At 37.9% G+C, this 72,089-nt stretch overlaps 1 protein-coding gene across 3 annotated transcripts; it reads right to left on the bottom strand.

Moving 5' to 3' along the window:
• Window positions 1-43,320: 43,320 nt before the first annotated feature.
• VSTM2A (V-set and transmembrane domain containing 2A) lies at window positions 43,321-67,996 on the bottom strand. Of its 3 annotated transcripts, none has more exons than XM_062610934.1 (5): window positions 67,330-67,995; window positions 64,979-65,145; window positions 64,092-64,142; window positions 60,431-60,767; window positions 43,321-43,625 (listed from the first exon to the last, which is right to left on the bottom strand). In XM_062610934.1, exons 1-5 carry the CDS (start codon window positions 67,406-67,408, stop codon window positions 43,549-43,551), a joined length of 711 nt encoding a protein of 236 aa, XP_062466918.1. In that variant the 5' UTR covers window positions 67,409-67,995; the 3' UTR covers window positions 43,321-43,548. The 3 variants fall into 3 exon arrangements, with proteins under 3 accessions (XP_062466918.1, XP_062466917.1, XP_062466919.1); XM_062610933.1 differs by having other exon boundaries at window positions 43,321-43,503; window positions 67,330-67,992; XM_062610935.1 differs by lacking the exon at window positions 43,321-43,625 and adding an exon at window positions 43,626-43,763 and having other exon boundaries at window positions 67,330-67,996.
• Between the last annotated feature and the right edge of the window lie 4,093 nt (window positions 67,997-72,089).

The following is a 72,089-nucleotide window of genomic DNA, read 5'->3' as shown; positions in this document are numbered from 1 at the left end:
AATAGACACTGGCCAAAGCATTATTTATAGCGAATGACTGTTTCAATGTTTGCAATTGTCAGAGACTTTGCAAGGCTATTGACAACAACATATGATGCTTTGAAGTAAACCCACTGTTAAATATACAGCTGTTGTGAGCAATTGTTAATGAATAGTTTGTTACCCACATATTAAGCCTAAATGAAGGAGAAATTAAAATAACAGGATGAACAAGAGGAAGCAGGATGCTACACTGAGAAAGGATTTCTGCCTAAACTGAAATCATTAAAATCTGAAACCTACTTTTTCAAGGTCCTTCATTGTAATCCATTATCGTTCATTCCCCTTTGGTACCACAAAGTTGTCAGTTTGGTGATATATTACACATAACAATGTCATTGCATTGGCATAACATGACAACTGGGACTCGTTTGAACTTTTAGAAACTTCTAATTCCTGAAATAAATTAGGAACTGAAGATATTTCAGACATAGAAAATAAGTCATTTGTTAGAAAGAATTGGGTTCTCCATACATTTTGGAGAATTACACTTTTCTGAGCCTTTTTCTCTCTCCTTTTTTTTTTTTCCTGGTGCATATAATATACTTAGTAGGAAATATAGTCCACAGGTGTCCTTAAGCTTCTTTTCCTTAGGCTTACTTAAGTACTAAGTCCCACTGTAGATGACAACGCGACTACAGATTTTCATGAAATTTCTCAATTTCTGAACAACCAAAACAAAGACTTTGCTACAGTTTTGAGTAGGAAAAAAAAATCTTATTTGGCCTCCTAACTTTTCTTACCTAAATTTTTTTTCTTACCTTAAAACTTTTTTTTGGCCACTCTTTCTCTCTTCCTTATCTGTAGAACTGTTTTGATTCATTCCTTGAAAGACTGGAAGTCTGATTTCAGGCAGTTCAAATCTTGGACATTTTTTTTTTTCCCTAATGTACAGATAAACAAGCATATAAAACATTGCAATGTTTAAAATTAAAAGCATATTATGGTGTTGTTTCTATATAATGACAATCCACTTGTGGAAGGCATAATACATTTTGAAACCTTGAATGGCAGATATTTAGGGTATGGTTGGCTTTTGTCTGTCTTAGTAGAAATCTAACTGTTCTCTCAAACTACTCCTTACACTGTTTTATCTGTTCCAGTGTTTCCTAATGGCTATTTTGAGTATAGAGACATATCAGGCACGAAATAGCAGTCTAAGAGATCTGAGATTATTTGAGAAGAGATGCATCTGGCCTCTTTGTTTCCACCTCTTGAATTTGGAAACACAACCTTTGAAATGTTGAAGAGTGTAACCACGTGCCTTCTGGCCAGTCACCACTCTGGGACCAACCATCTGCAGGAATGGAAAATGCTTATCTCAAGTCTTCTAGGCATGTTTCACTACTGAAACAGAACCTCTTCAGAAAAAAATATTTTCCTTTGCCCAAGAAGAAAAGGCAAGGAAGGTTGATCTGCTTGCACAGTTAGTAGGGGACTCTTTGTGTTAGCTTCTGGTACAAGACAGGTTAAGCTCCTGCTCTGAATTACTTTCTGCACCAGTATATTCAATAAGGATATCTTGACTTTGGAGCATGCCAGGATGCTGTCTGTGATTTAAAAGGCAGAGGGTGTTTATCACTTGTCCCTGTGTTTTAGAAGCTGCAGAACTTTTGAGCTTCTAACTGCATGTGGTAGTATGTTTTTGGACAGCACTTGAATATGTCTGTGGAGCTTCTGTTGTGTTTATGACAAAGGAGCTTGTTGATGTACATCAGAATTGTGGCCAGCTGCGTGTTAACATTTAGGCATTTTGGATATTAGGGGATTGAAAACTGAATATGAAGCTGGAAGTTCAAATGCAGAGATTTTTTTCTGTCCTCTGCAGCTGGAATTCTGATGCAGACGGGGTGCATATTTCTCTTACTTGCCATTTATTAGTGAAGCATCCTATGCATATGTCTTGTACTGGAATATAAACGTACTTAACAGCCTATCAGGAAATGTATGCCATCTCTACACTTTATGAGATAAAATTAAAAGGCAGTTCTATTCCAAGTAGTTGTGACTGTACCACATACTAGGGCTTTTTTTTAATTCTTAATATTTGATTTCTTGCTCTGTAGTGTATTGTAAAGTTCAGCAGATTTCAGGAAGATCCAGATTTTTAGTCTCTTAGCTTTATGAATAGATATAAAATGTGTATTCAATTTGCAGCTAGTATTTTAAAGCTTCTTACAGATTTGCATGATGATTCAGCTCAGTTTTACCATTTTGCTGAATTAACATAGTCAGTAAGGAAATAACACTTGTTTCAATCAAAACCTATAGTCTTTTACATTTCAAGATTTGCTTGAAGTAACTGTAACGTGTGTGCACATTATTTCCATGGGGAAGCTATATTCTATGTAGTCTTTTTTAATGTTTTCACTTATATGTGACTGTCACTTAGCAACCCATATGCTTTAGCAGTGCATGGGGTAGGTATTTCCATTATTTTACATTTCTTGGAAAGGACATCTGCTAAAGGTTGGCTAGAGGTGTTCATTTTCACCTGAGGTAGGATGATCATAGAAGCACACTGATATTTTAGTATGCAGTTTGTAGTGATGCATTGCCCAATTCCCAGTTTAAAGGGTATGTTCTCTATGTGAAAGATGCTCCAGGTATCCTTGAAGTAAAAGGAAGCCTTAACAGAGTAGGTTCTTCTAGAAGCAACTGAATTATAGGAAACCTCTTTATCATTCTATGTTCTTTGAAACATAATAAAAAGTGTTATCCAAACAATATTCAGTTAGGATTAAATATATTAAAAAGTAGACATCAGAGCATAAAACTATTTTTATTTCGATACTTGCACAGAGATACAGACCCCTGTGAATTCTTTTTAAATGTAAATCTTAGCACATGCAAGACAGAGAGGAACGGTATGTAGAAAACAAAACAGTTTGCGAAAGCTTATGGGGGAAACTGTTCCAAACAAACATCAGGGTGCATAGGTTTGTCTGAACTGGAAGTTTGCTTTGTAGTGGTGAGACACTAAGGTATCTTTTAATAAAATTTTACAGGGGTGTAACCTGAAGCTTCTGTTACACTCAATGTCTTCTTAAGGGCAAGAAGTAAACAAATCTTATATATGTAAAGCAAAAACTTCTTTGTTTAATTGAAAACTGACTAATCAAAGCATATCCACGGCTTCAAATTTGTTACAGAAAATAAAGAAAAAAAACAAACAAAAAAACACACACAAAAAAAAGCCCCATGTATTGTTGGAAAAAAAACAATTGATAATAGTAATACAGCAAAATCATTAAACATGGACTTCTTAGTATCTACCCCTTTCTTTGCTGTTCTGTTCACCCTTCCACTGCCCCCTGGGTTCTTACAGTTGACAGCCTCAGCTGGGCATGCAATTTGTTGGGAACCTGGGTCCATTATGTGGAACAATATGATGTTAATGATAATTACCTCCTCCTCACTACAGAATATGCTTAGGTTCAGTTTTGTATATTTCCTAACACATATTGCAAAGTTTGTTCCTTCATTTTGAGTCCGTAATTCCATAGAATCATAGAATCATAGAATAGTTAGGGTTGGAAAGGACCTTAAGATCATCTAGTTCCAACCCCCCTGCCATGGGCACGGACACCTCACACTAAACCATATCATGCAAGGTCTTGTCCAACCTGGTCTTGAACACTGCCAGGGATGGAGCATTCACAACCTCCCTGGGCAACCCATTCCAGTGCCTCACCACCCTAACAGGAAAGAATTTCTTCCTTATATCCAAATTAAACTTCCTCTGTTTAAGTTTAAACCCATGACCCCTTGTCTTATCACCACAGTCCCTAATGAAAAGTCCCTCCCCAGCATCCCTGTAGCCCCCCTTCAGATACTGGAAGGCTGCTGTGAGGTCTCCACGCAGCCTTCTCTTCTCCAGGCTGAACAGCCCCAACTTCCTCAGCCTGTCTTCATACGGGAAGTGCTCCAGTCCCCTGATCATCCTCGTGGCCCTTCTCTGGGCTTGTTCCAACAGTTCCATGCCCTTTTTATGTTGAGGACACCAGAACTGCACACAATACTCCAAGTGAGGCCTCACAAGAGCAGAGTAGAGGGGCAGGATCACCTCCTTCAACCTGCTGGTCACGCTCCTTTTGATGCAGCCCAGGATACGGTTGGCTTTCTGGGCTGCGAGCACACACTGCTGGCTCATGTTCATTTTCTCATCAACCAACACCCCCAAGTCCTTCTTTGCAGGGCTGCTCTGAATCTTTTCTCTGCCCAACCTGGAGCTGTGCCTGGGATTGCTCCAACCCAGGTGTAGGACCTTGCACTTGGCACAGTTGAACTTCATGAGGTTGGCATCAGCCCACCTCACAAGCTTGTCGAGGTCCCTCTGGATGGCATTCCTTCCCTCCAGGGTATCAACCAAACCACACAGCTTAGTGTCATTGGCAAACTTGCTGAGGGCGCACTCAATCCCTGAATTTATTATGTAGGAAGTATGTTATATACTCTGAATGCTTCTTGTTCTTCTTCCCTGTCCTGGGTTCCGCAGTAGCAGTCATGTTTTTCCTTTGTGTTAACTGGTACAGTGCTGTGTTTTGACTTCCAGTTTGAGAACAGTGTTGGTGAAGCCGATGTTCTCGGTTGTTGCTAAGTGATGTTTACCCTGACCAAGGACTCTGTGAGGCTCATGCTCTGCCAGGGAGGAGGGGAGGCTGTGAGGAAGCAGAGACGGGGCGCCTGACCCGGGCTAGCCGGGGAGGTATTCCATACCACAGCACGTCATGCCCGGGGTGAGGGGTAACTGGGAGTGACCCGGAAGGACAGGGGTTTCCGGGTGGAGCTCGTTTCTCTTGGCCGGTGGTATCGTATTCTCTTCCCTTGTTATTTTCCCTTATCATTGTTGTAGCTGATAGTAGCGGTGGTGATTTGTTGCTGGACTGTTTTTGTCTCAACCCGTAGGAGTTGCACTCTCTCGATCCTCCTCCCCGTTCCTCCGGGAGCGGGGAAGGGGAGAGCCCCGGTGCGGGGAGGCAGGGGGGGGAGACGGACACGGACCTCGATTGTTGTCAGCTCGGCACCACTCACTGGGAGTGAGTGAACAAGCTACCTGACTGGGTTTAAACCACGACAGTTCTTTTTGGCGCCCAACGTGGGGCACGAAGGGTTGAGATAAGAACAGATCTGACTGGATTGATAGTCACTCGTCACAATGCTGATTTATTGGCTCTCAAGGTTGTTCCTCTTGATCTCACAGTTTCAGTATATGATATCTTACGTCCATCCGGTACTTGCTGTATTAGTGTTTTTCAAGTATGGGGCTTGGGCTAAGGTTTTTATCCCATTGTACTTTATGGTAATGACTTGTAATACAATAGAATCATTGATCATGAAATTGATCTGGCTTATGTTCCCAGTGTGGTCACCACCTTTATACTTTGGGAGGTATATGATGGAGGTGCTTAGCAATTACACATCTTTTTTCTCCTTCTCAGGTGCTCAACCTGGGAAGGAGACATCCTTTTACCCTCCTAGTCGTCCCCCCAGACCATTTACATTTGAGAGTTTTGAATTTTTTGAATGGCCTTTTAATGCTGTTGAGACTTGTTTGCTGATGGTGATGGGAATCACCATGCTAACACGCATACAGAGTGTGTTTTACCCACTACTGATTTCAAGAGTTAAGCAGATTCAGGTTTGGGTCTTGTCTGGGGTCAAACGACGATGTAGGAGGACCGAGAGATTTTCCCTGAGGCTGGACAGCCATGAGTGGCAGGGTGTGTGGGATAGTATGGGCAAGTATCTAGGTCAGTGGGCCCCTCCAGTACTTTGGAATTTCACTACTGAACAACTGCAAAATCCAGAAGAATTAGTAAAACACTTAAATGAGGTGTGTGGTCATTCTGGCCATACCAGAGATGGACAAATCATGGCAACGTGCTGGGGCTTGGCCTATGCTTACAGGGCCTTGTTCAACACTATCCAGCACCTTCAAAAGGAAAAGAATGTCATCGGATCTGAGGGCAAAGCAACAGTCGCTACTCAAACTTTGGCTGCAATGAACAGCACAGCTGTCCCAGTGGCAAGTACAGCAGCTGCTCAAACTTCAACTGCAACAGACAGCGCGGTTACCCCAGCTCCAAGCACAGTAGCTACACCACCCCCAGTAACAAGTACAGTTGCTACTCAAACCACAGTGATAATCACTGCAGCCAAACCAGAGGACCAATTCGTACCAATATCAGTTGCCCCTGTACGCAAGAGAACAAGCAAAAAGGAGGCAAAAAGGGTGAAGCGAGATGAAGAACCAATGAATTCACCACCCGGTCCAGAATCTGATCAGGAGTCATCATCACATGACGAAGAAGAAGAAGAAGAGGTAACTTCTCGACCTCGGACCTCAACCGAGCTGCGGAATATGCGAAAAGATTTTACCCGTCAACCAGGGGAGCACATCATCACCTGGTTACTCCGATGCTGGGACAATGGGGCTGATGGTCACGAACTAGAAGGTACAGAAGCCAAGCAGCTGGGATCACTTGCTAGAGAAGGGGGAATTGACAAAGCAATTGCAAGAGAGAAAAAGTCCCTCAGCCTTTGGAGGAGGCTCTTGGCAGCTGTGAAAGAAAGGTTTCCGTACAAGGACGATGTTACGAGTCGTTCGGCCAAGTGGAATACTATAGACAAAGGCATCCAGTCTCTGAGGGAATCGGCCATCGTAGAGATGCTCTATCACATCAAGCCGAATAACGGGGATACACCTATAGATCCAGATGAAGTTGAATGTACACGACCCATGTGGCGAAAACTTACACGGAATGCACCGTCATCATATGCCCATTCATTGGCAACAGTAACCTGGAATGACATAGTACCACTAACAGTGGATGAAATGGTTCATAAACTCCGAGAGTTCGAAGACAATCTCACCCCTTCCATCATCTCAGCTGTGAAAAAACTGTCCCAGGACATCGAACAATTGAAGAACAACAAGTGCCAATTGCGACCACAACAGTGCACCGGCGGCAATATCGCACCAACCGAGACTCCCTGATTCCCATCCATCAGCTGATCCGTAGACTGGAGAGTCAGGGGGTGATCAGCAGGACCCGCTCACCCTTCAATAGCCCCATATGGCCAGTGCGAAAGTCTAATGGAGAATGGAGACTAACAGTAGACTATCGTGGCCTGAATGAAGTCACACCACCATTGAGTGCTGCCGTACCGGACATGCTAGAACTTCAGTATGAACTAGAGTCAAAGGCAGCCAAGTGGTATGCCACGATTGATATTGCCAATGCATTTTTCTCAATCCCTTTGGCAGCAGAGTGCAGGCCACAGTTTGCTTTTACTTGGAGGGGTGTCCAGTTCACTTGGAACCGACTGCCCCAGGGGTGGAAACACAGCCCTACCATCTGCCATGGACTGATCCAGAATGCACTGGAACAGGGGCAAGCTCCAGAACACCTGCAATACATTGATGACATTATTGTGTGGGGCGATACCGCGGAAGAAGTCTTTGAGAAAGGGAGGAAAATAATCCAAATCCTGCTGAAAGCCGGTTTTGCCATAAAACGGAGTAAGGTCAAGGGACCTGCACAGGAGATTCAATTTTTGGGAATAAAATGGCAAGATGGACGTAGACAGATCCCCACAGATGTGATCAACAAGATAACAGCAATGTCTCCGCCAACTAATAAGAAAGAAACGCAAGCTTTCTTGGGTGCAGTGGGGTTCTGGAGAATGCACATCCCAAATTACAGTTCGATTGTAAGCCCTCTCTATCATGTGACCCGGAAGAAGAATGATTTTAAATGGGGCCCTGAGCAGCAACAAGCCTTTGAGCAAATTAAACGCGAGATAGTTCATGCAGTAGCCCTTGGACCAGTCCGGACCGGACCAGATGTAAAAAATGTACTGTACACTGCAGCTGGGGAGAACGGTCCTACCTGGAGCCTCTGGCAGAAAGCTCCAGGGGAGACTCGAGGTCGACCCCTCGGCTTTTGGAGTCGGGGATATAAAGGATCTGAGGCCAGCTATACCCCAACTGAGAAAGAAATACTGGCAGCCTATGAAGGGGTTCGAGCTGCTTCGGAAGTGATTGGCACTGAAGCACAGCTCCTTCTGGCACCCCGGCTGCCCGTGCTGGGCTGGATGTTCAAAGGCAGGGTCTCCTCTACACATCATGCAACCGATGCTACATGGAGTAAATGGGCTGCACTAATTACACAACGAACTCGAATAGGAAATCCCAGTCGTCCAGGCATTCTAGAAGTCATCATGGACTGGCCAGAGGGCAAAGATTTCGGAATGTCACCAGAGGAGGAGGTGATGCGCGCTGAAGAGGCCCCACCATATAATAAACTGTCAGAAAGTGAAAAGCAGTATGCCTTGTTTACTGATGGCTCTTGCCGTATTGTGGGAAAACATCGGAGATGGAAGGCAGCTGTATGGAGTCCTGGACGACAAGTTGCAGAAACTGCTGACGGAGAGGGTGAATCGAGTCAGTTTGCCGAGGTGAAAGCCATCCAGCTGGCCCTGGACATTGCTGAACGAGAAAAGTGGCCAGTACTTTATCTCTATACTGACTCATGGATGGTGGCAAATGCCCTGTGGGGGTGGTTGAAGCAGTGGAAGCAGAGCAACTGGCAACGCAGAGGTAAACCCATCTGGGCTGCTGCACTGTGGAAAGATATTGCTGCCAGGGTGCAGAACCTGGTGGTGAAGGTACGTCATGTAGATGCCCATGTACCCAAGAGTCGGGCCACTGAGGAACACCAGAACAACCAACAAGTGGATAAAGCGGCTAAGATTGAAGTGGCTCAGATGGACTTAGATTGGCAACGTAAAGGTGAATTATTTTTGGCCCGGTGGGCCCATGACACTTCAGGCCATCAGGGCAGAGATGCAACATATAGATGGGCCCGTGACCGAGGGGTGGACTTAACAATGGACACTATTGCCCAGGTTATTCATGAGTGTGAAACATGTGCTGCAATTAAACAAGCCAAGCGGTTAAAGCCTCTTTGGTATGGAGGACGATGGTTGAAGTATAAATATGGGGAGGCCTGGCAGATTGACTATATCACACTGCCACCAACCCGCCAAGGCAAGCGCCATGTGCTTGCCATGGTGGAAGCAACCACCGGGTGGCTGGAAACATACGCCGTGCCCCATGCCACTGCCCGGAACACCATCCTGGGCCTTGAGAAACAAATTTTGTGGCGACACGGCACCCCAGAGAGAATTGAGTCAGACAATGGGACTCATTTCCGGAATAACCTTATAGATATTTGGGCCAAAGAGCATGGCATTGAGTGGGTATATCACATCCCCTACCACGCACCAGCCTCTGGGAAAATCGAACGGTACAATGGACTGTTAAAAACTACACTGAGAGCGATGGGTGGGGGAACTTTCAAGCATTGGGATACACACTTACCAAAGGCCACCTGGTTGGTCAACACCAGAGGATCTGCCAACAGGGCTGGCCCAGCCCAGTCAGAACTTTTACATATTGTAGAGGGGGACAAAGTTCCCGTGGTGCATATGAAGAATTTGCTGGGGAAGACAGTCTGGGTAATTCCTGCTTCAGGTAAAGGCAAACCCACTCGTGGGATTGCTTTTGCTCAGGGACCTGGATATACTTGGTGGGTAATGCGGGAAGATGGGGAAGTCCGATGTATACCTCAAGGGGATTTGATTTTAGGGGAAAACAGCCAGTGAACTCAATTGTATGCTGTTGCCTGCTGTGTAATGCTTTTATAGCCCATCAACTAGATGTCTCCAGGTCACCAGCGACTGGCCCTGACTTCCCTCCAGCCATCATTCCAACAGAGAATGAACTTTGAACATCATGGACCGAATGGACTCGGCAGCATTATAGGGATTGGTCCATGCACTAAGAAAATGATTTTTCCTCTTGGTCTGTATGTATATGGATGTATATATGTGGGAGAGCGATGGTGTATTGAAAATGTGGGATCTGAGCACAACGTGAATGGTATGGAATAAGGGGTGGATAATGTCCTGGGTTCCGCAGTAGCAGTCATGTTTTTCCTTTGTGTTAACTGGTACAGTGCTGTGTTTTGACTTCCAGTTTGAGAACAGTGTTGGTGAAGCCGATGTTCTCGGTTGTTGCTAAGTGATGTTTACCCTGACCAAGGACTCTGTGAGGCTCATGCTCTGCCAGGGAGGAGGGGAGGCTGTGAGGAAGCAGAGACGGGGCGCCTGACCCGGGCTAGCCGGGGAGGTATTCCATACCACAGCACGTCATGCCCGGGGTGAGGGGTAACTGGGAGTGACCCGGAAGGACAGGGGTTTCCGGGTGGAGCTCGTTTCTCTTGGCCGGTGGTATCGTATTCTCTTCCCTTGTTATTTTCCCTTATCATTGTTGTAGCTGATAGTAGCGGTGGTGATTTGTTGCTGGACTGTTTTTGTCTCAACCCGTAGGAGTTGCACTCTCTCGATCCTCCTCCCCGTTCCTCCGGGAGCGGGGAAGGGGAGAGCCCCGGTGCGGGGAGGCAGGGGGGGGGAGACGGACACGGACCTCGATTGTTGTCAGCTCGGCACCACTCACTGGGAGTGAGTGAACAAGCTACCTGACTGGGTTTAAACCACGACATTCCCCTTAACTGGTTTAGCCCAGTTCCATGTCTGAATTTCTTTAATCCACCTTAGTTGAACTGCTTATAGCTCTGGGCTCTCTAGATCCACCCTGTGTTGCTTCTTACCATTCCATACTTGTGCTCCTGTACATTGCATCTGCAGTCCCTGCTTTCAAAGACTCCTTTGTCATACCAGGTCTGGTTTTCTCTGCATTACACCATTGTTGTTACAACCATGAATATTTTCTTCTGCACAGAATAACTAGCTACTTGCTATAATGGTATGTATAAGGTTATGGTTATACAATGCAAAGATATGCAAAAATAAAACAAACTAGGCATAGCCATCTAGTCACTGGGGAAAAAAAAAAACAACCCAGATTGAAAGAGCTGTTATAGCTCAACAAACTAAAAGTTTCAGGCAGGTCAAGAAAAGTTTGAAGTAATCCTGGCAAAATTCAGTTCTGAGAGCTTGCAGCATCAGTACAAAGCTCATGGCCAGCTCTTAGCAAGACTGGGTTATTTTGCCTTCTCAGTATCTGGGCTGGAGGAAAGAATGTAGTTTCTAAATTCCAACAAAGGATTCTTAGGTTACTTTTTTTAAATATCCTGAAGAGACAGAAATTTAAAGTCTGGATTGTTGGGCTTGTTTTGGGTTTGTGTTGTTGTTTTATTTTGTATGGGTGATTTGTTTTGGGGTTTGGTGTTTGCTGTTGTTGTTGGTTTTGGTGTGGTTTTTTTTTTGTTTGTTTTTTTTCCTGAAGCGTAAACTTTTCCTGAACTCGTTTTCCTGGGGTTAAATAAACTCAGTACCAGGCAGGTTTTGTTTTTGCAACAGTGTCATTTACATACTTTATTTGCTTTCTGATCAGAATGTCTCTTGAGTTTATAAAACTTGTCATTTCTTGATACATTCATTGTTCACAGTCCTCTGTGAAATATTTTATACATCACACAAGCTGCAGTAATTAATGTTTTTGTAAAATGTTCCTTATCTAATACATCTTAGAAAATAAGTAAGACAAAATCACAGTTTTTATTTTAAAGCATGTAATGGACCTATCTGTATTTACAAGCATGTATAATTACTTTTACAGAAGTTTTAGTTAATCTTTGAATGACTGAAAAGCAGACGCTATTTGGGATTCCTTTAATTAACATGAATTTTTTTTGCAGTGTATGCACAAAACATCACAATCATAATATTCTCAAAGCATCATAAATTTAAAAAAAATGCATGTGTTTTTTCTTTTATTTGGTAATGATTCATGCAAAGCTGTAGTGATTTACAGCTGAAAGGATGTATTACAATTTTCTGATTCACTCAATAATGAGTATTGAAATACACACTCTTTAATAAGTATTGAAAATTCACTGTTTTGGTTCTAATTCCACCCATAAGTTGCAGACAGTTGCAAATCAATTTTAGTGCTTTTGGTCATCTATCTCTGTAACAGCAGGGTTTAGCCAGAATATTTGCTGTAAGGTGAGACTGTTCTCAGCCCCCAGCAGAAGAGCTGGATTTTTAGCTTTCAAGATAGAATTAGTTAATGATTTATACTTTCAGATTTATCTCAAAGCATATGGTATACTTATATAAAGACTCTATTACTTACTTTGAAGTACCTCAAGCAGGACATGAGCTGTCTTGTTGGGAGGAAAAGTGCCTCATTCTTGCAAACTCATCTAGATTGCAGTAGGGTGATGTGTAATCTGCTGATGCACACATTCTGTACTCATCTAAGTCCTTGAATTGGTTTAAGTCTCTGAACTGGGGTTTGGGGTGAAAAAAATAAAACAACTTAGAAATATTTATATATACTTAGTTAGCAAGTATGTATTTCCTTTGATCTTTCTGTTACCTTGCAGTAGACAGATGATTTACATGTCTTTCACAAAAAAAGAATAAATACATAGTTAAATGTCTGAGAAGCCTCACTGACTGAGGGAAATAAATTTGATTTTGTAAAATTTCCATAAATGCACCATCAGAATGTACAGGCCTTAAGGTTTAAAATCAAATCAGAAGAAACAGCATATACTCTTATTTAGAGCTACTACTTTCCCTCAAAGATAATAATTTAAAATATTAAATATTTATATGGTGGAATACCTCACTACCCCTATTTTTTCTGTGAATATACCTTTTTAAAATGAAGTTTGAAAGTTAATGTTTAAAATATTTTTAAATGGCATCTAATTTTGCACACTCTAGTGAATAATTTATTACTGTTCAACCCCCTTTAACTAATTTCAAATTAGACACAACGAAGACACTTGTGTTTTTTAAAGAACTAAAGGGTCCATCATTTCTCCTCCAGTTTCCCCTTGAAGTCTTGCTTTTTAAGCTGAAAACAAGGTGGACGATTATGCTATTAAGTACTAAACAATATTTGAATTTTAAAACAGTTTTAGAAAACACATTCAGTTTGCTGTTGTATACCAGCAACCACCTGCAGGAAATAAACATAATAAATTTTAAATAAATCTTAAAAATAGCATATGTTGGAGAACTGTTGTAACCACTTATTTACTTTGACTTTGAAAAGACTTCGGGTAGGTGGTTCATATAACTGATTCTGTTTGCCAGTTCTGCCAGATGAGCTGAAGGCAAACATACATTAAAAACTGAGACTTTAGATGGTAAAACCTTATCTAGTGTTCAAACTAACATAGAATAAATGCAGTAACATCTTGTCTGAAGACCTAGATTTTTCCTTAATTCTTCTTTTATGGCAAAGTACAAATCGCCATGTTTACTCTGCATGTAATGAATTCAAATTTGAACTGAATGCTTGTGGCCTTCTTACTGAGGTTTTTCTAAATTTTGCTAGCACTCCTTAGATATTGACATTATTCACATTTATTCCCCTTCCCCACCTTTTTCTTTCTTCTTCTGTCTTAAAAAAAACCTCTTGCAATCCTGCTTTGGAGGGAAGAAGCATGAAGGTTTTTCTTTTTTCTTTCTTTTTTCCCTGGAGTGCACAAAAAACAGTAGTTTGCAGCCAGTCAGACTACATTTTATAACACAGTTATCCTGAGAGTCTTAAGTGCCCACTGGGGACCTAAGAGCACTTAATGAAAGAATCATGTTGGGATCTGCTGTGGCAGAAAAACGGAATAAAAGATGCTTTGGATGCTGTGAAGTTAAATTGGTCTTCACAGTGACAAGTGACAGCAACAGGTAAGGTTAGTGAAAATTTTACCTTATTTAGAGGTGAGTGTCCTGAAGGCATATATAAGTATGGAATTTAGCACTATGTCTTTGACCCAAGGCAACTAATCATCCTCCCTCACTATGCAAACTATTGACACAAAGCTAAATCTTATCTGGAGTAATGGAGACTCCAGCACACACATTGTTACAGAGACAAGTTTTTTCACCTTTCTACACATTTACTTCTTAGTCAGTATTCGCTTAAAGTTGCGTATTCTTCTGCAAATAACTTATTTTTAAGTTACATCCAAAGCATACTAAAATTTCCCAGGTAAGCATGTGTGAATATCAGTCAAAATCCGTACTCATTTTAAAGAAGAAAGAAGGGCTTTATGGACTTCATCAAAACTCACCAGTGAAATATAAGAAGTGCAAGTATTTTATAAATATTTTTACAAGGAAATCAGTGCCATAGTTTGTAATTTATATTGTAAAAAAAAATCAAGTAACAGTCTTCAGGAACTAATGTTTGACCCCTATTTTGATTATAACTGACATCTTGAATACTTGCAATTTCTCATAGACTACCTTACAGGATGGAAACCAAAGCATGGAGATAAATGTTAAAATAGTTTTGTTGCCTATTTAATAGCTAAAAGTGTTGTGAGCAAAGAAATACAATTCAGAAAGTCTACATCATAAAAAAATGTGTGTGATAGAAATTTTATTAACTTCATGCAAAAAATACATTTGAAAGCTAAAAAGCATTCTTAATTTTCAGTTAATTCTTCATTATGGGCCATACTTGATAAAATATTTTATAGCTAAACTTTATGCATATATTTAAGACCTCATTAGAAAAGGACTCAGGCTTTGCTGATTTGGTATTTTTGGTACCCTGTAGTAAATTCTGTGTCCCCAAATCTGAAAGATATTTCAATTTTTAATGTTTGTTCATGTCATTGAAGGCCATTCTGTTCCTACAGAATGTTTTCAGTCTTCTTACAGAAAGCAACGCAAGTAAAGTAAAACTGCACTTCCCTACATCTTTATTTATAAGAAGTATATGCAAATCTTTATGTCCAGTTTAATGAGTCCGGAGATGGTTTATGCAATCCACAGCTGCTCATTAGCAGTCGGATTGCTTCATTTGTTAGCGTATTTAGGGTAGAACTAAAAGTATAGGTAAACAGGCACATTTGGTATTTTTGCTCTTCATCATTCTGTATAAACATGTATTCTACTCTAAGCAAGTGCATTTGCATTTTATGCATTTAAGGAGCCTATCTGCCTGTATGTCGAAATGTCATGTATTGCACAATTTTAACATTGTGAAATCTGCTTGAAAAACTAAATGACTATATCAATATTTTATGCTTCGCATTATGATTTTCAAATCTTTATTTAAAAGTAGTCTACTGAACCTTCATTTTATTGTAGTGGAGCATATGATACATAAACTTCAGAAAGAATGCTTACAAAACCCTCTCATTTTTTACCAGGCACAACTTTCTTCCTCTGCTCTTTTCATGGCTCTGTAAATTCTGCAATTTAACACAGTGGTTTCAACTAGGAAATTGAGTAAACCAAAGTTAATTTTTCATCTGATATAAAATGAACAGTTTATTTTCCAACATGGGTATGCATTCTAGTGAAAAGTACCACTAATAAGCATCGTGTTTTAATCATATATAAGTTTCCTAGTATTCACATTGATGGAGTTTCTTACTGTTTACATCGATTTACATTGAATCTAGGTTTGGGTTTTTTTTACCTTTGCTGTCATGAACATTTAAAAAATTCCATATTTTGTGTTTCAATATGTAAGTAAATCATTAATATGTTTAAATAATTGTAAGTTTCAGAACTGAACATAAAGCTTCAAAAATGTAAAAAAAAATTTATATGTTTTCATGTTAATGATGGCTTTAATAATGGGCTAGTCTGAGCACTGTTAAGAATAATTGCAATAGTTTGCAGAATTGTTTAAGATTATGGAGAGAATGAAAGTATTGCATACACGTATGATACATGGCAAATACCAAATCCTGGTACTTAGTCTGTGTTTTCTTCACACACGTAAAATCTGTCTTATCTACAAAGAATAATTTTCTTTCTTTTCTTTTTTTTCCTTTATTCAGTATTATGACTATAGTTCTGTTTAGTACTTTTTGACTAAGTAGATGAACTATATAGTAGAAAACCAAAATGGCCCTATTTACAAGTTTATATTACTCTATTAGACAGAAAGGATTTACAAGTAAACAAACATAGTAAAGGATTTTGATAATGGTTTAGATTATAGAATTTGATAAACAAAAATCCCTTGCTTATATGCAATAGCACAAATGTCAGCCTTTACTTTGGCTTTTCAGAGAGGGGAAGCTCAGAACTGATGCAGAAATCAAGAAAATTTTTTATTTGTTAGGATAGGTCATATGACATGTCAGCTGAAGGAAATTGTCATTTCATCACAAGGTTGATTAAATGTATATATAATGTTTTCCAGACAGATGTTTTACAAATGTTGTAAATTAAAACTGAGCTTCTGATTTGTGTATGACAAATTATATGAATTGAAATAATTCAATTTTGATGCACCTGTGTTTAGGAAGTGGCCTAAATTAATGATGCAATCTAAGGGAAGATCACTTTGTACTATTTAAGTAGTGGAAAAGAGAAAGCCTGATACAAATTAAGCAATGTGTTGTTTAGAGAATATTGTTAAATCACATACTAGGACTATTGTTTAGCTGCAACAAGAATCCTTAATAAATGATGTTTAGAAGGATAAGATAGAAAAAAATAATAAAGACCACTAGCAGGAAGACTGTACTTAAGCTTTAACTATCTTTTTTTCAGTTGCTTCCCAAACCTGCACTTCATTCATGTGCTGACTCTTCCTTCTATGTCTCCTTTGTCTCTCCCCGGTACATCCTCTGAAATACCTCAGCCTTGTCCGTCTCGAGGTTCACATAGTCCTTTTTTCTGATTAACTTCTGTTCTCACTGATGAAAGACAAATCCTTGGCAGTCATCGGTACAGATGATCAATAAGAGGATTTTTATCACATAGCAAGTGTTGAGAGTTTGGTGCATTCTTTTGGCATCTATCTGCTCAAAAGTGAAAACAGAAATCCTCCCATTTTTTTGAGGGAAAACTGTTTCAAAATATATTAGTATACATCAGAATATTTTGCTTAATTATATTGTATTGTAATATTTGCATTAAACTGTATGTTTGCCAGAGATACTTCTGGTGACTGTTAAAGGCACTGGGTCTTTATCTCTTTTATCCTATTCTCCTTTATAGTTCCTCACTTCTTTTGCCTCAGCTAAATGGCTAGACTATATTGAACACATACCAATTTTTCATTTCAAAATATTCTGCAGAAATCCCCTTCCAGAAACCTCTTTCTCATAGGGTTTGGATGAAACCATTTTTTATTTAAGGGGAACATTTCATGAATGCAGTGTAGTTACCATATTCAGAAATTCCTGTGAGGATTAAAAAAGAAAATAGATTCTCAATTCTGGTTATAGCCCCTTGGCTCCACTGAGATTCTGTAAATGACTTTATCCAACCATAAATAACCAGAAGAACATTTTCCTGCAGGCACATCTGGGCCACTGATGAGCCGTTAGTTTTTCCCTTCGGGCTTCTGTGCTGGTAGGATGAGTGTTAAGAGTAATGTAGCTGACCTTCATCACTCCAGATGAGTCCTGTACTGGTATTGTCCTCATTAAGGACCCAGTGTCATTAACGTGGCCATGTACCAGATTGTCAGATGAGGAATATCTGCTCTCTAAAGCTCATCGTCATTTGCACTGAGTAGAAACTGTGTAGTTCTACTGTAGCTTAATTCTGAATCCTTATATATGTAAGAGTTTCTGGCCTAGTCTGTAAAGTATAGCTAATTTAATACTTACTTGTTCAGGACACTCTCAGTAAGAAAATCTGCTCCTTCAATATTACTCCATGAATACTTCAACATTACCAGTCACATTTATTAGCAAAGACTGCTGCTTAATGGGGAGGATCAGTTCTTTTAATGAAGAAATCTTCTGATGAAAATGGCAGTTAGGTCTTTGGTTGCCTTGTAGGAGATTGATTCTGACCACTTGCTTTTCTAAAAGCTTTCTGTCTTTCCATCACTGTGATGTAGAGCAGTGTGCTGAACCACTGTGCCAACTGGCTCATAGCTGATTTCACGGATATTCCTTGCTCCTCTACAATACTGAAACAGCCCTTTCCCACACAAATGAAATCATCTATCAGCATGATTGATTTTGAAGCTTCAAATAATAATTCTTTTGAAATGTTTTTTGTTTGTTTGTTTTGTTTGTTGGTGGTTTGTTTTTTTTTTTTGTTAACCAAGAAGTCCTCTTGATAGAATTCTAGGCTAATCTGAAGGATTCCACCATTAAATTTTACAAAGCCGTCTTAATGCGGTTCTGAGCAACCTGATCTATTGAAGATGTCCATGCTCATTGCAGGGAGCTGGACTAGATGACCTTTGAAGGTCCCTTCCAACCTAGACTATTCTATGGTTGTCCATCCTTCCTGAACCATGTCAGCTGTACATCTTGCTATGGTATTCCCATTTCTAAAAATCAGCAATTTCTGGAGTTTGTGTTGGGTAAATTTAGGTGAGATCAGAAACTGGGCACTTAAGCCATCTTCCCTTGGTTCAAAGAGATCTTTTCAGGAACAAAGCATGTAGTGAATAGTTTAGTTTTGTAAGCTGGATTCCATAGGATCACCTTGTCTATGAGTCATCCATCCATTGGTTATTGGAGGAGTGTTTCCAAGACTTCTTCTGGCTGAACTGAGGTTTTTTCATCCGGGTTGTCGCTGTAGACTACACCTACAGCAATACCTACTCAGCGATAGTGTAGTAATATATTTTTTTTTTCCCAAAGAAGAAAGATTCCGTTGTTCAAAATGTTGGCTTTGAGAGTAAGTGACTTAAGAACTCAAGCTCTGCAACTATATGATTTTTTACACTTTTCTTGGAGAAAAGGGCTAATCAGCCTCATAACATTCTGCAAATCCATTTCTGTTTGAAGAGGAACAAAATATAAAAAAACAGATGAGTCAAAGTAGCTGTGAGAAATTGTTCTGCACTGGGGCAAGGAAAGTGTGTGAGAATGAAAGGGAGATGGTGTAGCGTTTTTTTCTGGTTCTCAATAGGAAAGGTCTGACAGTAAATGTCTTAAAATAACTGTTTTAATAAGACAAAGCAAAAAGAGGACTACAGATAGTGGGTGTTGGGACAGCAGGTAAATCTTGTGTCCCTCTAAATGCTGGGAAGCCCACTTTCATGCAACATTGAATGGACCCCAAAAGGGGTTTTTGCATGGCATGCTGTGCGGATCTTGCCTGTGTCATCCTTTTTTTGGTAATTCAAGCAGTTATATAGATAGCTACATAATTATATGGACCACTAGCTCATCAATGTAAAATGGTTTGTCAGTCAGGATCACTGCAGAGATACTTTGATAAGAGATAGTACTGTCAAGAGCAAACTAAAAGCACTGAAAAAAAAATGTGTAATTCAATGCAAGCTGGTGCAATTGTTGCTTCTGAAACACAAGTATTCAAGTCAAAAGGCTGCAGTATAGAGGAAAAGAGTGTTTTACAGATTACTGAAAATTTTATGCATGAGGACAAAAGAAGTTTTTCATTCTCTATGGCCTAATAACTAAGAGGTTGTTAAAGTAGGATATGATTTTAGTTCTTTTAAAGACATCAACAAAACTCCCATTGAATTATATAAGTGAAGTAAATTTTTTTGCAGAAAAGGAAATAAATAGTACCTCCAACAAAACATATTTCTTAAGTTTTAATTTAATTCTTAAGTTTAAATGCTCCTAGCATTTCTCAATAAAATCAGATTACAGATGGATTCTTTGCTAAGTCCTGTTCCATTAGCAAATATACAAAAGAAAGCAGGCAGACCCTTAATTTCACACTGTGGTTGTGGTTTTAATATTTATTATATAAGCAACAGCAAACTATTTCACATTACCTGGGAACAACTTGCAATCATAGTATGTGACAAGGCTCAAGGTTTCATGACTGCAGTGTACGCTGTACACTGGGGAACTTGCACAATGACTTTCCATTCCTTGGGATTGTGTGGCCATGTATAAATTAGACAGTGGGAGCAATATAACACATATTCAGATGACAGGAACTACTTAAAAGGGAAGAGGTACATTGACAATAAGCAGTTGTTTGCTGACCCAGACTACCCTCTAACTGATATTAGTATTTTCTAACTGAATTTTGTTTTGAACAGTGCTACTGAAACCACAAATGAGATTTTTTTTTATAACTTTTTTTTTTTTTTTAATGAGGGTACTTGGGTTGAGGTAGCATATTTTAATAAGAACTGCATAAAAACCTTAATTTCTGAGCCAAAACCTCCCCCCCCCCCCTTTTTTTTTCCTATAACTTAATAGTTACCCATGTTTGTGTTTTATGATGTTTTGCTCCACAACTGGTTCTTCTGACTTTGGAGAAGCTGTCATGAGTATTGCGCTCCTTCTCAATATCAGCAACAGTATATTGACACTACAGGCTGTACTTGCTTGTTGACTGATTGCATGGCATCACATCTTCCATCTTTCCCACACAGCTCTAAAAACTGGTTTTACCATGTTATGAAACAATGATCTTGAAAGCCTGCAAACTCTTTTTTACTGCCAGATCATATATGTTAGTCAGAACACGGAATTATTAGATAGGCTAGTTGTGGGACAATAATAAAGCAGTCAAAGAAGCTTTAGAGGATGTTTTAGATCTTTCCACCTTATGGAAATCTGCTGAACTCTTGAGACAAATGCAGTATATTAATTAAAATTTGGGCTGATGTAATAAGTGAAGCATTACTACTTATATGCATTTGAACAGCAGCTTCTGGAATTGCAGAACTAGCATAAATGTGTGGGGTCTTTCCAACTTGCATATAAGTAATGCCTATTGATTGTTACAGAACTGAATGGGAAAGCAAAGCATGATGAGGGGTCCTGCAATTTAGCCCATACCTGTGCAGAAGCAGTTCACTAATTACCATATGAAAGCAGGCTCTGCTAAACATTACATGGCTTTTTTCATTGGGTTAGTGCTTGTAATTCATACTCTGGCAGATATTACTAATCACAGCATCACAGTATCACAGTATGCTAGAGATTGGAAGGGACCTCGAAAGATCATCTAGTCCAATCCCCCTGCTGGAGCAGGAACACCTAGATAATGTTACACAGGAATGTGTCCAGGCAGGTTTTGAATGTCTCCAGGGAAGGAGAGTCCACAACCTCCCTGGGCAGCCTGTTCCACCACAATCATTTGTGTTGTTAAAGGGAACCATGTAAGAGTAGAAAGAAAACCTATTAAAATTAATTATTATTAGTTTTAGTACTATTTACATTACAAAAATAATTTTTAATTATTATTAATTATTATTACTATCTTAATTATTAAGCTGATAGTAGAACATCAACATAGACTTTTCTTCCTAGAGAAACAGGCAAAATTGTCAACCACAAAAGAAATTAGTCCTTCTGTTCTACAGAACTAAGCGGACCAGTTACGTATGTTGATGAACACAAGGGAAGAATAGGACCTAAGAAGTAAATACTCATTTAGCTACTTACCAGTGAAAAAATGCTGATAATGTCCAAGAAAGCTTTTAGTGGACTGTGGGTAAGATGGTGCTGCCTGCAAAACTTGTGAGATACCAGTAGCTGCATTCATACTGAGAATAAATTGTGAATCTTCTCTCTAAAATATTACAAATTCTTCCAAAAAAAGAGAGTTGCTAGAATAAGAATCAGAGTTTGGGCAACCTAACTGTTGAGGAGGAGATCCCTTTCTTGAGAATTTGTACTCAAATGCAGAAGGTTAATTGCAGAAGTTAGAAGTGGATGTTTAAAAGTACATCCAAAAGTACAAAAGGGAGCATCCTACAAATAGATTATCAGGAAAGTGCCAGACCTTCTTGTCTCTAGAGTTAAGAATGTTGCCACATTTAATAGAATGTGGCAGAACTGTTATTCATAGTCAAATCTTCTGCAGCACAGAAAGAGGAAATGTTATGTGTGGGTGAAACTGATTGATTAGCAGAAGAGCAATTTTAAGTATTTAATATATGAATATATAAATTACATGGGAAAAAATGTATAAATTACATAAAAAAATATGAAAACACTTTGTGCTTCTAGGTCTAAACTTTTTCTTTGCTTGTAGTTACTTAAGTGTCTTTAAATGTCTAAGATCATGAAGAACTTGGGGAAGTGGAAAATGCGATCCATGGAACTGTTCTATACCCAGTTTTGCTTAAAGCTGGATACACATTGGGTATTCACTTCAACTGTACTGGAAATATTACAGTCAGATACTACTTTTGAGTTACTAGAGTGACTGCTCTTGATTTTGCTTATGATATCAACAGTAGAAGAATGGACTTTATGAGATGGAGTTGGAACCATACTCAAAAGGCCAGCTAGCATCTTTTAAACCCCTGCACAGCTGAAACATATACTGGACAGTTCTGACCTGAACCTTGTGATTTTTTTTTTTTTTTTTTTTGCACAAATTGTGCCCAGTAATACATGTCTTTCATACCTTTTTTTTTAAATCCATCGTGGAGTATGCTTTTAAGTAAAGCTTGATAAAAAGCAGCTTACATTTTAACTGATACAGAATGAAGCTATCACTTAACAGTTCTCTCAAAGTGGTGAGATAGTTCGTTTTCTATTATGAATAGATAACTTTGCTAATATAACTGGGAGATGATTTATATTATTTATTTATTAATTCTTAATGTCTTGGACCTTTTAGGCTTCCTCAATTTCTTCTTTCCAGTCAGATCCTCAAAACTGAGATAATCTGCAAGGAGATACAATGCTTGTAAAAATAAAATTTGATACCTTTATCTTGGAAATAATATGCATGATGTTTTAGACTGTGGATTGTGACTTTTTGAAACACTAGGGCAGTTTAGCAGAGCAATGATCATATGATCACATGATCACTAGCTATTTGATTTTTTTTTCCCAAGAAGATATATTTTAGTTACAAAAAAAAAAAAAAAATAATTTAAGGAAGTTGTCCAAATTAAAATTAAACTAAATTATCACAAAAATGCTATTCAGTCTTCAAAAATAAATAGCTTCTGTGTTATCTAAAACCGTTTTTTAATACTAAGGTTCACCACACCATAGTTGTCTAACAAAACTTTGATTTTATGCCCTTCATAGTTTTCACTGTTCTGCTCAAATGGATAGCATAGGTATGTTAAAATTATAAACTAGTTATATGTTTTTTCAGATTGGATGCAAATTGATACTTTTTTCCCCTTTTTGAAATTGTTAATATCTTCTAGAACTTGATTTCCATGCGTAAATTCCATGCTAATATCAAATAACCAAATTACTGCCTTCAATATTATTACTTTTCACCATCCGCTACCTGTAAGAAGTGAAAATCATCCCCAGAGACTCATGTAAGAGAGTCAATACATGAACATAATTTAAAATTCTTTAGTGTGTCTTACTCCCAGCCAGGTTCTCAAATGGCAGCTCAATTGCATCTCCCAAGCCCTGCTCCAAAATGACAGATGCTGTAGCTTATGGAAGGTGCCGTTCTTACAGAAGTATGACCTGGTTAAGCATTTCTGTAGAAAATACTCACTATATCTGATTATTATTAGTTAAACTCATAAATTTAAAGTTCAGCTATAGCTAAGCAATTCTCCTGCCTGTCCTGTTTATGCTTCTGTTCAGGAAACACCACACTGATTTTTATAGCCCACTTGGACTTCATTTCCGCAGAAAGTAGAAGGCAATAAAAGAAGAATTAGTGGCATCCCACTACTATAATGTCTCTAAGCAGTTGCTTCAAATAAATAATTATTGTATTTTACCTATGGTTCATGGCACTTCCTTTTTCATAAAACAGCACAGAAGAGCTCTTCAGTTTCAGGAAGAGGCAGGAAGCTTTTTTGAGTACACAGTGGATTTTTTGTCTTAAGTGCCTGTTGGGTAAAAATCCTGAAACGCTAGCAAATTATCAAAAGGCAGAAAGAGGAGCATACCAGCTAATTGCTGCAGTAAGACTTGTTGAACTTCAAGAACCCCAGGGAAGAAATGAGTATCGTTCTTGCTGTGCTTGATTGTAACGTTCAGATTTAGCTGAAAAATATCAATTTAACTAATTGAGTTAAACTTAAAATATGCAAATGCAAAAGGGTAGAACTATTTTGTCTTTGAGCATTATGTAAATGAGAGAAAAAAAGATGTGAAAGGGATGATTGGAAAGAATGTGCTCTAGATCTACCAGCAGAACATGCAAGATGCAGAGCACTACTAAGGGTTAGGACATGTAGTGTAAGATGAATAATAGAAATTTAGTAACATAAAAAGTCAAATTGCTGTATTTGCATCATGACAGAAAAGATGCATATTTCAATGTTAAAAATAAGAATCTCATATGATGTGGAAGATTATAAATGCCTGCAATTCAGCGGAACTTCCTCATGGTCACTGATTTGTTATGTGTTGTCACAGGTAAAAAGAATTCCACCCATTGATGTCACATGTCAAAAATTGCTGACAAGTTATAACAAATTCACTTGGCTTTGGATGAGTACGGTTTAACTTTTTTAAAATGGACACTTGACAGAGTAAATGCCTATTTGTGTAAGCCTGAGTTCTTCAATATAGTTATTATTTGTTACGTAATTTCCATAGACATTAGAACCGCATTGGTCTAAGAATGTTAGCAAAGGTGAAACAGCCTGTCTTATCATTAATTAATCTTCTTACTTAATAAGTAACATTGGTGATGGAATTAGATCATAACAAAGCACTCACAACATGGAAGCAGCAAGAGAATGATGATCCTTCTCTCTCATACTGTCTCTGAAAGGCTAATTAAATTTCAGTCTATAGTTTATGGAATTGCAAGAGTGGTGGGAATATACATAAGACAGAAAAAAAGAAAAGATTTCAAGAGAATAACAATTCTAAACTGAATTCAAAGGCATTTCTCTTGGGAAAGGCCTTCTGAATATAATCTGGCTTCTCAAAGAGAATTTTCTGCATATTGTTTTTACATGTTTTATTTTCTATAATGTGATATCCAGTAACAAAATATGGAAAAGGTAGTGCTAGAAAATAAAATAAATATTCTGATAGCATTTAAAATTTTGCTAGGCATACTGGTAGTCAGTAAAAGTCAGTGAATAACCTATTTGTAGAGTGAGGAACAATAGCATGCTTCTTAAAAAATGTTTTTTATTAAAGGGAATGTAATAACTCTAGAAAATTCTGCTGAGACAAGCTGTCAGGGATTAATTTTACTGTATTTAACTGCTGTCTTGGCAGATGGAAGTCACTTGAACCAAATTAGCTGTGTGCTTACTTGATTCTCTTTTACCAGCCTCTTCTGTTGTTCCTCTTTTTTCTAAAAGCATATCCTAACCATTAGAAAGTGTTAGATGAAATGTTGGAAGTTATAGCCCATGGCATTCAAAGATGAGGTGCAACAGACAGATGCACAGTGCCACCTGACACTGTAGGGACAGGCAGGTTCTTTTGAGGATCCTTGGCAGAATATTACTGGAGGTCAGGAGCAAGGGATACCAGTCACACACAGAGAAATGTTGCTGGGTTAAGAGTGCAAGTCCATTTTACTTGGGAAAGGACTGGAGTGGAAACCATATTTCTACTACCTGAGGTTGTGTAAAGCAGACATCTGCAGAAACTCTCTTCCTTCATGTATTGAATAACAGAGTAAATGCAAAATGCAGGAGTTGAATTATTGGATTTTGATGGAATTCCCAAAGTCAACGCTGCTATTTTACTGTCAGAGATGAAAGTGAATGGCATGGCATTTTGAATGGCATGGCATTTCAAATATCATCGTTTGTAAGTTAATGAAGATCAAGCACAGGGTTAGGAAATGTTGAAACAACAAACCCCTCCCACTCCTGCTCCCCTTTATTTGCACGTGGAAAATTAGTGGTGATTAATTGAGCAGCCCAATAGAAGCCGATATAGTGGATTCAACAGATCTTGTACTTCAGGATTCAGTAATATGTTATACATTGGTAGGGACTTGTGAAAAGTCAAAGGGTAACTGACTGATGAGGTGAAGTTTTATACTACTAGTAAAGCTAGGAAAATACACACTTTATACCACTGGTGGTTATAAATTTCTTGGCTTTCTTTTTTTTTTTTTCCTATGGATAAGAGTCCAGGAGGCAGCAGGGCATAATAATTTTCTGAGGTCTCTAAAAGATTCAGAAAGGTCTTCCTTTAATTTTTGCCCGGACGTTGAAAGGTTCCACAGAAACTTAAGCATATTTTCAAGAGTTTCAAGAGTTGAATCAATGCCAGCTTACAGCAATAAAATAGGTCATAAAAGTCACCTCCTTTAGACTCTTAAGACTTTTCTCAAAGCACCTTTTTACTGCCACTGGCAGGGACAGAAAGAGCTCAGTAGTATTGGAATAATCATTTTGCAAGTTTCTTGCAAAACAGATACCTCTGTAAATTCTATTCCATCCTCTCATTTTTGTGGAAGCAGTCCCTCAACCTTCCCCAAAAGCGCTCCCAAAAATGTGGCTTCAGCTCATCAGCTCATGTCTGTGGGCCACCTGTATGTACATCTGTGTAGAAAATGTTGGTCATAAGGGTCATCATTATCAATTGTTCCTCTGTTTTCCATTTCCAAGGACTTCATTTTGAACTGTCTACTCTTTCTGTTTACATTACATGCAAATATTTTGCTTGCTAATACTAGTTGAACAGTGAATACAGCTGCCATATGATTAGAGTTGTTCCACATGGTGGCTGGAATCTATTCAATTTAGTAATCTTAACTGGTTATTTGAGTGAGGTTTTTTTTTATCAGGCTACCTAATTATAGCTACAGATTAACATTAGTAATGTCCTCCAGGGTCCTTTTAGTCCTATTTTGTCTCTGACCTTGGCCATGTCAAGGTTTAAGCCCAGCCAGTAACTTGGAACCATGCAGCTGCTCACTCACTCTCCCCCACTTTTGAGGTACCTTCTGGGTTTAAACCAAAAGAGGCCACTATAGATGTATTTGCATTTTAAACTACTGTGCCTGAAGCTGGGCAGGTTACAGCGGAGATGATTGCTAGATTCTGGGCAGTTTTAAGCAGTATTACACTGTACTGAGTTGCATTACCTCATATTGTTAGGTACCGTGGATAATTTGGCATTGTCTGTAGACATTTAGGCAGCTGGTGGGTCTGACAGCTGCTTGGGTTCTTCAGGATACATATGGATGAAATGGCCCTTACTTTCTTTAGAATGAAGAGAAGGAAGTGAAGAAATGTCTGTGAAAACCCTGCCAGAAAACTATCATCAGCAAGTCTTTTGATGCCTTTGCAGCCTTTCTAGTTTTGGAGCTGTAGTTTTGAATGTCTTTTTTGGTGTCCTAACACTTTTTTTTTGACCATATGTTTAAGGAATATGCAGTCGGGAGGAAAAATTTCTATTGTTACCCCAAGTATTCTACCTTTTATGGTGATTTGATATCTTCCTGTATTTTGTCTCGCAGTCCTTTATGTATGGAGCAATGGAAGGGGGAACCAAAACCAAACAGTATGCTAAAGCTTGAAACATCCTCATTGTAATTATAGAAGGAGTTTCATACTGCATCTAAAAAAAATGTGATCACAGAAAAGCAGACAGGTCAACATGTTGCTTGCTGCGGAAAATTGAGGCAAGGAAAAAATGTCAGTGCATGTAAGAGAAAGAAAGGGTGATAGATTAAGAAGGTGACAGAGTCAGCAGAGAAAGAAGCCAAGAAAAACAGATGCCAGATCTAAATACCAGTTCTGTAAGGACTGAATCATTCTCTCAGCAGCCATACACTGACTGCTTACAATAATTGACAGGGTACAATGCTGTTGTCTGCTTGGGGAAGAGTTTTTGCACAGTCAGATTGAAATTATTCAGAGAGGTCAAAAATGGCTGTGAAATCAGCTCTCTATTTATTATTCATACAGATACTATAACGATCCAGATGTCTGCCCTTCAACAAATCACTGAGCAGCTCTTTGGGCTATAAACATAGCTTTCAAAACACATTTGACAACTTCGATTACACATTGCTGTCTGATACTCTGTAATGTATGTATGTGTCCAAATATATTTTTAAATGTATTTGCAATAGTATTATCATCATCTTTTTGACAACTTACGCTTCAATGATAAAAAATACAAAAGATTATAAAAATATGAGTTAGGACAATCACTGTTGTGTCACTTAATCCTATAGAGTTTATGATTGATTGAAAAAACTGTCGCTGGTATGAAGTGGTGCTGGTTGATGTCCACAGTTATCAAAGTAATCCCTAACATTTGACTTCTTTATTAACTTTTATAAAATCCTACCATGTAGGAAGAAGGGACCTGAAGAGGCACCAAGTTCATTCCTCTGCTCCAATATAGACTGAATTGTAAAATAATCTTTCTGATAATTGTCTAACCAGCTTCTAAAAGACTGTAATGAAGGAGACTATAAATATAGATATAGAAATATAAATCATCAGTATTATGAATAAGAAACAGTATTAATAAATAAAGAAAAATAAAGAAATTATATATGGCTAATGATAAACAGCAAGATAGTCAAACTGGATACTAAAATCAAATTTACCACCCTGGAAAGCAACCAGAGGCAGTTTATAATCTTATTCAATTGAAAGCTTTGTGTTACTTCATCTCAGCAAGGTACAGGAAAAATATTGTATAGGGGATAACTTTCCATGTGAGAAATTAACTTGAGAGATTGGCAGATTTCCAGAGTTATACAAAACAAGTTTTAAAATGAAGGAATTAGTATTGTTTCTCTGTGCATAAAAATGGAAGATTACGACTGCGTCTACATGAGCTGTTTAGCTGGATTTCCGTTGCTCAGCAAACTCTCAGTTCACCTTGCATGCCCATGAAAAATTTTCTAGAATCCATTCCAAACTAAAACCTAGTCAGAATAGCCAGCTTGATCTACAGGACTAGCAAGAGATTAAGTGTTGTCCAAGGATATATCCTCTAAAGTCATGTGCAACATAATGGTTGCTGTTGGGGGACAATTCTATGGAGATAAAACTTTCTATTAAAAAAGAGATAATGCTTATTTTATTTTTCAAACTTTATCTGTAGAATTTTTCAAGGGTTAGCAAATCTTTAAAATATTTCTCTACTTCTTGCTGTCTTTGTAGAGACTGGCAAGTTTCTCCTCTCAGGCATCTATCTACAACTGATTCTAAATAAGGCAGGGGACAGGATTAAAAAGAGAAAAAGAAAATGTGAAGAAAAACTGTTCACAAACAAAAGCTGGCATCTGACTGGAAAAGTATTGCAAGTTTTCAGTTTACCCGTAGAAGAAAAAAAAAAAAAGTGGATGATTTCAGCAAAACTGTAAAACCCAATGCATACAGGACAGAATCTCTGAGAAGGTGAGAATGGCAGGAATAGCAAGGGTGGAAAGTTTTGTCAAAAGAGACACGCAGAAGGAAATATGATTGATATAGAGGTTTTGGGTAATACATCAAAAATACTATCAATAAATAAATAAATCTCTCTTATGAAACTGACAGGAATAGAAGGAAAGGTTGGAGCTCATTAAAAAGTCTTAGGAATTCCTGGAGTAATTATTTAACTTATATGAAGTAATAGAGTCACATAGCTTTGTAGACTCATTTACAGTTTCACTTACGAGACATCAGTGGGTGATGGCAGTTAGAAAACAATACTGTTTTAAAACCTGCTGTGGCTCAAGCCAAAAGCCAAGCTGTGTACTTTAACAACTCCATAGCATTCAGAAGTGAATGGCTTGGAGAAAGAAAAATCAGAACAAGGTTATAATATGATACTTCTGACTAATGCAGATTTCAGCCTCCAGCTATTTTCACTTCAGAAACTCTGTGGTTCTACTTCCCTTCCATAAACTTTTCAGTCTCCCAATCAACCTATACGAACTTTTAAGGTCTGTGAGAGTTTTGGCAAGGTGTTTTATATCTCTGTCTTGAAATGTGTTTGTACTGGCTTAATTGGTCACTTCCTGTTTCCTACTACAAAAGAGAGTTAACAGTTTTCATCTATCTTTATGCCATTTGTAATTCTGTTTTCTTCTGGCATACCTCCTGTCAGTTTTCTCTTTTCCACAAGGAAAAGTGACAAGTGACTTTATATAGTTCAGTATACAGAAATCATACGTAGATGCACTTTCTAATGAGGTAGAAATATATTTAGAAAGTGATAAAGTTTTCTAGTATGTGGGAGAAGTACAATTAATTCCATGGTGTGATTACCAGTTTTGAATGCACCAAAATAACTGGAGAAAGATGTGACATGTTCATAGAGATTTAGCCAGATCAATATACTTACATTGATTTTATTGGTAGTATGTAGTTTTATGTGATAATTTTTGTTCTTTTTATCATGCAGAATTGAGCAAGTGATGAAGAGTGCTTTCTTTTTATCTCTCTCTTCCTTTGTGCATTATGTAGTTTAACTAGTGCCACAGAACTGAGTGAATTACAGAGGTGGTTGATTGTTGAGTTAATCAACTTTCTCATCAGATAAACTGGAATATTTTGGATTTTTTTTCCGTTCCAAACCATTGGTAATAGGGTTGCTGTTATCAGAATTTTTCTTATCTTCTGCTTTTTTTCCCTTCACTGCAGAACTACCAATTTTTTTTTTCTTCTCCCTTGTCTGTATGAGGCTGTTTTAGAGATTTCCCCCATGTTATTTAACACAGTCATTATCATTGCTCAGAATGACTCTGAAGAACAGTTGAACATCATGTTATAACAGTATGGGAGGCAATTCACAACGCCTGTCATTTGTCACTACAAAATCAGTTTCAGAACAGATTCTAAGAGGACAATTTGACACTGGAAATACTCCTACCAGCTAAAAAAGTCTCTTATCATTGTTGAAGTCTTTTGTCTAACCAAGGAAAAAAATGTGGCCTAACTATATAGTGATTCAAAGACCTACGAATTTGTTTCCAAGACTAAATTCTAAATCTAGTCAGTTCCCTATTTCTTCTAAATGCCCTTTCTTGCCTATTGATATTCCAGGAGGTTAGTAACAGTTATATTTGGTCACTATGTTATTCAAAGACTCATATCTTTTCCTCATGTATTTTCTCATAAGGAATAATAAAGGCATTGGTTTATATTGACAAGATTACATTATTGTGAAAATACTCCAGCCTATAGCTAGCTTTAGAGCTCCCTGCTCTCCAGATCTTAGTCCTTAAGAGGTTTCTAGGCAGCTTTAGTATTTCTACTCTCTCATTTTTAAAAGGCAGTGTTCTAAAGAAAAATAGTCCTTAATTTCTCTCTCTATCCTGACAGTATCTGCACGTCTTCTTACACCAGCTCTTCATGCTAAACAGCCTTACTCATTTCTGTTTGGGGACAAACATTTCCGGTCAAGAGACACATCAAAGCTTCGTCTTCCCTTTTTCATTTCTTCCTTCCCACAAAAGACATAAAGAACTGTAATGAAATATAAATGCACGAATAAATAAACATGCAGAAAAAATCATGCTGAAGGAAATCAGTGCAAAGAAAGAAATTGAAAAGAACCATCATCCTTATCAGCAGTCAGTGATCCCTCTTCCTTTTTCTCCCCAGCATTGTCTGACTTTTCTTAAATATGGTTTCCCAGAGGCACCATACGTGTGGCTAATGGGTTCAGCTTTGGCCAGTGGTGGATCTGTTGTAGAGCCATCTGGAATTGGCTGTGTCCAGCACATGGTAGTCCCTGCTCTCTTTGTACAGATGTCACTGCTGTGGTCCCCAGACTGCTAAAACCTTGTCCTTTAAACCCAGTCTAAAAGCAAGGGAAGCAATGTCTCCTTACGTAATAAGAAGATGCTCGTTGTGGAAGAGAGTTTAGGAAAAAAGCACGCTCTAGGAGTGTAGCATCCTACTTTGCCCTTACTATTAGCAGCAGTAGTAATTCTAGTTCTCCCACTTCACTTTTCCTCTCTCTCTCAGAGTTTATGTGTATTTTCAAAAATAAACAGTACTTGTTTGTTCTTAGTTTTAGTGAGTGTGATGTTGGTCATGTTTTAAATAATCTGATCTTTAATGATGCAAAGATTGTTTTAGTAAATTCTATTTAGGACTTTTCAAACTGGCCACCCAAAAGTAGGTTATGATTTAAAGCTTTAGTTTGTTTTCTTCTTAATGTCAGTCCCCTGTAATCTTGGCAAACAAATTCTATTACTGCATTGACTTTATGTGCAGTTTCAACAGAAGGTAGGTGCAGCACAGAAAAGCACCTGAGTTTGGACTGGGCAAGCTTCACTCATTGTTACTTTTTTTAAAAAAAAAAGTGAGTATGTCTTACAGTTTGTGAATACTTAGAATTCCATCCTGGTACTTTGGTGATAAAAGTAAACAGGATGTGGTTGATACAGGAACCAGCTATTTTTAGGTAAAAAAGTCCTGAAGTGGGATTTAATTTTAAGCCTTCTCTGCATTTTTATTTCCGAAGCTGCTTGCAAGGCTTGAATGATACATGATTAATAACTGAGCACACCGTATTTATACATTCCTTTACAATAGATGGATGCAAAGAAATTAGACAATGAAGGGGGTTGGGGAGGAAAAGGATTAGCAGCCTGGGATACTAAAAGGCAAAAATAGGCTTCCATGGTAGATCCTGCAAGAAAGATGAGCTGGTAGTGATGATAACTTTTCTGCCAATCTACCTATGTTTAATCTTTGTCTATTAATTTATACTTTCCTCCATTTTCACACTTGGCCCATTTTCTCTTGTGCAAGTAAATCAGTGGCTAGATTGTTGTAACTCCATTACGGATTAAGGCTAGACTTATTTCTGCTACTACATGTACTGCCTAGTTAAGACTAGAAATCAGTTTTAAAGTCCATACAAGCTACGCTTCACCTACACAGGATATGTGCAGTTAGCGGTATGGCCTGATGGTTTTGGCTGAGTTGACATGTGTTGGCATGTGACAATTATTTGCTTGTACTTCCATCTAGAGCAAAATAATACTATCAATCTTAGAAATTTAAAAACCAAAAGTCTCAGTTACACTGCCTTAAAGTGCTAGTGTTAATGCTCTACCTGTGATATACTGAAGTAACCACCCCATCCACCTTTCTGCCAACTAAGAATATCTGGCAGTAACTTTTTTTTTTAAGTTCATAAACCATCAAAATCTTCCTTTTGGTACTTCAAAAGTACTACAGAGAAGGTTATGAAGAGAAACCTTGCTTTTTACAGTTCTTTTCAAAAGATACCTCTTGGGGTATAGGAATTTCAGTGTAAAAAACTTTAAAATCTTGAAACAAGACTTTATTGTGGGGGAAGTTAAAAGGGCATACTATAGTTTTACAGTCTTAGCCTTGGTTATGGTCTTATACATGCTCCCAGTCAGAAAAAACTCTGAAACCTCTACATTATTCATTTCTGCAGCATGTAGTGGGGTTCACCTAATTCACTATTTAGTGTTCAGTAGCCAAATCAATATGCTTCTCAGAGACAAGGAAATCTCATGGAATAATGTGTTCGTGGAATAAAATGCCTAAAGGTTATTTTATTACTCACCACCAGTAAATATTTGTTACCTTCAGTGTTGAAGCATGAATATATATATTCATAGAATTACAGAATCCTTTCATTTGGAAAAGACCTTTAAGATCATCAAGTCCAAACGTAAACCTAACACTGCCAAGCCCACTATTAAACCATGTCTGTAAGTGCCACAGCTACGTATCTTTTAAATACTTCAGGGATAGTGACTCATCCAATTCCCTGGGCAGCCTGTTCCAATGTTTGATAACCCTTTCAGTGGAGAAATTTTTCCTAGCATCCAATCTAAACCTCCCCTGGCACAGCTTGAGACCATTTCCTCTTGTCCTATCACTTGTTACTTCGAAGAGACCAACATCCACCTCACTGCAACCTCCTGTCAGGCAGTTGTAGAGCTCCCCTTGAGCTCTCCCCCTGAGCAAGGTCCCCCTGAGCCTCCTTTTCTCCAGACTAAACAACCCCAGTTCCCTCAGCCATTCCTCATAAGACTTGTGCTCCAGGCTCTTCACCAGCTTTGTTGCCCTTTTCTGGACCCGCTCCAGCACCTCAATTTGGTCTTTCTTGGAGTGAGGGGCCTAAAACTTAACACAGTATTCATGGTATGGCCTCACTAGTGCTGTGTAGAGGGGGAAGATCACTTCCCTAGTTCTGCTGGCCACAAGTCCCCCACAAACCTTAAAAAAAAGCTCTTCTACTGGCTCTGTAGATTTCGTTATTATCTTTACAAGCATTCAGTTTCACTTGGAATTTTGCTGTCTTAAGTGCAGCGCCATTTTGAACTAGAGCTCTATCTCACTGCTGCATTCTGATATTGGCGCTGTCAGTGATAACGAGTCCATACTTGCATGCAGTATTCCTCAGTAGCAAACAGCAGAAACCTGTCATGCCATTTTATTATTTTCAAAGTTTCTTATTTCTTTTGTTTCATATATGTCAAAATGTACTTTCTGCTTGTTTAGCCATTAATCACTACAACGGTGTTTCATCAATCCTCTCACACTGAGCCCTAGTTTTTCTTTGGGATGACTATAGTTAGTACAGAAACAAACCATTCCAGTGTTAAGTTCAGATTTGTTAATACCTTGACTATGTAATGAATCTTCAAAACACATACCCATGTGAATTTAAGTGTTACTGGAAGAGCCTTCTATAGTGGATGGAGCCTGGACAGAGGACAGGAGTTGCTGGCATATTTATCCTGCCTCCCAGTGTTGTGTTCTTCCACCCTCATAGCTTCACCTACACTAGGTGCTGGTTCATCAACAGATCTTGCGCCAACTTCCTGTATGACATTCCTTTCAAATGCCCCTGATGCCTGGGGTTTGTTTCGTTTTTTTTTTTCTCGATGACCAGAAATAGCTGTGACTGTTTTAAAATATTTCTGCCGCTTCACCTTGCTTGTTACCATGCTACAGCTAGAAAGTCAGAGCCCTCAAAGCTGACCTTGTGAAACACATTGCGCAAGTGCTTCTTATTCACTTCAGTAATGTCATATGGTTTAGTAGCTTAAATTGATGAAACAGAAGAACAAATACAGAAATCCACAATAAAATGAGGGCACATATTTCAAGCAGAGCCTCCATTGTGGCATATGTGATGGCAAATCTCTCTGAACGTTGTTTCAAATATAACTTGTATATGACAAAATTATCTTGCTGGATGACACAAGTCTTTCTTTTCCTAAGGAAATGTTTAGCCTAATTTAATTTGTCCAATGAAAATATTTGAGTGGCCACATACTTCAATGCAACTGCCTGTGTTTTTTTACATGCTACGTATTTCTGAGGGCTACCAAAAGCCTAGTCAGATGGAAGAACGAAAAGTGGCTAAAAAAAAAATAAAATAAAAAAAAATCACGGCATGTGTATATTTCCAGGATAGAATTGATGCTACTGCTGGCAACTGTGATCAGTAGGAGAAGTGTGAAGAAAACAGAAGTCATCCATCTGCTTCATCCATCTGCTGAGAAAAAAAGACTGTGTTACCATTAGCAAGTCTGTCTCTGTAAGTGTGTGTTCTGTGTACATCTTCATGACAAATATCTTACATACATATATTTACTTTACAGTTAACCGTACTAAATAGCATTTAATTTACCAAATTACAAGCAGCTCTAAGGTTATTATTTTTTTAAACGAATAACAGAGCATAAATTCACAGATGTCTCCTTAAAGTTCATGATGATAAACTAGTGAATCTTTAAAAAAGTGTCCAATCAAAGAGACTGGTTTAGTATTAGATATACTTGATAAATTATGTTTCATATTGTTTTGAGTGAGGATTTTGGCACAATGTGCCACTTTATCTATCTTCTCATTATCTGTTTATAATCTATTTAAATCTTAACATACCTTTCAAAAGTGAAGGCAATAAAGCTGTGCTGTAAACTTCAGGTGAAACAGTGTTCTCCAAGTCCATCTGTGGAGGTTATTGCTGAGGAGAGCAGTTTTCTTGAACTTCCACATTGGAAGTCTCAATCACAAACAGTAAGGGAGACTCCTGAGGAATTTTGTTCAATATTGTTTATTTTTCAACATTCTGTATTTTATTTGTCCCATGGGTTAGGAGCCTTAGAAAGTAACAATTTTTCTAATTACACAAATCCGAACTAGAAGCAGACTAAATCTAGCAGCTTCTTCTGTGATGTGTGATGAGATCTCCAGTACATACCAGGCATTCAGAATTGCTAGAATCCAGACAATGCCAGATACCCTGCCTGTGTGCACAGTGCCACAGTGCAAATTCAGTAAGTCCTGTGTTTTGCACAGGATTGTCAGCAGTGTTGCATACATAATTTTTGCTGCTGCACGTGTGTAATATGTAATTTCAGAATTTATTCCTTTGCTGGGTCCAAGAAGCATGCTGGAAAGGTGGAAGACGAAGATCACATCACCATCACCAAAATCACTACAACAGCTTTCTCCTGGCCACCTACTTTCCCCAGCATTTTGCATACCTGATTAGAATGTACTCAAGGCCAGGTGGCTTCTGTTTGTTTGTTTTTTTTTTTCCAATTAATGCAAGTAGACTGTGACATGTACAGAGCTTTATAATGCTATTGGGTCACTTTCTAAGCCTCTTCTGTTACTGTGACTGCTGAGAACTTTTTTTTTTAAAAAACAAACAAACAAACAAAACCTCTAAAGAAAACCAACAAACAATCTACAATATTTATTAAACTATGTAAATATCTCCTTACTTTTTTAAGGAACAGCAGCTAAGTGACATAATGAGATTTTTCTGCTATGAAAATAAAATAGTAAAAAAAAACCACCCTTTTTTTAAGTATAGAAAATCAGTGTGGTGTAGTATATATATCTCCTGAGCAATTTCATCACTGATGAGTATAGGGCAGTGATGATGGAGGCAGCTGACAGTCTCTTGTATTCGCCAGTGTGCAACTGCAAAAGACAAAAACTTTCCCTGTACAAAGCCCTAATTACAAGACCTTCTTTCAGATTAGTCAAAAGAGTCATAGTTTTGGAAGAAAAAAAAAACTATTTTGCTAGAGAAATTGCATTTAATTTCATTGAGTACTTCACCTTATTGCAGAGTTGAGCTACCCACATTATATCCTGTAAAGACCATAAAATCATAGAATGGTTTGAATTGGAAGGGACCTTAATGATCATCTGATTCCAACTCCCCTGTCACAGGCAGGGACACCTTCCACTAGACCAGGCTGCTCCAAGCTCCATCCAACCTGGCTTTGTTTTTTCTCCTCCTTTCAGCCAACAGTTTATCAGCATAAATTTTGTGTTCAAAAAGTAGCCCCCTAGTTCTTTCTTATTCAACCCAACTTCATTTCTCTTCTCAAGAAAACAGAATTATGCTATCACTTCTTCCGTCATAGTTGCCTGTTGTAGGGAAAACAGAAAGAATCACACCATTTTCTGTCTTTTGATGTGGTCTTTTTTGTCAGTTCTCAACACCACTGAGGCAATACCACATGAGGATAAAATTAATAAATCTCATGTCCAATTCACCAAAGAAAAAAACATTGAGATGGTTTAGTAAGTATGTTGACATTTATTTTCAATAAAGTGTGAATTCCTTCTTTTCTGTTACGGTGAATAAGCAAAATGTTTGAAACCTGAACCAGTGTTGGTTAACATCCAAAAACTCAAGTGTAGTACGGAAAATTTGTTACCTTTTTTTTTTTAAGAAGTATAGTTGCCATGATTTAAAGGGTCTGTTAAGTCATTTAATATTGAAAACAATCAGCATCAATTAACATACTCTTCTTACAAAAGAAAACATTATCTCCTTCCTTCTCAATTTGATGTACAAGGACTTAATGTATATCTGTAAATTTGCTTAACAATCTAAACCCCACATAGTTTAAAAGGGCATAGTTATACAAGTGTTTTTCATAAGAAATAGTTAAGACTTTAGGTTTAAATGACATTGTTTTCAGCAGGTCGTTGTCAAGCCCAGTCTTCTCTTTTGTTTTTCAGATTCATAGTATATAAAAAGAGGACAGAAATTAATAGTCTATTATGTACGTTTTGGCTTCCTTATAAGTTGCATAGTCTCATATACACGTAAGATCTCTTCCTGTGCTGTAATGTCATCCTAAAGGAGCATTTTGATAAGTTTAAATTTCATTTGCTCTGATCTGAAGGCTTTCTGTACTGTCAGCACAATATAGTTCGAATTCAAATCCAGAATATTTATGGCAGTATGGATAAGAGTGGGCTACGATAAAACTTTAAAAGAAAATCCCACCAAAAAAAAAGCCTTCTTTTTTTTTTTTTTAATTAAAACGCTTGTCGTATTTTGGAACTTTTGAGAGTTTGCTAGTTTTTGGTATTCTTCCAGACTTGTTTATAGCTCTAATAGTTGCCATTCCTAGTAACATTTATAATTGAATGGAAAAATGTTCTGAGTTGCAAGTATTTATCTTTTCAAAACTCAGCCAATCTGGCATTGGTAGTTAAATGGAAAATTACTGCATTTGTGAACCTTACAGAAGAATCCTGTCCTTATCTGTAGCATAACAACTGAGAGCACTCTTAGACCTGGGAAGTCAAGATGAAACACAAAACACTTTCTCTGCTGCTCCTTCCCCATAAACTTGTGAGCACAGGTATTATTTAGCTGATAGGGCACTGTAAAAATTTAGATTGTTGTTAAATGAAGATTATATTTTTCCCCCTAGCTTCTTTCATAACAAAGATGACATTATCTTGTCCTCTGTCACCTTGTTAAGAGTAGTAAGAAATACAGTATTTTCTTATTTTTTCAGATTGAAGCACTGACAAAAGAAAAATAAAACAAAAAGGAGAAAATGAAGTAACACTGCAATAACACTTGAGTCAAGAAAGCACCCTTCTGTTTCTTTGCAAGTAACTCTACTAATAATTGTGATTCATTATTACAAATAAATCTAACTTCTTCTTTGTTATTGTATTCCTGAATTGTTTAGATGACATGCACTAGGAAAACTTTGTATAATCTTTCAACTATGTGAATGCATGTGCAAACTTTATGACTGTGAAATCAAATAAATCAATACTTAGGAAACTCAGAACAAAAGACTGAAGTTATTTCTGGTGACTTGCATTAAGCAATTTGCTATGTGCTTAGCATTGTTTATCTAAGCTAATCATGGAAGATTAACCTTTAAAAATTTATATTGCAAAGTATGTTGAGCCTATTCTTTGTTCTTAATGCTTTTAGCTCTGTAAACAGTATTTGACATTTACCAATACTAATGTCATGGACAAATGTTCCCCCATCCTGCAAATAATAAAGGTTTGAATTGTTTTCTCTTCCTTTTTTTTTTTCAGGAAGGAGTTGAAGATTGGCAGCCATGCAGTCTTTTTTCGTTTTAATGGTGAATTAAATTATGATATGACTGTAGAGATCATTAGAAATTAAAATGTTAATACTGAAAAATATTAGGCAAGCACTCAGATTTTTTCAGTGGCCACTGTTTCCTCATTTTGTTTGAACAAAGGAAAAATACTTTAAAGAATGAATATGAGAAAAAGTGGTTGTAGGGTATGTTCTGATCCTAAATCACAGGGGTACTGAATTATGTGCACTGATATGAACCTCCAATCAGTCTTAATACTTTTGCTGTGATGTCATGTATGTTTATACCTACTTCTGATCTTTGTCTTCAGGTAGTGCTGTAATATAAATATTCAATATTGCAAATGGCAAAGAAATAACAATAATTCATGATAGAGTCAGTGCTTATATTTCCAATTTTCTAGTACCTTTTTTAAACAGGAGTTGTGAGGAACAGTCAATTTTAAATCACTCTGCCAAGCTTTTTTTAATCTATGGTCTGAGCACCCCTCCTGCTCCATAAATTTCTTTGAAGAAAAGAAAAAGGCAATTAAGAAAGGAAAGTTCAAACATGTTATGCAGCAACTTTCATGCATGAAGTTATAGAGATTAAAACAATATTGGTAACCTTTGAAAAGAGAATTTATGGGACAGGCTCTGTAGCAGTGCTAATCCTTGGCAGTAATACAAAAGTGCTACAGATCTTTATTTCGTATAATACAAAAGCTTTCATTGACATTTGATGGAATTGGAATATGTTTCTTTTAGCATCACAAGACATAATACCTCAAAGTGTGTGAATTTTATTTAGATGACATATAACTTGAAATGCAGACGTGTTTCATACTCACCCATGTTTACCCTTTTATTAAAATCAAAAACTATTGTAGCCATCTGAAGAAAGTCATATATGCAATGATGCTTTGGGGACACCAAGTGAGAAGTATGAGTCATGTAAATTACCACCTCAAACTAGAATATATTTGTAGTAAGATTAAGGACATTGGGTTTTGAGACGTATGTTGCCCTTTCAGATACCTAACTCAGAAGAGCTTTCAAGGATATAATTAAGCCTTTTTTTTTTTTCTCAGTTACTGTTAAATCCAAAGTAGAAGTGGGCCAGGGCAGAAAACTGGAGTATTTTGACTCATATACAAATATTATTCACAACTAAATTCTTAGGATAAGGGAGACTACTGCAGCTTAACTTGCCATTTTGAGAATTTCTTGGAGCTTCAGGCAGATTCCTGATTTGAAAAATATATGTTAAGATACAGCATAGAAATTAGAAGTTTAATAGCTGCTTCTGTTAGGAGGTGCTGCTGCTGCTGCATCCACACAGGTTGGCAGAAAGTGCAAAACTAGGCTTCAGGTCTGCAACCAGAAGGCTGGACCAGCCTCATCTAAAGAATTTAGGTTTATTATTGGGGGGGGGGGGTAGAATGAATCCCCCTTAGCATCTCATGCAAGATTTAAAGGCTTTTATAAAGTCCAACAGATTTCTTCCATCCATTTTCTGCTGACTGTTGAAGAGCAATGGCAGATCGAAATATGTCACTTGCCTTGCTAACATCTTTTGAGTTGTTGTATCACACTAGTCAGAGTGGTCCAGAGTGGTCCACTTTTAATTTCAGCTGGTTCTTTAATCTTACTTCCTACTACCTGGTGATTTATACCTAAGCAGCTAAAAGCATAAAACAAAATACAGTATCAGTTTAAGATAGGAAACAGAGGCTAACTTAACAATGTGAGATTAAACTGCTTCTGAAAAATGTTGTATGTCACTGCAGGTTGTCTATAAACTATGTGCATACACAGAATATTCATACAAGATATATGTATACAGTAAACATATGAAACACGTGTGATGTTAAGCATTTGATCTGGTTAAGACCAATGGAAACTGAAGTTTCCAAACCCAGCACAGGAGATTTTCACAGCATCCAGTCATATGTATCTGTTTCATGGGGAAAATGTAGCCTTTCTTCCAGAGCTCCGAAAGTTTGGTTCCACATGCGTGTTCAGAAAATGAGGCTTCAAAAAGCTCTGGCTCCTTTTTCATTTACTTCCTCTTGGATCCACAATACTGGTTTTGATTCAGAACAGCTTAATACGGTTGTTTCTATTTTCTTTGTCAGTAGTCTGATACACTGTTATTACTATGAAGCAAAACATTCCAATGCAGTGTTTCTAGTAGGTCATTAATTTTATGTTGAAACAGAATAACTTTTTCCCTATTTCTCCTGACAGATATTCCGATTTTGTATTAGACCAAACTTCTACTATCTTTATTGCTGCTTAAACTTTTCTGAAACCAAAGAAAGACTATTTCCAGTCAAGCTTATAGTACATAATAAATGGAAAATAAGATTTGCATAAATATGTTATCCTCTTCCAAGGCATTAATGTGTTACCCTTTGGTTCATTGACACTATTTGTTCTTTCTCCTTTGAATTAATGGGGGAAGACTTTAGACTTACAGGCATTTTGAAATAAAATGTTGGCCTGTAGGCCATGGACTACTGAAATATTAAACATACTTCCTTGTACATTACTTACAAAATGAGGAGAAATCACACAGCTGACCACACTGCAGCTACTTAATGCTTCTGTAAATAGATCATAATAAGCATGTGGTATACATGATTGTCTGAGCTGATAAATGAAAGGGTGTGGATTGTTCAGCATCAGTGGAAGGAGGGGAACATGAAAAAAATCTTCCTGATTGCAGCTGCAAATGGTAGCAATTTTTCCTTCCTGCGTTAATGAATATAATTCATGTAATGCATAATACTTCATTCAACAGCAAAATTCTCACGTCCAGTTCACAGACATAAAGTATTTTAATTAAGAATATCAATGAGTAATGACAATCCACTTCCAGAAAAAAGAAGAAAGATGCTTCTTTGGCCATGTAGAAGGAGCTGTGATGCAAATATAATTTATCAGCGTAATAAATTCACTTTCTTAGAACTCTTTACCAAAAGAATATCCTTTAAGCCATGTTGTTATTTATTTGTCTGTTTTCCCCTTGTAACCTTCTTTACATGCAGTATTTGACTGCAAACCTGCATTTTACAGTCTCTAGTGATCAAATCACTTCATCCTCCACAAATATCACAAATTAAAAGAGCTTTCATCTTTTAAATTCCAACACAACATACACAAAGCTAAAATAATTCATTGTCTAGAGACAATAATAAATTTTAATGTGCATTTACAGAGTAAACAGCGGGCTGAAAGGGGCCAAACCAGTGGAAGTGAAGGTATGTCTTACAAAATCCACACAGTACTGAAATACAAAGTAAAAAGTGATGTTTTGCCAAAAAAAAGGAAATAAAGATGCCTATTGGTGGCATGACATACAGATATTATTAAAAACTGGCTTGAATGAGGACCAAAGTATGTCTACTCTGAAGTTATATCACACAGACTGTAAGCAATTTACAGAATTTAAGTTAGTTTTGCATATACAGGAGTTGCAAAATTAGAGAAAACACACTGAAATATAGAACACACACCAAAAAAACCAAAAAGATGTATGTATATATATATATATATATATAAACCTCCGCGCAATCATCAGGGGTTGGCCTAAGTCAGTAGTTGCCCCCAGTGAACAAGAAACAAACAAAATATAGGAAAAAACATCACAGGGTAAAAATAATAATAATAATAGAAACAAAAAGGAATCTAAAGAAAAATAGCCTAATTTGTTTTCAGAAAGGACATCCTCTAGTCTGCTTAGCTGCTTCGTAGATTGTTTTTTTTTCTCCTCCTTATTCCTCATGAAAAAAAAAAAAAGCAAAAATGAAAAACCAAAAGGCTTTTTGATAAAGTTTGTGGGGTGTCTTATTCGTGTTGATGTTTAAACCACAATGTTTTGTTTCATTGTTTGGCCTGTATTTGCTTCCAGGCTGGAACAGTTCTTTCAGTGTAGGAAACTAAATGTCATCCATAATTAATTTTGTAATACTGATAACTCACAGGCCAACCCCTGAGAAGTCAAGGATGAGGCTTCTCCTTGCCAAAAGAAAAGGAAACTAAATCTTGCTGTTACAAAATGCTTGATTACATCACACCAGTTCTCTTCAAATGAAAGATCAGTGATACACAAAAGAAAATAAGATATATCAAGAAAACATGTGGTATCCTCTTCTTTTTATAATATTTATTTATTTTATTTATTTAGTAATTTTGTTTGTACTTCCTGAAGAAGGTGCTCCTTGTGTAGAGATTTAGAGTACATTGGGTGCAGAGTGGTGGTTGGAGGTTAGGGTCAACTTTGCTGTCCGCTCCATGGATTTTACAGGCGATTTGCTCTTTGCTTTAAGAAGAGAAAGTGATATTGGAAAAAGTCAGCACTTTTAGATTAAAGCAAAGCACCCTTCACAAAGCCACAAACAAGAAGCAGGACAGAAAGTCCATGGCTTGTAGCTATCCTCGCACCTGCGGAAGAAGTTATAAGATATTCGCTCATCTTGCAGATTTCCAATGCTCCTTATAAGGCTGTTTTAAACACATACATTTATATATTTAATTAGCTTGCCAGGTTGGCTCTGGTGCCCATGAATGTCTTGGCATGCACTGCAAATAACAACACATACAAAATATTTCAGTCCCAGGGAGGTTTTTTTTTTTGTTTTGCTTTTGTTTTTTGTCTGTCTTTTAAAACATTATCCAGAAAAAACATATATACCAAGAGGAACAAACTCAAATACCTTCCACCTCAGAGTGTTCTTTACAAAATCATTTCCAGCATCACATCAGCTGCTAACAAAAATGTCATCTACAGGCTAGAATGTTTTCTTGTAAAACAGAGGAGATACTGGCAAATGGCTGTGCTATTTACAAGGGGGAAACAGATTGCTAAGGAGTTTGGACTATTGTTGAGAAATTATGTTTTCATAGATTTTTTTTTCTTTTTAGAAAGCTATGAAAACAATGGTACATATCATTATTTCTGAACCCATGACTTTATATTAAGTATGTTGTCGAAATAAAAACATTTAGAACTAAATTAATTAAACTCAAATGTTTGCACACCAAGGATATAGCTATTTAGATGTCTTACATACCAGGTCTCAGCACCTGATAACTCCCTATATCATAAAGAATTACATTCAGAATTTATACATACTACTTGAGGTGAAAACCATAAATTTAATTTGGTTACAGTATGAATAAAAGTTCAAATTATAACAGGTTAATGTATGATGAATAGATTTTATAGCTGTGTTGTATACTTGAAAAGAATGAGTGTTATTGATGGGTACAGGCATCAATTCTATAACAAAGTAATAATGGTGTTATAAGCAGTCCATAATAATGCTGGACTTTTAACAACTGGTTATGTTTTAAAAAAACTATTAAACACGTATAAGCTGTTTTTGTAAAGAATTTTATATTAAACTGAATGCAGGATTACACTGCAACCCCAATAAGCACATTTATCATCTCATCAAGAATATACACAATGAAAACAAAAAGAACTCAATGCAAATGCTCATTTTTTTTAAAGTTTTCAGATGTTTTGTACAACACTTGTACATCATTTCTCTGTATCTGCTAACAATGTTTGTAAGTGTAGCAAGAAGTATTTCTGTTCCTGTCTTTGGTAATTTTTTCCCTTCAAAAATGGGGATTAAACTAAATCCCAATTCTCTGAACACTGCTTCATTTTGCAAATACATGGTTTGAGACATTGCATACATAGTAGTTGCCATAAAAGACTCTTAAGTCTTCTGTCACATACACAAGAACTTCTAAGCAACAGTGATATTTCAATTATCCATGTGTGAACTGAATTTCTAAATGAATATTAACATTTAAATGGAAACATGTCTCAAAGACATTGCTAAGATTTTCAAATAAGTCCAAGGGACCTGTGAACTTTGTTCCTACTGAACGAAGGCAGGAGTGGGAAGCCTACTTTTCTCTTAGCCATCTGACAAGGATACCCTACCTGTCCTACACTTCAGTAGTTTGCTGGGCTTCTCAAAACACTTGTTCTGCATTAGGTCATCAGTAAATTTGTTGTAACTTCTTGCTGTGGGTTGTTCTCATACAGATAATGTTTATAATCTTGCCCCAAGGGTTGAGTTTAATTTCTGTGCTTGGTTATACTGCAGCATAGTTTTGTTCTCTGTTTTACACAAGATGTAACATTTGTCATTTGTCACATTTTTAAAAAGGCTTTTCTTTCCCTAAGTTAGCAGAACTTGGTTAGAATCCTTGTTAGAGTTAGATAATTTAATGATGTATTGAATTATTTTCACTTGGTTTATCTCATTTAAATTTTTTTTTTTTTTGATTGAACTAGAGAAATACACTGCTCAAGATAATTCCAAAGAGGTCTTTGGAGACCCATTTCCTCTGCACAAAATATGTACAACACAAATAAGGATGAACACTCAGTAGAGTCTCAAGGATATTTTTATAAGAGCTTTTTTAACTGTTAATGGCATTATAATTTGAGAATTTGAAAGCTGTAATGTCTGGAAGAGAAACAGTATGATACAAAATAGGTTTGACAAACTATTTTGCAGTGGGAAAAGCAGCACCATAACATTTGCAGGCAAAGCAAATATTTATTTTGGTTTGTCTTTTTTTTTTTTTTCAGTATGTCAATCTGTAGCTTTCCAAATTAGGGGTCATATATTGCATAAACATGAAGCCTTTTTATTTATAATGTTCAGGTTCTGCATAAATCATGACTTTCCTCCAATTCAGGGCACATGTTATAATTGCATGTTCTACAGTGACATATAGGATGAAGTGCACCCTCATCTTTTCAGTGATTCATTATGAAATATAGTTGAAGTTTAAATATATTTAGGTTTCTTTTTTTCTGGAGATATGCAAAAGAATTGTATTTTTTCTTTCATGAACCCAAGTACTTCTTCAGATTTTGTATGGGTGAAAGCTGCAAATGAAGAATAATAACATAGCAAAACAAAAAACAGCCTTTTTAGTTTTTTTTTTGCCTTTTTTGTATTCTGTCATATCTGCTCATACTCTATTATTTTGGTTTTCATCTTGATAAAGGATAAATGACCAGAAATAGGCAGAATTTTCCATTTTGACTGTGAATCTAAAACTTATAAGGTGTTTAAATGAAAGATTTAGTTTCACTATTTTTAGACTCAAATGTGAAGCAAAGTACAGATCAGAACCCAAATGTCTCAAAGCCACAAATTATCCACATTCAGACATTTCATGCATATGCGGTTTTGGTGTACATTTCTGACCCGAACTTAAACAGTATCACTGTAACAGTGAGCACAGTAATATAAGTAAAAATCTGTTGATCTGGCTGTGTATTTGCTAAATCAATTACTCATTTCCCCACCATTTCTAACATTATCTTTTAATTAACATAACGAGAACTAAAAGAAATTTTACTGCAGCTCAGTAACACTGGATTAAGCTATGTTAGCCTCAAAGACAGTAACCTGGACGAACAGCAGTAATATGTATACATATATTGTTTTTATATATGGGTCAAGGATTTTCATATTTTGACCTGTCAGCACTGGCATCCAGTTAAATGCTTCCTGTGAGGTACAAATGCCCATGTGTTGTCTTTTGTTTCCTGCCACTGACATATATCCAAAAGAGCAAATATTAATTAAATACTCAACCTTCTCCTGCAAACAAATTCCGTGTTGCCAAACATGTGATCACAAGATAAGTTTTGTGCAGCAGCATGAAAGGGTAGTTAACGATATTAAGCTCTTTGTGATTTATTCAAATACATGATTTACTTAAATGCTAGGAAAACATAGATAAAACAATAGTGATAAATAATTGTGATCTCAGTGTTTAAGATGATCATAGAATCATAGAATGGTTTGGATTGGAAGAGACCTTAAAAATCATTTTGTTCCAATCCCCCTGACATGCGCAGGGACACCTTCCACTAGACCAGGTTGCTCAAAGTGCCATCCAGCCTGGCCTTGAACACTGCGAGGGATGGGGCAGCCACAGCTCTTATGGGCAATATGTGCCAGTGCCTTACCTCCCTGATAGTGAAGATCTTTCTCCTAATGTCTAATCTAAATCTCGCCTCTTTCAGTTTAAATTCATTTCTCCTTGTGCTGTCCCTATACACGCTTATAAAAAGTCCCTCTCCAGATTACTTTTAGGCCCTGTTTTAGGTATTGGAAGACTGTCATCTAATAAAATAATTTGTCTCACAGATGTTGAACCAGATTTCATGGCTGATAGTGTCTGTACCAGATAGCTAAACATCAATTTTGTTCTGTTAATGAGATTAATTTTAGAGCATCAAAGTACAAAATAAAGCGAGAAGCTATTAGCAAAACCTAACTGATGAAAAAGCTATTCTCTGCATGCTTCTGAGCCTCAATACTTGCCTGAAAACTGCATTAATTCTTACAGTTATGCTTACAATGAGTAGTGTATATTCACATAAATAACATAATAAACCTGTGAATTCAACAACACTGCTTTAATATTTCAATAAACGTTTAAGTTTAGTGAGGGTATCCATGAGTTTCCTCTAATAAGTAAGACACTGATCACAATGGAAGACTAATGCCTAGTAAAGTCCTGGTTTTATGCTGACCAGCATAGCAGAAATACAACCAGTCACACAAAAGACTGTCCTATTTTCTCTTTATGTATCATATGATGTCAAAATAGCCTTGCATATATATGGGGGGTATATATTCTGCTTCTGCTGAATATGAGTTGATTTTGCTGTAAAACTGGTTTCTAAAAGCACAGGGGCATTGAAAGCTTTAAAATTTTATTTTTCAGGAATTTGTGCTGATATTTTCCATCTTTAATACCTGGTTTGCTATTTTGCAACACTCGGATTTGCTTTTAGAGTTAGATTTGAACTAGCCTCCTTGTCCGCCACTGCAGAAATCACATGAAATCATAATTTTGTGTTATTTCCATGTAAAGTAAGTAAAAATTAATGAAATACCTGCCTTAATTTTACTGGGTATATTAATGAACTATAAGATTTATTGGAAGATGTTTGCAGTTTTGCATCCATAAAAACAGATGAAACCAAGTATGGTTGATTTTATTTAAAGTTTGATTTGAATACTTCTTTCACAGGTCTTTCTTAAATAAATAGATTCTTCCTCTCTGGTCTCCCAAGTACTATCACTTTTATTCCTCTAAATGAAGCAATCAGTGTTTCCTATAGCTCTTCTATATTGCTGGAATATATACACACACTCAAGAAGAAAATTTCCCTTCCACAAAGGTAAGATCCCCTTTTACTTCTTCAGGGGATTGACTTGTGTAATTTAAGGTTCTATCACCTGTGTTTGATTTTGGGGAACTGAATGACAAAAGATGAGCAGTAAGTAGCATATGCAAGCCTCCTAAGGTAAGCAGTTTTGCTTAGACTTTTACTTTTTTTTTCATTGGCTGTATGGTAGTCAGCCTAAAATAGTGTGAATTGTCTTTGGCAAACATGCCAAACAGGGCAAAGAAATTCATCTTACCAGAAGAAAAGTTCTGGCTTTCGTGTTGTTTTGTTTGTTGTTTTGTTTTGTTTTGTTTTGTTTTGTTGTTGTTGTTTTGTTTATTTTTTTCTTTCTGTTTTTGGGGGGGGTGTTGGTTGGTTTTTGTGTGGGGTTTTTTTGGGTGTTGGTTTTTTTTTTTGTGGGTTTTCTGTTTTGGGTTTTTTGGTGGGTTTTTTTGTTGTTTTGTTTTGTTTGGGATTATTTTTTACATTTTGGAAGAAAACTATTCCATCCAAATTGATGGAAATTTAGAATAAATGTGCATTGAATTTCCCTGAAGACTACTTATACTTTGCATCCAGAATGCAGCTCTGGTCATCTGCTGTGTGTTACTTTTTTGCCAGTGATGTACAGAAGAACAGAGGTGGAAGAGGGATGGGATCCCAGATGGATGGTTATCCCCTAGCTTTCAGTAGGTAAGGTGCCCAGTTGAACTGAGGTATTAAGTCCTGTCATAGTGCAAAAGAAAGTGGCAACTTTCCAAACCTGAGTAGAGGAGAGACTTCTGCTGGAGTTTTGAGCTACTGAGCTCAGAGTTCCTGAAGCTCTTTCTGGGCTAACCCAAGTCACAGCCTTTAACTTGCTGTATCCTACACCTAAAGCCACTTTCTAACACAAACTTGAGATGGAAATACTTGGGAAAGGAAAAACCTGGGGAGAGTTCAAACACAGGCAGCATGTAGTAAAATGATACTTGGCTTCAGGCAGTGATGCAGGACAAGACATAATAAATCTATACAGGGATAATAGGGTAAGAAGGGAGAAAGAAGAGTGAGACTTTGATTTCCTGCAGTTTCACAATGTCAAGATGGACAAAAGTATAATTATGGGTGCACTGGTATGAACAAACATGGGATTTTACATTCAGGCCACTTTCTATAGCATCGTATACGTCAACACATACCTAAGGAAACATTTAAATCTTTTCTTCCTCTGCAGCATATCTAAGAGTCATGGGTTTCTTTGTAGTTCTTCAAACAGTGCTCTTGTCCAGCTCTTAATTCATTAAACACTTGACTAGAACCAGACTTCTTAATTGGGACATCATGCATTATAAAGGAGCTAAAATTATCTCTGCCATCATTCTCAAAGATGAAAATGAAATCATCAAAATGACCGGACCCTGTCATCATTTAACCTTGAACAGGCAGGAATGGTAAATGGGAAGTGCACCAACATTTATAGATTTTCATACTCTTCTGATTAAAATAGTAAAAAATCACTGCATAGTTTGAATACAGTTTTTCAGGAAGATGAACTTCATAGTGTAGTTGGCTTACTACACCTCCATGGCAATTTTTGCATTCTTGTATGATGCCATTTATTTTGTAATTCACAATTTCCATTGTCATCAGTGCATTTCCTTCTACTTTCATCTCTAGCTTTGTTTAAATTGTGTTAGTAAGTGGTTCAAGGCTAAGTAACGTTTTACATACTAGCTTGATTAGGAAATCTTGTTACAGTTTTGCCTTGGCTTCATGAGTGTTACTCATTTTCCAAGCAGTGATTTTGAGTTTTGTTCAAATGTTTATGCTTCTTGGAAACTTATTTAGGCTATTTTGGACTGAGAGTGAGTCTAGCTATCTGGACAGACTATTCTGAAAAAAAACAGCTTCTGAAATTCTAATGTACCTAGCATTTTCATGTGATGCTCTCATAAACAAGTTTAGAGTAGTAAAGTAGCAGTAAGTTAAGTACCTATTTGGTGAAATTAAATATAGTTGACTTGTCTCTGCAGGTGATATGCATGAGCATATCAGAGTTAAAATGATTTTTTAACCTAAGGTACACAGAGTTCAGCTTTAGATATACCCAGAAGCATATTCCTCCCTCTAGTAGCTTAAAACTTCTGTTTTGCGCTCAGCTACCTCAAATTTCAGGTGTTCAGCCAAGGATATAGTGAGTTCTTGATGTCTCTGTATTGTTTAGTGGCTGTAAAACCATGACTACTTCCATAATTATACATTTATTATACTATGGAAGCTTTTTTGTCTTAATACTCAAACTTCCCTGACAGACTTTCTTTTCTTAGAATGACATTCTGCCTACCTGGGTCTCCCAGTTACAAATGTTCAGGCATCAGACATTTGTAGCAAATATCCTAATTCTCCTCCTCCCTTAGTTGATGTTTGAGCCTGCAAAGTTTTGAAGTTTTTTTGTTTGTTTATTTGTGGGTTTGTTTGTGTGTGGTTGGTTGGTTGGTTGGGGTTTTTTACACTATCTTTTTATGTGTACAAGTAATGCATTGACTTCAGCTGATTCTATTTCAGTGAGAGAGTACTTTTCTGGGAAAAGGGTTGCTAAGAGAGATGTTTGCAAATAGTCTATGAAACACCAGTGTTGGCTATTTAAATAAAAATAGCATGAGAAGCAGTCCAACATTGCAACAGCTAAGAGCTGAGGGGATTGGAAGGCACGCTCAAGAAAATGCAGGCCCTAAATTGGTTAATTGGTATTGAGAACCTGCAGCAGTGTGCTTTATGACTGGTCTTATCAGCATTGGGCACATTTCTCTCTCTCCCTATTCCTACAAACCGCAGATAAAATATCTTACCTTCTTTTTTAATGTGTGGCAGGAAAATACAGAAACTGATGCATTTCTATTTATCTGTGTGAAATGACTGATTCCAAAGCAAATTCTTTTTTTTTTTGTGTGACTGTCCTGTGATTATAAATCCTCATCTATTTACCTGCATAAAGTTGTACCCATCTGAATTAAGGTAGAAACTTGGGCTGTTAACAAAAATTCTTGAATTGACTCTTTTGTGAGTAACTTGCTTCTGCCGTTGGAACTAAGTATGGCTCCATGCAAATTGATCAGCATTCTTGCAGTATGTATAAATGTGTTCATATTTGATATATGCCACATTGTAATTAAACTTAACAGAGCCATTTCTGAAAGATACCATAAAGTTGCAACAAGAGTTTCATTTGAAGAAAAATAGAACCCAACTTGTCTTTTTCTTCTGGTGCTTTTGGCATCCTGTTCATCTTTTCATCTATCAGAAAAAAATCTTAAGTGGGATGATACTTTATATTACTCTATCGTCTTCAACAGCACTGTCATACCAATAAAAACATACACAGAGAGGGGTATTATAATATAAAAAGAAGGAAAATTATAATTCTTTGTAAATATTTCAGCATGAGATGTTCAATCCTCTTCTCTCTTTTCACATCTTACACAGCTTAAGCTTATGCTTGATATACGGTCAACCTGATCTATTTTTATCATTTATATAAAATGTATTTTCATGGAACTCAGCTAAGCTCCCATTTATCTGCACCCATTTGACTGGATAAGTATATTTTCTTCTGTCTGATTCCTAGATGGTAAGTGTTTTGAGTCAGGGACCATTCTTCTGATCCTTTGTTTGCCCAGTGGATAATGCAGTCGTTACAGAGATTAAAACAATGCATCTGAAAAACAGAACATACCTCTGTCTAAGGGCTATGAATCACGAGCTCTTAATGATTGAGCTGGAGCAGTTTAAAATGATAGTTCTTCCATCTCTCTACGACACCCTCTTATGAAAATTAACCCCCCAAATAGTAGGAGTGATATCAGCAAACCCCATGCCATTTTTTTGTCAATATAACAACCCAATGGTTTAGTTTATCAGCTGTCATAGAGGTTTAGTTTATCAGCTGTCATAGAGGTTTATTTTATAGAGGCTTATGTCATAGAATTTTAATTTAATGTTCAACCAGGAACCTATTTCCTTCTGACTGGGACAAGACAGGGACTTTGGGTGGGCAACATTTTAAACTATTAGAGCTAAAGCAGATTTCACAAGTCAGAGCTTTCATCCTTGCTACACCAAAAAAAAAAAAAACAAACCACGATGTTATCACCCCTACAGCCACAGTGTACTAGTTTTAAAATGGTGGATTGTGAGAAGGAAGTTTTAAGTATTTGTGCCAAATCCTGTATTAATTCTATCTCCTTCACATTCTATATGGTTCAATTTTTCTACTTTGATTTCAGATCTTTTTACCTTTCTCATCATACTTCTGAGACGTGTGATCAATCATCATCATGGAATGTCATTAATCGTTGTTCAAAGACTATTCAAGTATAAGATGGTCGCTGATCAGTACATATTGTATGCATGTGAATAATTCAAGAGTACAAAGTAGGTAATCGACCTGTTATTTTGGCAGAGTTTCAGACAAGCACAATGCAATGTAGCTATATTCTCAAACAGTATTATTCTACTAAAGGGCTTTGAACTATCTGAATATATAGCTCTCTGTAAGACCTACTGCTAGTTCTTAGCTTCATAACAGATTTATTATTGCTCCCTGACAAAATATCTTGCCTTTTTAACTCTTTTTTCACTTGCACAGAATAAACTGGAGATGGATACACCATCTTCTGTAATCATGTAGAAGTCACTATTATAGTTATCACAGCCCTACAGTTGTGGTTTGGTGGCCAAAAGCCTCTGTCAGTGGTACAGGCAACAGCAGTATCTGAGGGAATAACAGTAGAAATAGGACTGGCAGCAGAAATAGCATCCAGATTTGCTATCTGTATTTTTGTTGCTGTTGGTGAACACATAAATCATATGCATGATGCACTAGGAATACTGGCTGTGGCAGCTTTCACATTTTTATTGTCCTCAGCACATTAGGTAGCTTTGTTCCAACACAGCAGCATTTGTTAGTAGGTGGGGGGATGAATTTCACTGAGTTGGATGAGACTGGATCACCCCCATACAGGCAGGATAGCAAGTTGCACTGCCAAAAAGTATGATGCAACTTCCTTACAATCTGGTAAAATGAAGGGTTTGAGGCAGTCTTTTCTTCACAAGGCAACCAGGAAGATCATCTGCTGCTCTACAAATGACATCTGGCATTATCATCAGCAAAGCAGGATTAATTGATTATTACTGTGGCTGTAAAGGAAGTAATGTGTCTGGAATATCTTTGAAGATCATGAATTATTTAATCAAATGGCAAACCCCTGTCCAGAGTGTAAGAAAATACTGAGTGTTGAGCCGTCTAGGTAGTCCAGCCTAAGATTTCAGAGATAAAGACTAGAAAGAAGTTGATCCAAGTTAAAGGAAAAGCACACAGAAACCCTGAAGCAACAAAATTCATAACCAAGAATGTCCCTGAATCCGAATGAGCTGAAAATAGAAGTTTTCAGGTATTTTTCTTCCCTTCGTTCTGCTCCCAGACAGCTTCACTGTCAGAAACTTCTTCAGGGAGTACAAGCTGTGTGAAGCTTAGATTCTTCTTTTAATTCACTTTCACTTTCTGAGCAGAGGAGAAGTAATCTTCATCCTCATGCTTGAGCCAAATTTTTTTGCTATTGTAAATGAATGCCATTCTTTTGGCTTCAGCAGAGTTGTTCTCATTCCAATCAGCAGATAATTCTACTCATTGTGTGATGCAAAATATTTTCATAATGAAGTTAAGGCACCATAGAAGGAAACTTCCTGCGTCACATTTGAGAAACAGGTGAAAATGTCCTCTGATTTGCTCTATACATGTCAATTAACAAATGGATTGTGTTTTGAAACAAGGAAATCCCATCAGTTATTTCAAAAGCAGGTCCTGCCACGTATGCTTCAACCTCTGATTACCAAGGACAAGCTACCTCATAGTGTAGCAGTGAAAAACAATTTGGGTGAGCTGACAAACAACTCATAAACAGCTTTTTTTCTCTCTTCCATTTTTCTTTCCTTCCTTTCTTTTCTTCTCTTTCTTTACTGTGTGGCCCATCTCCAGTCTTTCCAGTGGCTAATTACCTAAGAAAGTTATATTGGGCATGTAGAACAGAATGACTATGAATCAGCTACTCAGGAAACTCCTGTGGGGTCCCCTACCAGATCTTTATATACCACTTTTGTTCTAAAGGTAAGGTGAGTCTGAAAGGTTCATATTTTAGCTGTTTTTAAACAGCTAATACAAAAAAAAGACATAATCAAGCGCATGTGCAGCAGTAGCAGATGGACAGCAAAATATACTGATAAGGTTACTAAAAGAAAAAAAGATCTTAACATACATGTGTCTAGATAAACAACAATGTAGATGGAGAAGAGGTAAAATGAGTTTCTTAACTTTGTGCATTTAGTTCCTGCTGTGTCTGTCCTCACTGTTTCTGGACTGGTTTCATAGGAGCCAAATATGTAGTGTAGTATCCAAAGACAGTTTTCCATGTTTTCATGCATATAACCTGTACTGTATCTGAAAAAGCAACTGCTCAAGAGTAGTTCAGGCTATGTTTGAATTCTGAAAATGGAAATCTGCCATGGAGTCCCTCTTCCTGTAGTAGGCTGTTTCTAATTTGCCATTACTTGCTTTCTCAAATTCCCTCTTACCCCTACTTATGATTAGCTAAGGTTATTTAACATTTTTTTCCAAACACCATTACTTTTACAGGAATACGATTTACAGGGGAGATGTAAGTTTAAGGACAGAATCCATGATTATTTCAAAATCTGAGAAGACCGTGATTTTCTTCTATGATTCAGTATTCATGCTTCACCATGGGCATAACTAAGGATGAAAATAATACCTCTGATTTCAGAGATGTTTCAAACTAAGCATACCTTGTCTAGCATGAGCATGTGGGATTGAGATGTTAAAACTTGTAGAACACCAAAAATGAACACATATTGTTTGGCGAGTGTTTTCTGTTCTTAGTTCCTCAAGCTGTGTTTTTGTAAGAGGAAAAGAAAATAATAGAAAGGTGACAGTGGTGTACTATCAGTCGTTAGCAATGGCAGCGAAGGATGGTTACAAAAAATAGATACCATTTTGCTTGTGATGGGAGTTAGAACTGCAGATCCACCAAAAACAGTTCAGTTTTACTAAACACTAGGAACGGGATATTAAATACTTGTATGTGTTTGGTTCTATCAGTAAGTACACACATATAAGAAACTAAGATATGGGCTTTTTGAATGAAACATAGGGCAGTAGTGAGTTCATCCTGTGTTGGAAATCCTGGCCTAAAAAAAATGGGTTTAGCTGCTGTTAAGACCTGGTTTTGTCAACAAAGTTACTTGGAGCACATTAGCACTTTTCAGAAGATGCTTACTGTTTAAAGGTCAACAACTAACTGGTTGATAGGGCTACACCAATTGCCATGGGAAGAATTTATTCCATTATTTCAGAGAAGCTAAAAAAGTGAAGTGGCTTTGTAGCAGGATGAGAGAACCAAAGTGTAAATTTCAAGTAAAAACAGAGATTATAGTGTATACAGGTGCAACATGGGATAGACCTTGCATCACCTTTTGATAGAATTTCTGAGGATGGCTGGATAAGGTTCAGAACAAGAAGAACAAAACCATCATTTGTTTTTTGCTTTAATGTAGTCCTAAGGAAACAGAGACTTGAATGTTTGTTGTTCAACAATCACAGTTAATGGCTCCCAGCCACATGGTTTCAGAAACAGCAGCCACCAAAGATAAAGTCTTTCTCTTAGTGAAGAAAGAAGAAATGTTGGCTGTTGACATAGTGCAGGCTAGAGCAGACTTTTTGTCCCTTCACTTTAAGAGGAAAAGTAACATAAAAGAGCAATTAAAAAAAAGACCAAACAAAAAAAACCAAACCAAAAGCAAACAAATCACAGAAGTTGCTTTATATTCCATATGATTCCAAACTGGACATAAAATTTGTGCTTACAGTAAGCTGATAAAATATTCCTGGACTCTGTAGATAATTAATAATAGAGGCAGGAAGGAATGTCATTGGTTTATCAGGATCACCAGACTGAAGAAATATGTTTTCATCCTCTTCTTTTGTTTTCATACCTGATATTCAGCTTCTCAGCATGATTTATGATGCCAAGAATCCTGGTTGTTCTGTCTTAGGTAAGGGACACCTTCTCCTTTATGCTCCAGTTCAAGTCACTCACTGCAACTTTGCTACCATCACAAGAACAGTTTTGGCACGTAGCTGCGTTAATAGTTGAATTTGTTACAACAGGAAAGAACAAAAAGTTGCTGGAAATGTGGAGTCTGTGTGCAGGAGGTCAGAAAATGAACCTCATGTCACTTCTTCATTTGGAGCTAATTCTTCTTGAGTTCTCTGAACCTGATCTTGAGTCTGCAAATCAACTAACAGCTTTGAGTGCTTTAACAGAGCATTGGCAGAACAGGATGAGTTTGGGGGATATACACATTCTCAGCACACCAAATTCTGCAGCCTTTTGTGTTACTATAAAGTTGAGTGACTTGAATGAAGGTAGCAAAGTTTGTCTAGATTTATATCCATGAAACAGTGAGATTTGGTACAGCCTGTAGATTATTTAGCTTCCTTTTACTGGAATTCTTGCGCCTCAGTTAATTGCAACATTGCTTAAGAGTTACAAGGCTCTGTGAGAACTCTGTACTTTCCCCTTTGGACTAAGATACATTGCTATGAATTATGCAGGGACAAATGTCTGTCACTCCACCTACATAGGACATTTTCTGGATATATGTAGATTAGCCTGTCAAATTACTTAGATTCCTCTTAAGATGTGATGGCTTACTTCATCTACTGCAGCCCATGAATATGAAATGAAAGGGTCAAGCTGTGTTAGCTTTGACTTTTTCTTTCCTGACTTCTTTGACTTTGAGGTATACATTCAGTGCCTCTCAGTATATTATCTGAAGATTGTCTGTGGGAGATATTCTCTTTACCTCTTTCTTCCCATATTGGATTAAGCTAACAATAACAAATACCTCTTACAGTCACACAGCATTTTTCAGAGCAGCACAAAACGCTTTATGGACCTCACATCACTTCGTCAGCCCTGGCTATGTAGCTCCCTCATAGCTATCGTAGCTATTCTTACTTTTATGTAAAAGAGAATGGCAGAAATATCTGTTCAGTTGGGAAATGCTGATATTTTTAAATGGCAGTGGCTGTAAACTGCTTTTCTAAACAACCTATTAAATATCGTTAAGAAAGAAGTGAAATTCTGTGGTGTGCTTGAGGATTGAAGGATTTAAGCAGAGTGCAACCTACAACACTAAATTTTGGGAACAAAATATTCATCTAATCAGAGCCAATCTTATATCAGTAGCCGAGTTCTTAAAAAATAGCTGAATAGAGATATTCAAATAATTTTGCAGTGTCATGTTTCCCTTTGCTGTAAATGTATTTTGCAGTAGTCTGTGAGCATGGAAGTAAAACTTATTGCTTGCCAATAACTATACACTAGCTCTCTAATATTGGAGAATATTTGATACAATTACCCATGGTTAATAGTATTTTTCTCATCAAACAGTATTGCTGAAATCAATGTATTACTCAACATAAACAAACACATCACAATCACCCCGTATGTCTGTCAAATAGAAATGTGGTTAACAGTAATAAATTTGTGTTTAACCATGTTTCTGTGTTCTAGACTGGATGGATACATTGCTTACATGTAATGCAATCACACAGCAGTCTTGTGCACATGCATATACTTAGCATGATTTTGAAGAAGGGAAGAGTTTCTCATTTGACAGTATAAGGAGACTGTGTTGATTCGTGGTATCATAAAATGAAAGACTGTTATAGGCTATGACACCTCCTCTCTCTGCTTTTCTGACGTCTCACAACTGATATCTTCCCTTTCTTAGCTGAAGTTGCTCCTGAGTTAAATAGAGCTAAAAATCCTCACTGCCTTTTGCTCCTGTGGGTATTTCTATTGGTGTAGAGTGAGTATAAAATGGCGTGAAAATCCAGATCTCACCAAAGCTGGAAAATTAAGACCAGATTTTCTCAAGGAGAAAGGAAAGTGAATCCTGGTTCTCAAGAGTTAAACTGATGCTCATCAAACTACCACCAATAATTACTGTGTAACAAGTGACCATTAAATTGAAATTAAGCCTAATATAGATTCTTGGTACACGCTTTTTTCCTCAGTAGATGAGCTTCACCTCTGTTGAATGCAGCATTAATCTGTGCTTCGCAGTAAAACAAATGAATTAATAAACTATGTTTTAATCTGTTTAATTTTAAAATAATTTATGATTTGGTTTCTCTGTACTTCATCTGCAGTAATCTTTCCTCAAGGAAAAAAATTACAGATTAAGTTTTTCTATGATTTCTTTTTTTTTTTTTTTTTACAGGGACCTTTCCATGTAATAATCTATTACCTGTCAAGTAACAAATGTCCAGCAATCAGTCAAGATATTGTTTGAAATAAAGACATAAACAATATTATTGATTCAGTTATATATCCAAAGTGATTTAGTGGATTACCTGTTGTGTGCACACTTTGGCTGCAATGCAGTATAGTCTATAGGTACATATTTCATAAACTTGTGACTATTTTAATTAATTTCACATAGAACTGAAGAGAAACCAGAGTTTTCACTTTACAGAAAAGTCTGCTACTTTGAAATGTATGAGCCCAATGGAAAATAAGCAATATATACATTTCTCTAAAAGGAAAGTCATAGTAGAAAGATGATTTTAAATCAATTGAGATACTTTTCTTCTAACAGCTTAAACATTTTTGAAAGAGCTAAAAAATGAAAGTGGCTTCATTTCAGGGAAACAGAACCGAATGTAACTTATAAATAAATTTGAAAACTATGCAGAGGTAAAATAGTGGTGGTATGTGCATCATCTTTTCTAGTACCAATAAGAATTTTTATATGAATAATCATAGTGCTCCAATCCGTAAAGAAATGTATTTTCCGTATCAAAATGTTTTTCTAATAGTATGCCTGCAAGATTGAAGTGATTTTTACAATAGGTGTGCTGTGAAATTTGTTGTATTCCCAGGTTTGGTTTTGATGAGATGGCATTTGCTAGCAGATAAATGATGCATCAGAACAAACAAGGTTAGTTTCCATTATATATATTCAGCTTGGTTCTGATCTGCCTTATATTGGGCCTTCAGTGTAAGCAGAAGTGACCCAGAAACCCTTAAACCTTCACAGTTTGTTTTCCAGAGAATTTTTGAGTATTTACAACGTCTTAGTTTTTTATCCTGTGCATCTCTCTATTGCAGTCATACAGTGATCAACATCTGCACCTCCTGTATATTCACGTACCTTCACATAACTGTGAATTTTACTGTACCAATGTAGAAAACTCAGACTTATACTGACTGCAGGTTATTTATACAGTGTTGTACAAAATCTCTCAAACGAAATGAATAGTATGCTAGTCTCTACGTGACAAATAATTGAGGCACGGACATTTTGATACATGATTCAAAGCTAATGGTCAAGCAGCTGAAGATGAGAAGGGCACGTTCTCTGAGGAGCCCATGATCTTTCTAAGGCCTATACAAGGGAGAAACAACCTGGTATATCTAAGATCTGCTTAGATTTAGAAGTCAAGTTCCTTATGGAAGTAGGATTGTTACTAGAAGTAGATTAATTTTGCCAGATGTGAGAGATAGGTGTTAGGTGACTGGTGTAAATTAACTTATGAAGAAACAATTCTGAATGGGAGTTTTATTTCATTTATCATGCATAGCCATCTTAAGATGAGTCATTCACTGACATGCTCCTCTGTTTCTACACACACTACAGGGAAGCTAAGCTTTGATTTAAAAGCTAAACTTAGGTGGACAAAGCCAGTAGAGATAAAATCCACGTATAGGAATTTAAGGCTTTTTGCTGTTTCTGCCCAGAAGCTTATTCTTCAGGTTTTAGGAAGTAAGCAGATAGCAGGAAGAACAGAGCCAGAAAGAACACTCTTCTAGTCACAATTCCTGGTTACCTTGTTGAGTTAGCCTCCTTCTACATGCCGGAAAGCAATCAAATGAAAGCTCAAAATGCTTTACCATACCTGATTGTGGACTTTGTTTGGGAATTTTGGCTGCTGCTTCAGGGCTGGAGGTGGCACGCACACGCTGATTGGCAGAGTTATGGATGCTACTTGGAACAGCTGCTGAGATGTTTTTGCGAGGTTTCATGTCTTGCAACCACATTGGAGATGCCTCAAAGGCTTGCATTCGCCGAGAGTGGCTGTTAGCATTGACTTTGAGAAACGCCTGGGCCTTGTATTCCTGAAGGTCTCCATAGTTGGCATCGGTCACCCTGCACTCATACAAGCCTTCATCCTTTTTCCTCACTTTTGAAATCTGAAGCTTGTGGGAGATGTCATTCCCTTGTACTTTCACTGTCTGCAAATTTGCCAGGAGAACAAACAAACAAACATGTTGTCAGGTGTTGTTCTCTGGAAAGACTCTACCAATGTAGTGCCAAATTAATCAGTGGTGTGATTGTGCTTACTGCAGGGAAGTTGCATCAGGGATGAGCATGATTATTTGTATCTAGGAGGAGGTGTGATGTCTTTGTTTCTAAAACTGTTCAGATGATTTGCTCTGAAAGGCTAATTGGCATCAGACAAACAACCCAAACTACCATGTTCATTCCAATTAATTACTTAAGCTCATGAAGACTCTTCATTAGCTTTCTTACATAAATGTAATATCTGTGCACTTCATCAGTTAAACCTTTCAATTAGTTCACTTTATTGAATAATTCAGCTTTTGGACTTGTGCATTAACAGTTTTGCTGGAAATGTTGGCCAATATTTAAACTTCTTTAATAACAATTTCTTGGATTAGCTTGTAGTCTCCACTACAATGAAACTGATCTTTGACATTCAGTTTGTCTCATTCAGGCGTGTACCTATGGCATTTTTTGTTTATTAACTATAACAAGACATCTTGTGCCAGGTAGTTCCTTTTGTCTCATCTATAGAGGTGCATGTTTATTAGAAGTCACATATTTCTGCAGCACATATTCAAGTAGCACATATTCAAGATCATTTTAAAAGTTGTCAGCTAAAATAACTCCTGATTTATTTTTAATTGCTTTTAATATTTGAGGGTAACATAACTTATTTTTGTCTGATATAATTAAAATACACATGAGTAAATTATGCATCCAGAAATTCATGATAGCTATTAAGACGCATTAGGGAAGGTAACACATACTCCTTTCTGTATGTTCATCACTTCAGAGAATTTATATTTAATTAATTGTTTATTACTCTCTATATGGATGAATATCTCTTGCCCCACAGGAAGCCAGTTAAAAGGGATTTACTGGGACAGAAAACTTCAGCTTTGAAGAGCTCCTGAACCCAGTTTACATCCACCATTACATGTTTATGGATGTAAATGTGGCTTTGTGTTTTATCACTGACAGGCAATGAGGAAACATCAGAGTGATGCATATATGGTAGACCATGAAAATGGAGAACTGTTCAATTGAAACTAGGCAAGTGTTATTGGTGATTATACAACATATTGCTTCTGCTAGCTTGGTATGCTGCAGTCACCAGTGCTGGCAAAGCACCTATTCTGCCTGCTTGATAAACTGAAGAGTAATAATTGTGAATATATTATTGCTTTAAGGTACTGGATGGACTTTACAGCCTGCTGTGTTTTATCCAGCTCGAAATTTATACTTGACAAACTGAGTTGGAAGTATGGATTGCATACTTTCAGGCATAACATATGCAATAATAATTACATGGAACGTGCTGGATAGTTATTTAAACCATATTCAATAATAATATATCTCTACTGAACTGTTCATATTCTGCAAAAGGATTAAAGAAAGTTCATATGAATGGAAGGAGGATCTTTAGGTCATATCCTACGCTAATTTGCTCCACTGCAATATCTGCTAAGTTAACCGTGTTGCGTAACACTAATGAAAAACAGAATTTGTTTTAGGAATTTAGAAATTTGCGGTCAGCATGTATGCATGTTTTCAATTTATTCCTAATTATCACTTAAAACCAGTAGAAGCAGTGTATTTCAGCACAGCTTAAAACCTCATTTAGTATATTTTACCATTTCTGTAAAGAATTTATGAAATGCACTTAAATTTTGCTCCCCTCTTCATGAAGATACTTCCCAGTAGTACTAATGGAGACTCTGTGTTTGCCTTCAAGGAGAAAAAAAAGGAAGGCTACATTTGTAACAAGTGTAGATTGTCAACCTAATGTTCACTTTTTTTAATTGTAAAAATAAAATGTTAGCTTATAAAAACACTGGCTAAATACCCCCTCATGAATTACTACTATACATAATGAGAGAGATTTTTCAGTTGAAGGATGGGACAAGCTTTACAACTTGTACTGAGTCACAGACCTCATGGATTGCTATTGTAATTTTGAATGGCCAGTATTGATAAGGAATTAATTGGCTTACAGTACTACATCTAGTGGAATAGTATCCAAAGACCACATGTGGGCCTCATTTGTAACATAGTCTACTAACGGAACTGAAGATACAGTTGACAACACAAATAGTTTCTAGTGTATGGTGAAAAGTATCATAGGAAATCTAAGTATGGCTAGATTATGTATCATTTTGAATATCATGTACTCAAATTCTCTCTTATAAATGCCCTTCAGCTACACCTAGCTGCACTTCGAGCCAATGTAATTACTTGGTTAATTATTTGCTGGCGTCAAAAAACAGCAAAGGATTTAACATAAATTTTTCACCTCTGTCACTTGTTTAAGCTTTGCAGGTACTTCTTTGGCTGTAGCTAAAAGACACTTCTGAAGGGATTGTGTCTGAGAAAGAGAAAACCCCTGTGGGTTGATAAAGGAATACCCATGCTACATTATCTCCCAATTATCTGTGTCTTTCCACTGCAGTAAGCACCACACCAAGACCTCACCACCATACATTAGTTAGGATGCAGAGGGAAGAGGGTCTGAACTCTGCTGAGGTCAGGGGCTGGCTATGGCTGTACCTGGCACACAGTACAGGTCTGCTGAGTAAGGCATCCTTCCCCTGGACGAGGGTTGGAGCAATGTTGCTCCTAATTTTGTTGAGACAGCTTTCTAACTTAATTTTGAAACATCATATTGGTAACTATGCTGTCAGAACCCCACTTCCCTAAGAAACACTTTCAGTGGCCAAAAGTGGAGACCTCCCAGTGGGGAGGTCTTGTCCAAAGACTTTATGAGCTTTTTTCTGCCAGCCGATATGAACCTGGGAAAGCACCCGTTTAAACACTTGGAAACTCCACTGAAGGGAAGCACAGCTTCACGACCAAATTCCAGCCTTAAACCCAGCTTTGGCACGATACGACGGGCTCAGCAGTCACCAAGGGTAAATGGAAACAGGAAGTATAAGGACGGGTGCAGACTGGCTGCTTCCTGGGATGGAAGCAAGAGCCTTCCGAAGGTCTGCCAGGACCTCGCTTCATCTCAAGGAGGGGAAGGCTTCTTGGGGCAGGATTGGTACCCTCTGCCGGGGCCGGAGTGGAAGGAGCTGAGGAACGAGTCACCCTCAGGCTTCAGCATCCGGCGAGTGTGGGGAGGGGATGCCCGGGGGGAGGGAGGACGGGACCACCCTCGCCGTACCCAGCCGTGCCTGCTCCGGGGTGGCCGCCGGCAGCGCCTGGGATGGGATGCGCCTCCGGCAGGGCCGGCCCGGCGGACGGGGGTGCCCGCGCCTTGCGCCGCCACTTACGCTGATCTTGGTGCCGTCGCTGTCCAGGTCCCGCTCGGGCAGGAGCTCCACCTGTAGGGAGAGCAGCGCGCCGTCGGTAGCCAGCCCCCTGCTGGGGACCACGCCGACCCGCACCCCCCGCCCCGCCAAGGAGCACTGCGAGCGATGGGCGCGCCGCGTGTGCCCCCTGCGGGCCGCGCTGGGAGGGGGGGCGGGCAGCTGGGCACCCCAGGGAGCACGGCAAGCGGGGCACAGCCCTACGGACGGACCCGCCTCACACCCGGCTTCATTGGGGCTGCTGAGCTCCGAGACCCTGGCAGAAGGGGAAGGGAGGAACTGCCCTGGGTGGCGGTGTAAGCGCACATGGCCCCCTTTGGCCACTCGGAAGGCTGAAATTGTGCTGTTGTATGGGTTTTATCTTCTTCTTTGGGGCATTGTTTCCCCCCCTCCGCTCCCAAATGTGTGCCTTCCTGTGGCAGCTGCACGCAGAGTTAGGGCTGCCAACTTGGCTGCACCAGCTGTAAATTGGAGGGCACGTGTAGGATCTTGCCATTTGGGAGATGAAAAAAAATCCCACTAGGAGCAGTCTCTGAACAGCTGCTTTCCGAAGGGAAAATGAAACAGAGAAAAAAAAAAATTAGACTTTGGAAATCCATGAGGTTTTGTGAACATCCCTAAGCTGCATCCCGAGAGTGACAGGCACCAAAGGCACTGTCCCTTGAGGTGGGTATTTTTCTCTGCAGGTTTTTGTGCTGCTAGTTCATGGTCAAAATTAAGTCCCTGGGGAGATCCAGAACCTCCCACTGCTTCCTCCTTCTCTCCCCCCTTCTCTCCTTCCATCTCCACCCTTTCTCCCATGGCATTCATTCCCTGGGTGGTTTGGGAATCCCACAGCAGAAGATCAGTACCTGAGTGCCTGTCACCTCAGCTCCAGCCTCTTGGTCCTCAGCCGCCCTCAGAAACCACCACTGAATTTCAAGGTACACTGAAGCGGAGCCACTTTGGAAAGCACAAGACATCTCCACATTCTGCCCTTCAGTGGCAGTGACATTTCGGGGAAACTCAGTGAATTTTGCTGCAAAACAAATGCATGACATGTTGGGATCTCCTCACGCCACTCATTGTTTATTCTCTGATTTTTGTGTTGCTTTTTTCTCCTTTCTCTGTTTTTTTTTTTTTTTTTAATTTCAAATTAATTTATCTCTTTTCTCATTGCCCCTCTTTTCTGATTTTCCAGTTTCTCCACACATTGTTCATTCTTCCCCCGCCCCCCCCCCCCCCCCCCCCCCAGTTTCTCTCATAAACAGCTTGTGCCCTTATGCACAAATCTGCCTTCTTTACAGTCTAAGCTCTGCTTGTGGGAAATGCTGTAGACCGCCCTGGTTGCTCCCATAGGCTAGTAAAGTTTCATGTAATTAGGTCCAAATACCCTTGGGCAGAATGCAGTATTTCACTGGACTCACTGAGGGATTTTGTGCAAGACCAATCTGGGAGAGGAAAAAGGAGATCAGACTGATTTATTGTATTTCATAGGGCTGAGCTGGAGACGTGCAAATTGTTAAACCTTCCACAGCTGGCTGGCATAGCTTATGGAACGGGCACTCTTCTGAGGCACAGGTCACAACCACTCATCAAAATGCCGATTTCAAAGGCTTTACATGAGTTAGTTACTCTTTCTGAGAACCTCTGCCTACATAATCAGACCAAGGAGCAATACATCTTGTGTTTCTCAGCCCTGGTAGACACTTCCTAGAGCTAACCTTCACCTTTGTATCCCAGTTCTTTGACAAACAGGATCTACCCATTTCAGTGTAGCACTGCTAGGTTTAAACACTAATCCTGAGGGACACAGTTCAGGGCACCAGTATCATCCTTTCTTATAACTCACTTTAAAGATGTGCAGCATAACGAAACATGATAGTCAAGTGAGGGGGGCTACAGACAAACAACACAATAAATAAAACCTGTGTTTCAAAAAGGGAAAAATTTGGAAAGACCTTGCAATGTTGCTTTCTGTTATACATCATTACAGACTGACTAGAATGTATTATGATGGGAAGGAAATATTGCTCATTGTCTCCTCCCCTCTTTCTTGCTCTTTATCTAGTCTTCCTAGCTAACCTGGAACTGGTGGGATAATTTAGTAGCCTGTGTTACTTCTTTCTCCTTTTAGATTTGTGCTTGGCAACAGATATTTAGCAAAGCTACTAGCTTTGTGGTTTACGGTGCCCCTTTTTCTGCCCACCTCCCTCACCCTTCTTCCTCCGCCGCCGCCCACCCAGCCAGCGGTTGCTAGTCACCGGGTTAAACTGAGAACTCTGCATTTTGTGTATTCGGGGCTTGTAAGTTTGGTTGGTTGGGGTTGTTTTCGCTAGTTTGTCCGTTCCCTATCCTCCTGGCCAGTGCGTGCGAGCGGTGTGGGGTCGCGGAGGGGGATGCTGCCGGCATCCTCCCGCGATCGCACCGCCGCGCGCAGCAGCGGGAGCTGCCGGCAGGGAACGGCGGGAGCAGGGGTCTCCCCCGCGCGATCTGTCCATGGTGCTAACAGCGTCGCAACAGCCTCCTGATCCCAAACAACAGGCTCCTGCAGCGCTGGCGCTGCTTGAAATGCAAAGGCGCGCCTTTAGGCGGGGAGGGAGGAAGCAAGGAGACGGGGGGGGGGGGGGGAGGGCTTTAAAGAAGTAGATTTTGTCTTTTTCTCCCCTTTTTTCTATTACCCCCCCTTTTTTTTGGGGGGGGGGAATACAGATAGTCACAGACTCGAAATGAAGGTCTAAGTATTGCAGGAACATAGGAGAGGAAAGGGGAGGCAGCACTAAAGGAGGATCAATGTTTTGAGAGAGGCAGTAGATTTACCCACCTGATACTTGGTCTGAATGCAATAATTATGCACGCACGGGTAGGTGTTTATTGTATGCATACATGCACATACACAGACATACACTACCCAAACACATGTATGTCCATTCACCAACAGTCCTTTACTCTTCTGAGAGGTGTCTCTTATTTCCCCTTTTGCAACCAAGTAACGGAAGCCTGTTTTATTCCCACTTTGGGAAAACTTCTCACTTCTGTTCCTATTTAAAGACAATTTTTAACCTAAGTGTAAGCCTGATGCCTGGTGTCTTCATCTCCTACCCACTGTGTGCTTTTTTCCTTTTAGTCTCCTTTTCCTCTTATCCTCCTCCCCCTAATCCTGTTCTCAGTCTGTTTTAGCATTGAAAAACATACACACGGATTTGACAATAAGTGATCTTACCTTGGGTAGAAAGTCCTTGTTGAATATACATAACTGAAAAGAAAATGAATCCAACATAAGCTAGAAAGATCCCCATCATTCCAAGACGAAGAAGAAGTCACATCAGGGTAATAAAAGCCAAAGGTGCCCTCAAAAAAGGAAGAATTGATATATGAGTGTGTGTATGTATCTCTAAATACGTGAACAGAGAGATGTTACAAAAAAGCTCTGTATTGTAGCCCTAGCTGCAACACTGGCAGCATTCTGCTACTCAGTGGAGTCTTTTTCTTTGGGAAGAGGGAGTATTGCAATATAGTGTGGTTCAGATGAGCCGTCTCAGGCGCTGTGTTGCTTGAAGTCCAGATTCAGACTAAAAAAAAAAAAAAAAAAACACACAAAAAAACCCAAACCGTTGAAAAGTGGGTATCAGCTGCCTTCTGTGCCTTTTTTCAGCTACCTGGCAGCTTCGGCCAACGTCAGCTCTTGCTGCTCAGGATGGCGTGATGACTGCCCTCCCTACACACTGATACAGCTCGAGAAGAGGGGAGTGGGGGAGAGAAGGGGGGAGGGGGGAAGAGAGAGAACTCTACTGTGCTTGTACTGCTTCAACTTTTCCCTCTAATGGCTGCGATAATGCCTTTAACCCTTCCCTCTCTCTCTGTTCCCTACACTTCTCTACCTGCTCTGACTTCTACTGGCTCCGATGCTGGGGTAAACCTGAGCTTTTTTTTTTTTTTTTCCTTTCTTTTTTGCATAGTCCACAGCTTGTGATTGTAGAGAGAGCAGGGAGTCTTTCTTGCACTCATGCAATCTTCGGTCTTATGTTCGAAAACGTTCAGTGGCTAGGAGGGCAATGCAGTGGTTTGATTTTTTTTGTGAGTTAAGCTGTTCCTGTTTTCTGCTTTTTCTCTCCCTCTTACAGGGTCTAAGAGAGGAAAATAGTTACTCAGTAATCCTACTGCGCTCACTATTGCCTGCCCCAAATAACTGCTTCCAGCATCTTACATTAAAATGTTGATAATTTTGTCTGCAAAGGCAAGTACAGGAGATTATACTTAGAATATGCTTAAGATACATGCATTTATATAGATTCCTATGGAAAAATATCTAGCTAGATAAAAATGGATGTCGATATCCTACAGATTGCTCACAGTAATATATATATATTTATGTACACCAGAGAAGGTATTTACAGCATATTAAAGATTGTTTCCTCCTGCAGTGAATGTTTCCTTCTCTCTTCCTTGTTTTCTTCCTACATATGTATTAATAATGCTTAGACAAGAGGCTAACCTTGACTGTATTAAGTGTTCAAAACACCCTGAAAAAACATCTGCACTGAGGGAAGTTCTCTGACTAAAATCATCGTGCTGCTTGTAGTAAGAAGCCATCTAGAAAGTGCTTGTTGCACTAACCAAGCACCAAATACCCTCACAAAGCTGAGACAAAGGCTAAATAGAATCTGAAAGGAGCACCTGATAATCACTTAGACTGCCAAATAGCTGAATTTAACTGCTAATCACAGACTAAAAAAACATTTAAGACATACCAAATTAAAGAGAATTTTATCTTCATGGGCAATATGTTTTTCAGTTAGATGAATAGCTGGACAGGTTCTTTCCTTCTTCGCAACAGGAGAGCAGCAGTTCCACAATGGCACGAGATTCAACTTTTACCTTACTTGCTGCACCATCCAAATTACTACATGCATACAAGATATTTGATATATCTGCAGAGATCTTTTTCTCAGAACTAATGCCATCTGACTGGAGAACAATGCTTTTGTGTACATTTTAGCATTTATTTGTTTTATAACTGCATGAGTTCTCATGTTTCTTTATGAAAATAAGGGAGACATTTTTCCATGGTAATGATCTATTCCATTGATGTCATACCTTAAGCATAGCAATAATTCTGTGTGAAAAATGAGTGCAATAAATAAAATATAATTTATATTATTAAAATGATTCCCCAAATAGCAAAAAAAAAATGCCTGCCTGAAAGATTTTCTATTACTACAGAGTTTTAATTACTTTAAAGGTGGTCATGATGGATATATTCAAAACCAAAGGAAACCTGTGAAACAGAAGTGCAAGTCTTTAAATTATCTGAAGTAACCGAAGACTGTGAGTGATTCAGTGATTAGATACACCCTGTGGGGGTCTTTACAGGTTCAGATGGTGAATGTTTCAATAATTTCTATAAAAGAAATTAGATCCTTTTCAGATGGGCAGCCAAAATCCTAAGTCACTCCTGAAAATGAAGGCTGATTATAGGATTCACTTCAAACCCATGTACGTCATCAGTAATCAGCTGAAATTACAAATTAGAGACTTATTATCAGCAGCCAAGTTAAATGTAAATTAGATAGGAGGAAAAAGGATCTAAGCAGCATCACCTGGTTCAGAAGAAAAGCAGGAAACAAAAATAGATCACTTTTTATCTTTTTTGCCTATTCCAATTAAAAACACTTGATAGGTAAGTTAATTTTATCAATTTAGAATTTAGAAACAAGAATAATTCTCCCAAATACCTTGTAGTTAATGTAACTATTGAAATCTTAAATTATTATCACAAGGAGGCACAAAATATATGTGGTTATTAAAATATGAGAACAGAGGATGTATTGGGATATTGATTTAATAGAAAGAATCTTAAAACTTGGTTTCATGTTTATTGTTTTAACTTTATTCATGTGCTGCATCAAGCCACATGATTCTGTTAAATACTGCAAACAGAAAACAGATAATCCACCTCCTGCTACCAATGTTAGATTTCATCCTGATGGATGTGGCTTCTCCACAATCAACCATGCTGTATGAATGGGGTCAGTAAATGTGTCTAGTTACCTTGTGTGAAATCTCTGCCTTTTGTGCTGTAGATAGAATTTTTGTGTAGCCTAACTTGAAAAGTATCAGTTGTGCTTTACAGCATGAATTTTATGGTTTATGTGAGGTTTTTACTGCCTCTTTTCTCCCTTTCAGCAGTTCTAAAAGATGAGTCATCACTGGATACTCTCCTAGGTCATACCCAGAACATTCATGGAGAGGAGAATGTATTTTCAAACATGCCAGAGAAATATCATAATGGAAGACCCGTTTATGCTATCTTGAAGCTGAACTGTGCAGTTCATCCTATGTCTTATTACTACTTCAGTACATATTCCAGATCAAGTGCTCTTTCAAAGCCATAACCAGCTGTGCATGTTCATTACTCTGCCCAGTTTACAGATCACAGATCTATGCATATGTTTTAATTATTACTGTATAAAGTGATTCTGGAGGTGATGAGTCCAAGCTCAGTAAAGGTTAGAAATGAAAACTCTTATGCTGTCAGTCAGCAATATGTTGGAGTACTTTGGACCTATGGAGACATGCACTAGTATGGGCTACCTTGCCCTGAAGAAAGCTAGTCAGCTGATGACTAGCTTGGGGTTGTTCAGTCTGGAGAAGAGAAGGCTCAAGGGGAATCTTACCACTCTCTACAACCACCTGAAAGGAGGTTGTAGGGAGGAGAGTGTCGGTCTCCTCTCCAAAGTAAGAAGCGATAGGACAAGAGGTAACAGCCTTCAATCTGCACCAGAGCAGGTTTAGATTGGATATTGGGAGCAATTCCTTCACAGAGAGGGTGATCAGGTATTGGAACAGGCTGCCCAGGGAAGTGGCGGAATCACCATCCCTGGAAGTGTTCGGAAACTGTGCAGATGAGGCCCTTAGTGACATGGTTTAGTGGTTGTCTTGGCAGTTCTTGGGTAATAGTTGGAGTTGATGTTCTTAAAGGTCTTTTCCAACTTAGTTTATTCTATGATCCTATGACTTACCTCTCTGAATAAGACCACGGCTGACTGTTGTTACCCAACAAGCTCAGCTAAAAATGAAAAAACAAAAAAAATGTTATGTTTTATTTTTTTATATTTTGTTTTATTTTGGTATATTTTCAGCTTTTTTTTTTTCATTGTTACCATTATTCAAAGATTTGTTTACTATTTTCAAGGGGAATTTTGCATTTTCTGATGTATAAAAGTTAAAAAGGAACTTTTTTTTCTTTACTGAGAAGCACTGTTTGACTTTGTTAATCCAAGAGTTCATATGCACCTCTTCCAACATATTAGTGTTGCTTTTTTGCAACAGTATCACTGTAGCGTTGCTATAAGTAATTAAAATATATAGGAAGTCTATGAACAAGCTTGATTTATAAAGGGGAAAACAATCCAACTAACCAACCAAGCAACCAGCCCATCACTTTTCAGTGTTTCTGTGCTTGCGAGTTTATCAGAGCTAGTAGCAGAATAACCCAAGAGTAATTATTTTGGTAATAATTCTGACAAAAAAAAAAACCAAACTTGTGGAGGGTTAACTTTCAAACCTGGAGTATCAGTGGGACTTCTTACACAATTGCATATTTATTCAGACTGAGGAAACAGCGCATGCATGGAATTACCAATATCCAGACCAGTGAGAGCCTTGGCTATGCTCAGAGAATTTATAATCTTTGAAGAAGAGCGAAAAGCTAAACAAATGTATGTTTTGAGTACTTTGGGAATAAAAACTAAAAAATAAAAATAAAAAGCCTAAATTCCTCATAGCCTTGAATGCTGACTAAGTGCATATATGACATTTCACAGAGTGAATAGACCTGAAAAGGCACTAGCTGCACAAAACCCTCTGCAACTAGCATCTGGAGAAAAAGGAGAAAGGCAAGAGAAAAGAAAGATGTGACAAGGAGCTGAAGCACCAATGAAGGTGTTAAAAGCTGGAAAATGTAATAATGAAGTTTGTGCA

Source organism: Pezoporus occidentalis, unplaced genomic scaffold (assembly GCF_034315485.1).
Source record: "Pezoporus occidentalis ecotype Australia unplaced genomic scaffold, CSIRO_AGI_Poc_V1 ctg15, whole genome shotgun sequence".
In the NCBI taxonomy this organism is placed as follows: domain Eukaryota; kingdom Metazoa; phylum Chordata; class Aves; order Psittaciformes; family Psittacidae; genus Pezoporus; species Pezoporus occidentalis.
Note: the sequence above shows the minus strand (reverse complement) of the source record. Positions and strands in the feature narration are given on the sequence as shown.

What these genes read in the sequence shown, in the direction of transcription:
- VSTM2A (XM_062610933.1), bottom strand. Translation starts at nt 67,408, where the DNA reads ATGATGGGGATCTTTCTAGCTTATGTTGGATTCATTTTCTTTTCAGTT. An exon ending in ACAAGGACTTTCTACCCAAG is followed by an intron (nt 65,146 to 67,329) that starts GTAAGATCACTT and finishes TTTGTTTTGCAG; the next exon opens with CAAAATTCACTGAGTTTCCC. An exon ending in GCGACGGCACCAAGATCAGC is followed by an intron (nt 60,768 to 64,091) that starts GTAAGTGGCGGC and finishes GCAAATTTGCAG; the next exon opens with ACAGTGAAAGTACAAGGGAA.